At 45.4% G+C, this 72,089-nt stretch overlaps 2 protein-coding genes across 3 annotated transcripts in view; both read left to right on the plus strand.

The window, feature by feature from the left end:
- The first annotated feature begins 38,686 nt into the window (after positions 1-38,686).
- On the plus strand, positions 38,687-57,879 carry LOC123180238 (rRNA biogenesis protein RRP5). Of its 2 annotated transcripts, none has more exons than XM_044592219.1 (40): positions 38,687-39,029; positions 39,121-39,326; positions 40,387-40,527; positions 40,691-40,867; positions 41,939-42,035; positions 42,859-42,971; positions 43,060-43,182; positions 43,279-43,350; positions 44,281-44,373; positions 44,529-44,639; positions 44,774-44,896; positions 45,649-45,837; positions 45,966-46,040; positions 46,270-46,406; positions 46,709-46,843; positions 48,638-48,777; positions 48,943-49,008; positions 49,347-49,453; positions 49,529-49,609; positions 49,727-49,801; positions 49,886-49,987; positions 50,515-50,680; positions 50,760-50,887; positions 51,295-51,378; positions 51,468-51,568; positions 52,729-52,882; positions 52,971-53,045; positions 53,128-53,278; positions 53,400-53,985; positions 54,297-54,357; positions 54,661-54,806; positions 54,884-55,067; positions 55,142-55,240; positions 55,317-55,648; positions 55,718-55,894; positions 56,111-56,207; positions 56,288-56,443; positions 56,562-56,798; positions 56,882-56,965; positions 57,288-57,879. In XM_044592219.1, the coding sequence occupies exons 1-40, from the start codon at positions 38,822-38,824 to the stop codon at positions 57,393-57,395; spliced, it is 5,697 nt and encodes a 1,898-aa protein (XP_044448154.1). In that variant the 5' UTR covers positions 38,687-38,821; the 3' UTR covers positions 57,396-57,879. The 2 variants fall into 2 exon arrangements, with proteins under 2 accessions (XP_044448154.1, XP_044448155.1); XM_044592220.1 differs by having other exon boundaries at positions 53,403-53,985.
- An 11,828-nt stretch (positions 57,880-69,707) lies between these two features.
- LOC123180239 (protein Rf1, mitochondrial) overlaps positions 69,708-72,089 on the plus strand; it is a gene marked incomplete in the record, with an annotated part of 4,758 nt that continues 2,376 nt past the window's right edge. Inside the window, 1 exon segment of the mRNA XM_044592222.1 lies at positions 69,708-72,089. This exon segment is cut by the window's right edge and continues 860 nt beyond it. Within this exon segment, the coding sequence (XP_044448157.1) occupies positions 70,142-72,089 (1,948 nt within the window).

The raw sequence follows: 72,089 nt of genomic DNA on the forward strand, positions 1-72,089 counted from the left end.
GATTTCTTGGAGCTACGAAAATCCTAAAAGAAGATACTATTGTTGCATGCTTGAGATTGTAAGATCCCCATCTTCCTCCTTCCCATCAAATTTTCCTCATTCATCTTTGAGATTTCCCGTTTTTTATTGTATGAACTGTTGATTCAAAGTGATGGTTGTGGGTATTTTGCATGGCATGGTGATCCTTTGCCCCCATTTGTTCGGTAAGTACTTGTTGATCTTAGGAATGCAATTTGGAGGATGAATGCTGAAGTGTTTGATGGTCGATAGGCATGTGTCTAGAACAAGGGAGAAGAAGTGGAGTAGAGGTTGTACTGGCACAACAAGTTCATGAGAAGAATGAAGAAACTAATGCAATAAGGGCTAGTAGATGTGAAAGGATGGAGAGAACTGCAATGTATACCAGTGTTTCCATGGCATTATCATGTTAGTGGTTGGACTATTTTCAGGATTTGTGCTAGGTTAGATTATCAATGGAATGGCTGAATGATGTAATGGATGGATGATGCACTCATCTATTCTGTTTTCTTGACTAAATTTGTGATGCACTCGTACTACTGATATTAATTCCTTATGTGCACTTTACAAAATTTCTGATAATTATGATTAGGCAATAAACAAGTCGCCTAATATTCATTTTTTTTAGAATCAGGTCGCTTAACATGTACTGTATCACCTTGTAAAATGACGTAGTTTGAATGATAAGCAACTAATCACTGTTTCATTGCGAAAAATAACTCTTAAAAGTACGGCGTTAATACAGAAGAAAATAAGGAGAATTTTCATGTCGTTCGTATACATGATCGTAATCTGTTGCATGCACACGTACGTGCAGATCCCTAGCTAGCTTAGCTACGACCACCTCCACGAGACGCTGCAGTCTTTGTCCCTCACCGGCTCTTCTTCCACCTGCATCCGCTCGACGCCCTCGTCGTCCGAGCGCGAGCGCACCTCTTGGGTCGCCGACTCGGCTGCACCCGTTGCGCGTCCGCCACGAACTCGGCGATCGCCGCGGCGAGCACGCCGGGGTCGACGCCCAGGTCCACCGGCCCGGCGTCGCTGATCCTGGCGCCACGCATCATTGCCTCGTCGTTCTCGCTCTTGCACGGCCCCCGCACCTGCCGCCGTTCTGCCGCCGCCACGAACTCCGCGACCCCCGCGTCGAGCACGCGGGGGTCGATGCCGAGGTCCACAGGCTTTGCGACGCTCATCCTGGCGTTCCGCGTCATGCCCCCGTCTTCGCGTTCCCACGGCCGCGTCGCCTGATGATCACTCCGTTCCTCGGCGGCCACGGATTTGCCGACCTCCGCGGCGAGAACGCCGGAGTCGATGCCCAGGTCCACGGGCTTTGCGGCTCTGATCCTGGCGCTGCGCCTTATGCCTCCGGCCTGGACGCCGATGCAGCTCGCCGTCTTCTGCTTGTCCATTGCCGACGGCGAGGTGTGAAGTTGACGACTAGACTTAAGTTACCAACGATCCAAGCCACGCTCTCGATCGATCCAAGAAGACGTGCGCCGGATCGGGTCGGATGACTGGACGAGAGGGAGGGGGAGGATGGAGCGAGTAATTATATGCATCGTGGATCCTACACTGACCCGGAGTCGGAATCCGAGTTGGGCACCGAAGCTCTAATCCATGGTCCATGCACAAGATCAGATGACCGAATTCGCTACTGTTCGTTCGCGTGTAGTCGTTGTCCCGTTTATACACACGTAGACTTTAGCTCGTGTAGGAGGACTTGGACACGTGCACCTAAACTCTTCATATAAGTTGGATTATTTTGGGCAGTCTGTTCATGTTCGGTGTCTAAAGAAACACAGATCCATGAATCGGAGTTGATCACGTCAAGCACGTCCAGCTTTGATCGATCGTGCCATGGGTCTCTGTCTCGGCAAGACCAGCAGCCACGGCCCTTCACCGTGGCCAGACCTCCCACAGGAGCTAGTCGGCCTCATCCTCCGCCGCGTGCCGTCCCATGCCGACCGCATCAGCTTTGAGGCTGTCTGCCATGACTGGCGCCTCGCCGCGAAGCAGCAGCGGCCGCCAGCCATGCCATGGATCAACCTCCGAGTCGGTTCCTACCAGAGCATCGTTGATGGCAAAATTTACTGCTTCGCCGCGCCGAGCTGCCGCCCCCGTGCCTCCTTCGGCAGCTGGTTTCTCTACGAGCACTCCGGTCGGTTGTTCCTGCACGGTCTTCTCTCTGGAAACACACCCACCATTGAGATCCCGTGTTGCTACCATGAGTGCACCGACGATTGCGACGTCGCCGCCCATGACCGTGGAATGACGGTGACGCTGATGGGTGGCACAGCTATGGCGCGTTTAACCATGTACAAGATCGTTGTGTGCTCGTTTCATCTCCTCGCGGCGATCCTCTACACCGGAGGAACCAACACCACATTTAGTTTTGCATTTTATCGGCCCGGCACGCTTTCATGGTCACTCCTTCGCGCGTCTGATTACAAGGACATAGCCTTTCACCGTGGACGGATCTTTGCTCTCACTTCCACTGAGGAGCTCTTCATCCATGAGGTCATGCAACCTTGCCACTTTGAACACATCATCGAGAAACGGCCTGCCACGGCGGCGGTGGATGCATCTGAATACTTTCGCGTGAAATTTCGTTTGGTTGTATCATCCGTCGAGACAAAGCTACTGATGGTGCGCTGGAGCATCCCTGGTGGGGACGGGATTCATCGTACCATGATGAAATTGCAGGTGTTCGAGGCAGAGTTGCAAAAGAAAGAGTGGATAGAAGTGAAGGACTTGGGTGACCAGGTTCTCTTCATCAGCAACACTTGCTCCAGGGCAATTGTATCATCCACCATCGAGCACACTGACATCAAGTTCGGAGGAGGGAACCGTGTGTTTCTTTTGGGCACCGACTGGGCATGCCAGTGGATCACAGCCAGCCCATGCAGGTGCTACGATTGCGACAAGTTCATCCAGTGCATTCCTAGCTATTGTGTATATGACATGGCAAGTGGCACGGTTAGCGTTGCTTCACTGAGTGAAGGTTGCTTCATGAGGAATGCAGCGTCTGAATGGTTCTTTCCATATTGAAACCCGTTCGATTGGAGTAGTATATATAAGAATTGGAATGTTCCTTTTTATGATAAAAAACTAGCATAAAATGATATCATGAGTTCCAACGGAACAACATAGTTTGCAAACAATGTCTGCCTCCGAAATCTATTTAAACAGTTTCACTATTTCTAACACGACTAAAAAATCGTTGTTTCTAGTCGACCAAGTTGCACATTTTGAGATATAGAGGTGCACAAAGAAATCATGTGCAAATTTAGTTTGTTAAGATGTGCAATCGCCTCATTGTACATTTCTAACACCAAAGATTTACACAATTCAAAAATGTGCAACTACCTGATTGTGGTCACGTAAAGAATAATTATTAGGATTGTCTAACTGAGATTACATAGCAAAAATGTACATTCATATTTTCTTAGAACAAGTGAAGTCTTTCAGATGATGATGATGATGATGATGATGAGAGAGAGAGAGAGAGAGAGATGAACTTCAAATGAGAGAACAAGAAAACTGTAGCAATAGAAAGTTCCCATAAAATTTATGTGGCTTTTAATGGTTGCATGGTTTCTCAGTAGAAAATGGAAGTTATATTATTGGTTGTCCTCCTTTAAAGTCTCAAGCATACATTTTTTTTTGCTGGCTGCATAAAATGATACCAGTGGTTGAGATATAAAATGTCAAACACAATGGACACATCTCAACCACAAGGATATTGTGGCCTGTAAATAATATAGACTAGAGCTTCGTCGTAAACCAGTAGTTCACTTAACCATTTTGTGATGACATGTGTATGGGCAGTGAGCGAAAGCTTGTCAATGGCATGTCTGGCTATCACGAATATGTGTTTTGTACACCCATCATAAATGATTCATCGCTATGGGCAAGAAAAAAGCATGTAAATGATGTTACTCAAACTCTAACACTCAAACATGTTGCTACATCCGTGACAATTTTTCGTACCGATGTTAATTGTTTTTGCTTAAATAGTCAAAGTTAGATTGCACGTTCCTAACAGTGACATGTATATACAAACAAAGATACTATTTCTCTACAAAAATACACTAGTTCTGGGGCTGGAGATGTTGCCAATGCTAAGGCGGGGGCAAAAATACGCTCCTTTGCCACATTATGCCCTCATTTTGTTACTCGTATATAGACAATGCACTTACATGCCTCCATACACATTGGAATATGTCATAGAACATGTGAATGGGGGCAAAGCTGTGACATCATTAGTTGAATGCGTAGAAATAAGTATTGCCAAAGTCAGATGGGGGAGGGCAGGGGTGGACATAGTGGGAAGCTGGCTGATTGAAGATGACAAGATGTTTTCTCGTAGTGGCATGCATTTTGAATGTAAAGAAGATAATGGCGATCTAGAAGAAAGAAATTAGATGCATGGTGCTCACTTGGATAGGCGTGGAGCTTAAGCCTTGAGGAGGATATTATTGTTTGTCGAGAGAAGGATTGTAACGTCATGGCTTAATATAAATGATAGACTACTCATATAAACAAGACACACCTTCTTTTTTGAAATATCATCTTCAAGGAACCTCTAGGTTAACCCTTCTTGGCTTGGGTAATTTGAGGATGGGTGACCGTGCGGAATGTTCTACCTAGATGTAAACTAGCGAGGACAAAGACACACCAAATCTTTGTATGTCATTATGGTGTCTTCCAAGTCCCGAAATATCCACTTAAAGTTCCATTGTCGTTCCCTGCCTGATTGCTTTCATCTCACTGGTTGGAATCTGGTCTCTTATATCACCGACTTATTTTATTGGCTTTATTCTTTATTAATTTTTGTTTTGATTTTCCACTCTTCAACTATCCCTATCTTTTAGGTACACTATTTGCATCATTAGAGAACCTTTTTATTTTTTATGAATATGTATTATTATTCCATTCCAATTTCTTTCTAAAATTTCCGAAGAAAAATACTAAATTGAGAGGGCCTCAACGTTTAAAAGGGAACCATAGAAATGATGGAACCCACTATTTTTTAGCATGTAGGAAAAAAGAGTGAAAATACATGACATAACCTGGGTCTAGGTGAACCCGAATTAAAAAGGGATATTTAAATTAGTGCCCCTGGTTCCTTAGTTGTGCTCACTTTTCCCCACGCTCCAAACTTTTGCTCACTTTTCCCCTCTTCCTTAGCTGAAACTCTCACAAATGCTCATAGCGGGCGGTTGCCGTCTTGACCGTCCATTGACCGTTAATTGCTGACGAGTGGGGCCGAGTCTTCGTCTGACTGTTGCTTGCTGACGGGTGGGACCGCAAGGAGACACGTATTGGGCAGCTTGTCTGAATGTGAAACATCCCAATCTAGATAGGCCGCACTGCACCGCGCCGCCCCTCCCCCTCCGCCGGCGTCGTGCCGCGTCCACCACAGTTGTTTCCTCCACCCTATGCCCCTATTCAGTTCGTCGGCGACGCCGCGTCTCTGCCAGATATAGCCAACCTTCCCACCTGGGATTACATAGCGATGTTGAGTGAGGATGGCCGGAATGCAGTCGACCGTGGAGAGGATTGGGTGGAATCTGCGGCAGATAATTCATGGATTAAACCTGGGTAAGCATTGTTTCCTCTCGAATTGACGTTCTAAGTCGTATTGTAGGCCGTATTTGACTTCTGTTTGCTTGAATCGTTTGAATTTGTGCTCGATTTTACCCGGCTAACTGAAGCCTTTGTTTCCTCAACAAAATAGGATTGATCCCGCGCTGGCTTTCCGGCTGGCGATTAGAATGGAAACTAGTGTGCTGCGTGGTACTAAACCGCATTTGATTTCATCATTTTTCTATCCCAAAGTGGTAGAAACCAGCATATCTTTCAAAGATTTGCGAGCTGAGCTCCGAAACACCTATCCCTGGAGTGATGCCGATGCTGTTGAACTGAATTACTTCAGCAGTGACGAGCAAAGATTTCTCCCACTAACTTGCGACGATCATATGCCGTTGCTTTTTGCTGGGATTGCTGGCTGCCGATTTGGTAAACTCCAAATCGATGTGCTTCAGCCACGCGCAGAACGGGCGAAGGGGAAGGGAGTTCAGACATCATCTGTCTGTGCTAATAGCCAGCACCCCGGCACTCCTTGTAGGTCGACACCAAGTAAAGCAAGTGGTTCATGGAGCCAGAACATGCCTGCTGCCAATTCTGGTTCCGATTCAGCTGCTGCTTCTCGTGTACCTTCTGCAGTTGGTGTAGAAGAAGATGCAGAACCTGACGAGGCAGTGCCTACAAATGATGATGAAGACGAGATGATGTTTCCTGAACTGGTCGATGTAGCCAGTCAGCAAGCAGTGGATGACGAATATATGGAGGAGCCCATCAGCCAAGCTAGGTTTGATGACACTGACGATGAAGAGAAGGTGGAGAACATGGAGAGCTTAATGGAGGATGAATACGATGGTGATGACATGCCAACAATTGAGTGGAACAGGGAAAAACCTGAGCTTAGTGTAGGTACCATTTTCCAATCAATGGTGGACTGTCGGAATGCAGTGACAACATGGTGCATTATATCTGAAAACACCTATAAGATTAAAAGGAGTGAGCCAGCAAGGTTCACAGTATTTTGTCCATATCCTAGGTGTAGGTGGAAGTTGCATGCATCTCGTATGATCAAGAGCAAATATATTCAGGTAATCCAAGTTCAGTTAGTAATTTAGTTTCAGATCGTTGAGTAAGGTTTCTCAACTGTTTTTACCCTTTTATTTTGTTTCAGATAAAGAAAAACCCACACAAGCACACATGTCCACCTGGAGGGGGAGGGGGGAAGGCCAAAACCAAGCTAGCAAAAACTAGGTGGGTGGCAGATGCTATATTGGATTGGCTGAGAGAAGAACCTGGACTTGGTCCAACAGCACTCCATGGGAAGCTTTTTGAGAAGTACAAGATAAAAGTTCCTTACATGAGAATTTTCAATGCTAGGGAAAGGGCTCTTGACAGAATTAATGGTCAATGGAATGACAGTTTTCAGCTGCTTTACACTTTCAAAGCTGAAGTGGAGATGGCAAGTCCAGGGAGTGTTGTAGAGATTGACAAGCATACAGTTCCATTCAAAATAAAAGGGAAGTCATTTCAGAAGGAGTGCTTCAGAAGGGCTTTTGTTTGTTTCAAGGCTTGCTGGCAGGGGTTTCTAGATGGTTGCAGGCCCTATTTGGCTGTAGATGCTACACATTTGACTGGAAGATGGAGAGGACAGCTAGTAGCAGCTTCTGCAGTTGATGGACACAACTGGCTATTCCCAGTTGCATTTGGTGTGGTGGAGGCAGAGTCTGAGGAAAGTTGGGTCTGGTTTCTGCAGCAGTTGCGCAACATTATAGGCACACCCCCAGGTTTAGCTATACACACAGATGCTTGCAAGGGTTTAGAGAGTGTAGTGGAAATTGTATTCCCTGGAGTGGAGCATAGGGAATGTATGCGACACCTAGCGCATAATTTCAAAAAGAAGTTCAAAGGTAAAGTTTATGATGAGAACTTATGGCCAGCATCATACACATGCAGCAAAAGGAAGCATGAACACCATTTGAGAGTGTTGTATGCTCAAAATCCTCTTGTGAAGGAGTACATGGATGCACATCATGGTAAGGTGTGGTCAAGAAGCCAATTCAACGAAATCTGCAAAGTAGATTATGTGACCAGTAACCTTGCAGAATGCTTCAATTCAAAGTTCAAGTCAGTGAAAGGGCTCTTGTTGTGGCAAGCATTTGACAAGATGAGGCAAATGATCATGATAAAGATGGCTCTTCGCAAAAGAATTGCAGAAACACAATATGTTGGTCATCAAATGCTCCCATCACTGATTAAGGCATTGCACTTGAAGGCAAGAGGACTGAAGATGAAATGTATTCGATCTGGTACATATGAGGGAGAGGTTACATATACTGACACTCAAAATAGGGTATGGAGGTATCCTGTGAACCTAAGTACTAGAGAATGTACTTGTAGGCAATGGCAGATCCGTGGGAAGCCATGCATGCATGCCCTACATCTGATGACCGTTATCGGGGGTGCAGATGATGAAGTTGATCAATATTGCTCTGAGTATTTCTCTGTTGCCAAATTTATGTCTGCTTATGCTGACAATGTGCCTGCACTATTGGGGAAAGATCAATGGAACATAGTAGATCCAGGGTTCAAACTCCACGCTCCTGTCATTACTAGACCACCAGGAAGACCAAGGAACCAGAGGATTAGAGCAGGTGAGGAGGGTCGTCTACCAAAGAAGCGTGCTTGCAAAAAATGTGGAGTTCTGGGGCATATTGCTAGGCTTTGTACCAATGCAGTGGATGCATCATTTGGAGAGGAGGAAAGATGGACAGCAGCCAATGCTGAGGAGAATGCAGCAGCAATGGAGACTGAAGATGCAGTGGAGAATGCAGCAGCAATTGAAGCAGTGGAGAATGCAGCAGCAAATGAAGCATCTTGGTATGTGTTTGCACCCTTTGTAGAATGCAGCTACCCTTTTGTTTGCATTTGTTGTCTTTTTTGCCTATGGCTTATAATTTTATTTACCAGCTCTAGGGAGAAAAGGCCAAGAGATGAAGAAGCGGAAGATTTTGAAACCATGGCCTTTGATGGTTTTGAAGCTATAAGAGAGGAAGAGGAGGGGGTAATTTTTCCAACTGTGCCTTTAAAGATTATTGAACCCATAGATGACCGTCAAATGGTCGTCAAGTGCTCGGCGAGTGGAACTACTCCATCAACACCTCCACGGGGAAAACCCCAAGTAAAGCCCAAGATCAAAAGGAACAAGAGTCTGAAAGAAAAGAGCATCTCAACTAGGGAAACCAGGAGCAAGACGGTGAAGCCAGCTGCAAACACAAGGAGCAAGTCGAAAATTTGAATTAAGTTGTTGGGAAATGTTTGTGTTGTCAATTTGAGGGCGAGTCGATCGCTTAAAACTTGGTAGATTTGTATTAAGATGTTGGCATCTTAAAACTTGGTATATTTGAGCTACTGTGAAAACTTATCTGTTGTAATAAGGGATCCCTTGTAATAATGTTGCTTCTACTTTGGTTTCTTATTTGTGTCAGAATTCAAATTTCCATCAAAATTTGAATTTAAATCAATATTTTAATTTGGGCCAAAATTTGGATTCGAGCCAAAGTTGAAGTTGAACATTGGAGGTTCATTGCTCTGTGTGGTGTATTTGATCGAGCATTTGAAGCCCAATATTCGTAGGTGAACAGTCCGAATGAGAAATGTGCTAGAAACAAGCTCGAAAGCTAGGGTAAACAGCCCTATTTGAAATCAAGTTTTTTTTACCTTGGCTAAATGAGGCATATATATTTTTATGAACACTTGTTCCATATATATATGGTAAAAACGAAGTCTCACTATTTATTGATTAATATTCATATTACTACAATTTTTTTTGAAAAAATATGCTTTTAATTCAAAACCGTGAAATAACACGTTTTAGATATGAAAATGAAAAAGTAAGTTCAGATCCTTCTTATTCACTCGAAAATGAAGCTATGGAGATTTTTTCTGAATTTTTTGATTTTTTTTCAAACCCTAAACCCTCTCTCCCTATTATACGAACTCTGAACATGTTCATAGGTGATAGCTCATTTGTGTGAAGCCTTTTTTCATGAAAATGACCTACACCAAGTTTATATTTTTTTCTCATAACCTTGTCATATATGACGGCTATGTGCACAAGAATTACAACATTTTGAGTTTTTTTGAATTTTTTTAAAACATTTGAACTTGATTTTGACAGATCACTTCAAAAAATGATTTTTCAAAAAAATGCCCCTATACCGAGTTTATATTTTTTTTATGGTAACTAGGTCTCATAAACGGACGAACTACGTTTGTTTTATATTTTTGTGATTTTTCTAATTTAGTTATGGCCATTTGAAATCTGGTCAAACCCTAATAACCCCGTTGACTCGCTCATAACCCCGCAGAAATGCTCCAAACCCTAGCGTCGAACGTCCGTCGTCGGATCCTACCAAGCGCCAAACACCACCCGTCAGATGTGGGCAGGCATGCGCGATCCGCGTGATGCATCCTGATTGGCTACTGCACTGTCCTTCTCGGGTTTTTACGATCTGCCCCACTTTACATATGAAATTGTATTTTTCGCACATGACCACCACATGTCAGTGTTAAGAGTTGGTTCAAATATTCAAACTACAAAATACAATGTGGCAAATCGTCAATATAGCTTCCCCTTCTCCTCTTCTCCATCTGACAGACAAAGGCATCGAGCAGATAGGGCAATTCCTCTGTTTCTTTCCCCATCTTCTCGTTCTTCTTCCTCTCGAGCAATTCCTCTGTTTCTTTCCCCATCTTCTCGTTCTTCTTCCTCTCGAGCAATTCCTCTGTTTCTTTCCCCATCTTCTCGTTCTTCTTCCTCTCGAGCAATTCCTCTGTTTCTTTCCCCATCTTCTCGTTCTTCTTCCTCTCGAGCAATTCCTCTGTTTCTTACTCTCGGGCGATATGTCGACCTCCTCGTCAGCCCCCCGTTCCACGTGGCCGGTGTATGGTCCAGTGCCGATGACTCGATGCACTAACTGCCCACGGACTGCGCCACTGAAGCGGTTGACTTCGAAGGAGGAGAAGAATGGGAACTTTGGGCGCGAGTTCGTCAAATGCGAGAGCAAGCCGGAGGGGCAGGTTAGATCTGAGTTTTCCTCGCATCCTTTATCTCTAATTTCTCAAAAAATCTATCACATTTCGTTTTCAGATCGTGAAGAAATGCCACCATTTCGAGTGGATGGATGATTACATCCAGAGGCTTCAAGGGTTGGGCTTGCTGGATTCGAGGGGGAATGCAATCCGCGAGTTCAATCTGCCCCATGACAGTGCCGCTCCGGCAGCAGCAGCGCGTCCGGAATACCCGACGGTGGTAGATGTCGAACTGAAGACAGAATTGAAGAAGATGAACAAGAACTTCAAGCAGCTGATTGAGTTGAAGAAGCAATCCAATCTGATAGCTTTAGGAATACTTGCTCTAGGAATTTTTTACTTGATGGCCATCTCTCGTTAGAGATGTTTGTCTACTGTTGTTGCCACTGTTTAGCAATCCAAGTCTGTTTCTCTCAAATGCAACTCTGTTTAGTGCAACTGTCGATCTCTGAATGTATGCAGTTTACTGTTAAGTTTCGACACTTTCAGTTTCGGCAGAAGACAAGTACCAGTTCAGTGATAGGATTATTTTGTTAGCAAATAACCTTGAGTGTTGGATCATACCCTAGCTCGTCAGATGACAGTAAGCAGTACTTGAGCAGCACAAGGGATATACATCAAGTTCATCTCTTCTCTCTCGCACTTGCCAAACTTTTGTCCTCGAGTTCGTCAGTTCTGCTAGAAACCTAGTTCGCGGGCCCAAAGAGAATCAAGCTGCAATAGGCCCACAAAGGATAAATGAGGCCCAGAAACAAGCGATGTTTCTTTTTTTTGTTTAGGAACGATTGCTTTGTCCTTTTTTGTTTCTGATTGCTTTTTTCATTAATTTGATTGCCCAATCTCTTCTATCTCATTGAGGATTTTTTTTTGCTTTCCTTTATGGGTCCCTTCATTTTTTAGAATCAAAGTATTTGCAAACCGCAGTATTATTATGCCTAGAGAACCAATACTTCATGATTGGAAAAAGAGGTCCAACCCTCTTTTTTATATACTTCAAACATAGTGTAGTTTTCTACATATTAAAGTATATAAAACTACACTTTTGACTAAAGCCAAACATCTCAAAGTATTTGATACTTCAATATTTCTGAAAACCAAAGTATTCTTGGAATACCTAAAAAATACAGAGCTCTCAAACCAAAGCCGTGTACAAATGTACAATATGTTCTTATTTTTAGAAGGCATCTATGAACACATCATTTTTAGTTAGTTTGGTTAATTTTCCCCACGCCAATTAGCCATGTCTAAACTTGGGACAAACAAAATACAAAGGGAAATACAAACATAACAAAGCATTAATATAACACACATAAATTAACTTAGATAGTAGGGTTGCTAGGGCAACAAACATAACAAAACATTAATATAACACACATAAATAGATAGGGTTGCTAGGGCAACATAAGTTCCCAAGTTCTTACATAGCTAGGTCGGGCAACACGCACACCAAACTCACACTCACACTACATAGTAGATAAGGATAGGGTAGCTAGGGCAACACACACACCGCCGGCTTCACCGTCTTCTTCGCCGTCGGCTTCAGTACTCCTCCTCCTCAAGGCCGTTGTCGCCGACGTAGTACGGGAGGCTGTGCATGCGGTTGTGAGCGGGGAAGACGCTCTCGAAGTCCGTGAAGATGTTATGGGTGGTGAATGCGATGAACTCGCACCCACACCAATACACCTTGCCGAGCAGGTAGTAGGCATCGAACCTGTTGGTGAAGTGGACGACGAGCCCTACCACTGGAGCGTTGGCGTGGGGACGCTGCTCCACGAGGTTGAACATGGGCGGCGAGCCCGGCGGGAGGTGGTGGAAGCCCACACGGAGGAACCCCCGTGCAAGCTCAGTGCTACCCCTCCAGCGTGAGATCGCCCACACGCGGAGCGATGCCTCGACGACGACGTTGGCGGGGTACCGCCGTTCTGGCACGGTGGACGGCGCTTGGAACGTCGGCCCGTTGTACTGCATCTTGAAACGCTTCGCTGAGTGGAACGGCTTTGGCTTTTGGGGGAAGAAGAGAAGTGGGAGGCGCAGATGGATCTGTAGAAGAAGAGGCAATGACGGGCAGTTTAAATAGCCAGGAGAGACGAAGTGGGTACACGCGCAAACGGCGTAGATCGTGACTCAGTGCGTGCGTGAACCGATGCGATCATAAATGTGTGAACATGAATCCATGCGAACGTGCTTTGCGTGCTCTGCGTTGGCGGCTGCCTGCCTCCCCCTTCTGCGTGCTCTGCGTTGGCGGCTGCCTGCCTCCCACAACTGAATCGAGCGGCACTCGTGCGGCATGAACTGATGCCTCGACATAGACGCGAGCGTGCGTGCAGCCTGCCCCTTCTGCCACCGGCACGTATGCCTGCGACGCGTGAAACGACGCTGCGGAGCGACTAAATCCACCGGCAACCGGGCGGCAAGGATCGATGCGTGCGTCTCGGCGTGCATGCATGCGTTTAGGTCTAGGTCACTAGATGCGTGCGTGGCGGTGTTCGCATGCATAGCAGGCTAAATCGATGCCAAAGCCGGGCATGCATAGCAGGCTGCATCCATCGATAGAAGGCTTTTTTAATTTATTCCCAACAAACTAACGGGCCCGTCCTATGAACACAAACACTGCCCAACCAGCGAAGCCACAACCACAGTCAACAGAGTCCAACGTGGCCCCACAAGTCAGTTAACGGCCAAGACGGCAAACGTCTGTTATGAACATTTGTGAGAGTTTCAGCTAAGGGAGTGGGGAAAAGTGAGCAAAAGTTTGAAGCGTGGGGAAAACTGAGCATAACTAAGGAATTGGGGGCACAGATGGAATAAGCCCAATTAAAAAAATACTAAAAATGGTAAAAAAAAATGAAACTTTTTAAACACAAGCATGGTCTAGTGTATTAGGCACATGTAAAGTTTTGCGTCAAAATGACTTTCGTGGTATTCAAAATGAGTAAAAACAAAACCAACACTATTTTAAATACTAAGCTTACTATTCACATAGTTTGTACTTACAATTTTGTTTTTTTTTCAACAATAACACAGAAGTCATTACACATGAGTAGTTCACTAGACAATGCTTGTTACTAACAAGTTTCACGTTTTCTTTTATTGATTTTTTACTTTGACCTAGGTTCCGGAGGTACTAATTAGTGGTCTTTGGGTGATTTAGTTCAGGAAAAGGGAATCATGCTTCAATACTTATCCCCATTGTCCATGTTAGACCCTTCAGTCGTGAGCAGTATAACACAATCTAATTTAGACAATATCATATTCTCATGAATATTACTCCCTCCGTTTCAAAATTCTTGTCTTAGATTCGTCTAGATACGGATGTATCTAATACTAAAACATGACTTGATACATCCGTATTTAGACAAATTTAAGGCAAGAATTTTGGGACGGAGGGAGTATAAATGTTTCCAAGAATGGAAATGCCTATAATAATCGTATATACCTAAGGGGTTGGTTGGATACCAAGGTTATGGAGAATTAGTCTTAGATAAACTTGATTTCTAAAATTCTATTTGGATTGTCTAACAGAATCATAGATACACAAAACCGAGTTCTCCAAAACCCCAAAACCCAGCTTATAGAAAAATGACTAATTAACGTTTATGTATAAATCAGTTTTCCAAGATCGGCTGGGACAAAGTCATTGAACAGGAGACATGGCCTGAACGTGGCCATCGTCATGTGGCACGACAATACATCACGAGCACCGGGACATCCACGCACGAGCGAGGCGACGCCGGAAGTCAGCGACGAGCTCGCCGCTCGGGGACAGGAGGTGGTCGTCGTTGTGTGGCATGGTGACGCATCACGAGCAACGCGTTCACCGCAGGCACAAGCGAGGCGGCGCCCAAAGTCCTCACGGTTGGGCGAGCTCGCCTCTCTAGAGTGGCCATCGCGTGTGGCATGAAGGCCCATCACGAGCACCCCGACGTCCTCTACACGCACGAGTCGGGCGATGGCGGAAGTCGGCATGGCTGGGTGACCTCGTTGCTCGGGCTCGGACGTGCCTGTCTGTAAGTGCATCTAGTGCTACCCCTAGTTGGTTTTGGAGTATTGACGACAAAACTAGTTGAGGGACTAATGTGTTTGTGAGAATTGCAGGAAAACACAGGTAGTAGTCCCTCATTGATTCGGTTTACCTACCGGAGATGACCCCTAAAAATGTATGAAGACATTGAAGACAATGGTGGTATGTGAAGATATTCACATTGAAGACTATGACAAGAGAAGACATCGCGTGAAGACTATGGAGCGCGAAGACTTAGTTGTTTTATTGTTTTCTTTTCTTCTTTGTTGAGTCATAGGAACCACCGTACTGTTAAGTGGGGTCTCATTGAACAAAGTCCGAGTGACTGAAGTGATGCTCAACCAAAACCTATGTCTTCGAGCGAAGACGATGAAAGCAAATCTTATCCAGAGTTGGATGAGTCAGCTTTACTTGTAGCCCAAGTCAAGCTGTCGCGTGTGTTTGAAATCTGACCATTGGAACACGTGTCAGTTCCTTAGTGACCCAGGGTCATTTCAGACAAATCTGGTTGGGTTGCCTAGTGGCTATAAATAGCCCACCCCCTACACCATAAATTGGTGGCTGCTCAGAGTTAGTGCACAGCTTTTGTCGTTTGAGAGCAACCCACCTCCGAAGCTTTTGAGAGAGAGAAATCCTTGCGAGGACAAAGCCCAAACACCCAGAGCCAAAGAGTGTTAGGCATCACTGAAGTCTTTCTGTCTACGTGACCTGAAGACTTGTTACACTTGAGGACTGTGAATCCTCCAGCCGGTTAGGCGTCGCGTTCTGAGCATCCAAGAGTCATTGTGGATCGCCGGTGAACGAAGTCTGTGAAGGTTTGGCATTCTACCTTGAAGACTTACCAGAGTGATTGGGCGAGGACTGGGTGTCCTTAGCTCAAGGGGAATAAGGTGAAGACACGCTCTTCTGAGCTAAATCTCAGCCTCCCTAACCAGACGTACAGTTGTCACAGCAACTGGAACTGGTACAACAAATCCTTGTCCTCATCAAGTGACTGGTTCTATCTTCTCCCTCTCTTTATTTACAGTTTGTCTTCGTGAAGTCATTGCCTGCCTGAGCTACCTGTTTGACTTCATTGTGTGACTTCTATTGTTGTTTGGCTTCATACTATCTTCCATCCTGATCATTACTACATAGCTGATATTTGTCTTCGTGCTTTCACTTCATTGAATACTTGACTATGGCTTGCCTAGTGTAGTCTACCTTCCGCTGCATGTCAATAGGTTCATTTCTATTGTTTTGTCTTTGAAACTCCCAAGTTTTGAAGACGTTCATAAAAATCGCCTATTCACCCTCCCTCTATTCGATAACTAGCACTTTCAATTGGTATCAGAGCAAGGTACTCCCTTGTTCTGTGTGATTCGGTTTAACCACCTAGAGTTTTAGCTATGTCGACTGCAGGGATAATCAAAGTCTCCGCTGCGTGCCCCGTCTTCGATGGAACTGAATATCCCTACTGGAAGAATAAGATGCGCATGCATGCATCTTGAAGCCATTGATGTCGACCTCTAGTATGTCGTCAAGAATGGTGTTCCCAAGACTGGTGAAGGTGGCACCCCTGCTGATGTCAAGAAGTTCATTCAACTGGATTCTACTGCCAAGAACATCATCTGTGGTCATCTGACCAAAGGACAGTATGGCCGTGTGAGTGCTCTGGAAACGTCGAAGCTAGTCTGGGACTGGCTCTCCAAGGTCAACGAAGGCGTCTCAACCCAGAGAGATCAAAGGATCAGTGTTCTTCGCAACCTCTTCAACCGCTTCAAGAGAAACGACAATGAGAATGTCCAGCTCACGTTTGATCGCCTCACCGACATCACAAATGAGCTTCGTGCTCTCGGCGCCACTGAGATCACCAAGCATGAAATCGTCAAGACACTCCTGAGATCACTTGACAGCTTGTTCGACACCCTTGCCCTGATGATACAAGAACGCCCTGACTTCAAGACACTCGATCCGTCTGACATACTTGAGAGGCTCAACACACATGAGTTCCAGCTATCTGAGAAAAAAGATATCTATGGTCCAAATTATGGCCGAACTCGCGCTTTGAAGGCAAAAGCTGTTTCCTCATCTGAAGAAGAATCTAACTGCAGTTCTGGTGATCCTGAAGACATTGGAAAGGAGCTTGCTATGCTTGTGAAGAAGTTCCAGAAGTTCACTAAGAAGAAGGGCTTCAGAAAGTCTTCACGATCCAGCTCAAGAAATGATGAAGCTTCCACTCATGATTATAAGAAGAGAACATGTCACAAGTGCAAGAAACCTGGACACTACATCTTTGAGTGTCCACAGTGGGACAATGAGAACAAGAAGAAGAAGAAGAGCAAGGAATATGATTCTGATGACAAGAAGAAGAAGAAGAAGAAATCCTCAAAGTCTTCTTCCAAGTCTTCGTCCAAGTCTTCATCACACAAGAAGAGCTCATCTGGCAAGGCTTGTGCTTTTGTTAGCAAGGAGATGGATTCAGAGGAGGAGTCTGATTCTGAGGAGGCGGAGGTGGAGTCTGAGGAGGAGTCCGACTCTGGCGTTGCAAGTCTGGCTCTAGCTACATCCTACGTTGCCAAGTCCATCTTCAACACTGAAGACAATAGCCCCGTCACCAACACTGATGCTAATGACAAGGACGACTCGGCTCCCACCTACTGCTTCATGGCACGTGGTGCCAAGGTAAAATCACGCGATGCTTACTTTCAAACATCAAGTGAAGATGACTCTGATTGTGAATCCAAACCCAGCTACAAAACACTTGCTAAAATTGCAACTGAACAACAGAAAGCTATGGAACACACTCAAAAACTGTTAGACAAAAGCGATGACCTGTTGGACGCGGAAATGACCCGATCTCAGTCCTTAATTGAAGACATAAAAAATCTTCATGTTAAGTACCAGGAACTTGAAAGTCGTCATGAAACGCTCTCAACCACTCATGAAAAGCTTTCCTATGATTATCTTCAAAGGAAGCAAGAGCTTGAAAAATTGAGAGCGGCTCATGAAGATCTTCAAAAAGAGAATGAGTCACACGCTCAACAGATCAGTCCCGCTCAGGAAGGATTTGAACCACCATGTCTAAGATGCCTTGAGTGTGATAACGCTACTTCTGTTGATGAATGTTCTATTGCTACTACTGTTGCAATATCTTCAACTGTTGATGTGGTAACTAACCCCTCTGCTGAGGATGCCACCACCATTGCTGATGAAAATGCTAGGTTGAAGACATTGCTTGAAACAGGGATGTACAAAAGTATCAAAGGGCATCAGACACTGTGCGATGTTCTCAAAAAGCAGATTCTGAACCAAAACCCTAGGAAAGAGGGTGTTGGGTTCGAGAGGAAAATTAATGTTGATGGTTCTTACTGGAAGCCTGAGCAGTACCCCAAAACCACATGGGTTTCTGCAAAGGAACCTTCAGTGGATCCATCCACCTTATCTGGCTTCACTTGTGCTAACCCTATTATCATTGATGAATCCTTTGATGCAAAATATAAACTGTTTAAGAATCAGAATGGTGAAGTGTTTGCCAGGTATATTGGTACTAACTGCATGAATGGACCACCTATGAAGAAGATTTGGGTTCCCAAAAGTTGTCTTGAGAATCTTCCAGTGAATGTCATCATGACATCGCCTGGGAAGAAGACAAACCCCAGACCAAAGGCTTCATACAGACAGAGGACTCACCTGAGTCACCCTAACGCCAATGTTTTGCAGGGAAATCATACTCAAACTTATGAATATGAGCGAGTATCGTCAAACCGCTATGTTCATAAGACTAAGAACTATTCTGCTTATTCATATGAGTACTATTCACCTCCTGCAAGGCTATTTGCTAGGGCTTCAAAGCCGAAGTTCTCGGATGCTGCACTTAGACTCATTGCTTCTAAGCCACCCCTGAAGATGTGGGTGGCTAAGAAAAATTAACTTTCTTTTGCAGGGAAAGGTCTCCAGCCGGAAATCAAAGGCGTCCGATGCTATTGCTGGGGACCTAAAACATCTTGTTGGGCGCAAGATAAAATGCCCAAATGGTCTCACTATGTATTTTATTCCTGAATCGCTTGCCAATCATCCTATCAGTCCTAATCTTGATCTGAGCTTTGATAATCCTCTTGTGCGTCAAATGTTTATGCTTCACAATACTCTTGGTGAAGCCTATCCCCCTAACTGTACTGTAGGGTATGACACATCATGCTTCAGAATGGATTATGAACAGCGGATGCACTAATCATATGACTGGTGATCGAAGTCTTCTCATGGACTCAACCTTACGTCCACCTGACAAGAGTCACATCACATTTGCTGACACTAGTAAAAGCAAGGTATTGGGTCTAGGTAGAGTTGCAATCTCAAAGGATCAGCACATGGATAAAGTGATGCTTGTTGAATCCCTTGGTTTCAACTTAATGTCTGTCTCAATGCTTTGCGATTTGAACATGATTGTGATATTTGGAAAATACCGTTGCCTTGTTCTAATGGAATCTGACAAGTCTCTAGTCTTTGAAGGGTATCGGAAAGATGATCTGTACATGGTAGATTTCTCAGCAGGACCACAGCTTGCCGTATGTCTTCTTGCAAAAGCTTCAGAATGCTGGCTCTGGCATCGGAGGCTAGGGCACACTGGGATGAGGAACTTGCATACGCTCGCAAAGAAGAAACACGTCATAGGCATCGAGGGCATCAAGTTCAAGAAGGATCACTTATGCGGTGCCTGCGAAGCTGGAAAGATGATAAGGGCTAAGCATCCCTCGAAGACAATCATGACGACATCTCAACCCTTCAAGCTGCTACACATGGACTTATTTGGCCCTACTCACTACTCTACTCTCACTACTAATGCTTGTCTCTATGGCTTCGTCATTGTTGATGATTATTCAAGATATACGTGGGTGCATATAATTATCTACAAGACTGAAGTGCAGGATGTCTTCAGACGATTCGCCAACCGTGCCATGAACAACTATGGCGTCAAGATCAAGCATATCAGAAGTGACAACGGCACAGAGTTCAAGAACACCGGCCTCGACCTTTACCTGGATACATTAGGCATCACCCATGAGTTCTCCGCTCCATACACACCTCAGCAGAATGGCATCGTGGAGCGTAAGAATAGAACCCTCATTGAGATGGCTCGAATGATGCTTGATGAATACAAGACTCCAAGGAAGTTCTGGCCTGAAGCTATTGATACTGCATGCCATGTCATCAATTGATTTTATCTTCACAAGCTTCTGAAGAAGACACCCTATGATCTCCTAACTGGTAAAAAGCCAAATGTAAGTTACTTTAGAGTATTTGGTGCCAGGTGCTGGATCAAGGATCCACATCACACTTCAAAATTTGCACCGAAAGCACTGAAGGTTTTATGCTTAGTTACGGAAAGGATTCGCACTCCTACAGAGTCTTCAACCTCTTTCACTATAAAGTGGTTGAAACTGTGGATGTGCGGTTCGATGAGACTAACGGCTCGCAAAGAGAGCACCTGCCAAATGTGCTAGATGAAGTTCCACCTAGTGAATCCATCAAGCTTATGGGAACTGGAGAAATCATACCATCTGAAGCATAGCCTGAAGAGGAACTTATCATTTCTGCACCTAACCAACCTGAAGACAATACTCAGCCTGAAGACATTCCTCCTAACGATGACAATGATCAGCAAGAGCAAAATCTTCGTCCAGTTCATCCTCGTGTTGCAAATGAAGTACATATTGAGAAGATAATTGATAGCATCAATGCGCCTAGTCCACTCACACGTTCAAGAGCAACACAGCTAGCAAATTTCTGTGGGCACTTTGCATTTGTCTCAATATCTGAACCCAAGAAAGTTGCTGAAGCCTTCATGGAACCTGAATGGATTCAAGCTATGCAAGAAGAGCTTCAACAGTTCAAGCTGAACAATGTTTGGGAACTTGTCAAGCATCCTGACCCTCGCAAGCACAACATAATAGGCACAAAATGGATATATCGCAACAAGCAAGATGAGCATGGTCAAGTCGTCAGAAACAAGGCCCGTCTCGTTGCTCAAGGATACACTCAAGTTGAAGGGATTGACTTCGATGAAACATTTGCTCCCGTGGCTAGGCTTGAAGCCATTCGCATACTGCTAGCCTACGCAAATCATCACAACATCCTTCTATATCAAATGGATGTGAAGAGTGCTTTTCTCAACGGCAAGATTGAAGAAGAAGTCTATGTTGCACAACCTCCTGGCTTTGAAGATCCAAAACATTCTGACGTGGTATACAAGCTTAACAAGGCACTGTATGGCCTCAAACAAGCCCCTCACGCTTGGTATGACACACTCAAAGACTTCCTGAAGAGCAAAGGCTTCAAACCTGGTTCCCTGGATCTCACACTCTTCACGAAGACATATGATGGTGAACTGTTTGTGTGCCAAATATATGTGGATGACATTATCTTCGGCTGCACCAACCAGAAATACAGTGATGAATTTGGACACATGATGCAAGAGCAATAACAGATGTCCATGATGGGTGAGCTGAAGTTCTTCCTTGGTCTTCAAATTCGTCAGCAAAGCAATGGCATCTTCATATCTCAAGAGAAATATCTCAAAGATTGCCTGAAGAAGTTTGGAATGCAAGACTGCAAAGGTTACACGACGCCAATGCCAACCAAGAGTCATCTGGGTCCTGACGCCAATGGTAAAGAGTTCGATCAAAAGGTATACCGCTCCATGATTGGTTCTTTACTTTATTTATGTGCATCTAGGCCAGATATCATGCTTAGTGTTTGCATGTGTGCTCGATTCCAAGCAGCACCAAAGGAATCGCATCACTTAGCTGTGAAGCGAATTCTTCGATATTTGGCTTACACCCCAACATTAGGATTATGGTATCCAAAGGGCTCAGAGTTTGATCTAGTTGGATTCTCGGATGCTGATTATGCTGGTGACAAGGTGGATCGCAAGTCTACATCAGGCACATGTCACTTTCTGGGACGATCACTTGCCTGTTGGTCTTCAAAGAAGCAGAACTGTGTATCTCTCTCCACTGCTGAATCTGAATACATTGTTGCTGGATCTTGTTGTGCTCAGCTTCTATGGATGAAGCAAACACTCAAGGACTATGGCATCCATCTGAAACAATTACCACTCTATTGTGACAATGAAAGCGCCATCAAGATTGCCAACAATCCAGTTCAGCACTCGAAGACAAAGCACATTGAAATACGTCATCACTTTCTCAGAGATCATGTTATGAAGGAAGATATTGATATCATTCACGTCAACACTGAAGAGCAATTGGCAGATATCTTCACAAAGCCTTTGGATGAGAAAAGGTTTTGCAAGTTGCGGTGTGAGCTAAATATCTTGGAATCCTTGAATGTCCTGTGATCAGGCACACATCCTAACACTTGTGCATGATGATGACTTAGATGTGCAACACACGAAGTAATGTATATCTTCAATCAATGAAGACTTACACTCTGAGTGTGAATACATTAATGCGGAATTTGACTTCGGAGCGCCACGATAATTGTGCGCCGTGTCTGGGTCTAATACTTCCTATACGGTGGGTAACACCACCACCAAACTTTTGTTTGGAGTGTTTTCTGTTGGCGTTACTTTTGTAAAGTCTTCGCATTTGGTTTGGTCTTATTCTGATATATACATATATTAGTGTTTTGTCCTCTACAGCATTCACTTATAGCTATGTCTTCTCGTTTGAATCTTTTGAAGTAAGTGAATGTGATCGGACCCTAACCTCTCTATGCTTCCTTCTCAAATCTATCTATCCAAATCATATGCATTCTATTGAAACCGTCAAATGTCTTCTCTGCGTCCTTGTCAGCAGAAGATACAGAGACAAACATTAAATCTGTTTTAAATGCTCAATCCTTATTGCCTGAAACCCAGAGAAGCCGGAACGACCACCCGACAGTCCAGGCGTGCGTGGGAACATGGAACAACTCCCAATGTGTTGCATGTTCGCCACGTGTCCCTCAGATGTGAACCGCCAGGGGCACCTGCGTAATTATGTTGTGTTGTCCCTCTCCCTATAAATGCACATCACATCGCGGTCAAAATCCTTCTTCCACCTCTCCACCTCGGACAAACCCTAGCGCCACCGCTAGCTCTCGACGACGCCGGCGACGAAGCGCTTAGCTGCCGCGACCTCACCGACGCCGTCCTCACGTCGGCTGCGGACAACGTCTTCTCCGCCGTTGCCGTAGGTGTCCTCCATCGCCAAGTTAGGGCACAGAAGATCGAACTGCTCGGCCTCCTCTTCTGTTCCGTCTAGCAGTTCATCGTGTCATAAATTAAAACTCTCTTTTTACTGTCTTTTTGATCCGATAGTTTCATCCTTCCTACCAAAAGTGGTTTCTGCCTCCACAAATTTGGATCTATCCTGTTCTGCATCTCATAATATGCCTAGTATATTCACTTATGCTTCACACGTAGTTAGATTCCTTACTTGTACCTATTTCTGGATTCGTACAAATCTGGAACCAACTCTCAACATATAAGTGAATGTCTTCGCGCTATGAGGTCAATGTCTTCTAAACTGATTTATCTTCAAAATCTTCTGAGAATGCATATGACCTCTTCCCCTTCCCTCGCATCTCTAATGCTATCACAGGTACATGTCCGTGGGAGAATCCCTTGGTTCTCATAGTCTGCATTCATTTGCAGAATTCTTAAAGCATCATATCAACTCTCCCGAAGCTAGTTCCTGTCTGACCAGCAGACGGAAGCCTTTGACAGTTTTGAAGCCATTCAGTCTGAACTTCATGGCAACAGATAAGTCAGCAAGGAAGGGAGGTAGACAGCGCCGTGGGGGGACATCAAGAGATTTGCCACCTGACCTCTATGAGCTGTACAAGACAGATCCAGAAGAGGATTACAATCAGCGCAAAACACGAACCCAATGGATTCGAAGATATTGGGCCGAGCAATGGTTCAAGTACAGGTTTGTGATCCAGGAATATGCTGAAAAGAATGCCATCAAGCGACCCTGGGAGACATCTTGTACAAAAATCTTCCACCCAGGTCCAGAACTGAAGCCATTGATCAAGGTTTCTACCCTTGCATGGTCCGTGGACCACAGCCTGTTGATGCCAACCCATCTTCTCTGCTATGGTGTCGTGAAGACAATCTGTTCAAGCGCAACTACCAGTTTGCCAAGAACTCGGCCAAAGAGAACAAGAAGTCGCGGGGATTAGACTTCAACCCCGGTCCCTCTGCTCCTCGTGCCGATGGCACACGCGATGTTGAACCCAATACTGTTGGCCCCTTCTACAACCTCGAGGGTCTCATCACTCACATCATGGTTCAAGGGGCAGCCGTGGATCACTCTGCAGATGACGCTGATTCTGACGAAGTGCCTGCACCACCGAAGCCTAAGAAGCTGAAGAAACCCAAGGCTCCGAAGCCCTCCTCTGCACCAAGAGCTTCGCGAGCGAAGCCTCTGGCCACTGCCCCTCCTGCACCAAGTGTGCATTCTGAAGATCTCTCACGCATCTCCAAGTCTGAGAAGAAGAAGAAGCCCTTGCAGACTACTAGTCAAGCACTAACCCCTGCTGCCGTTCTACGGAATGAGAACGACGCCATTGATCTGTCTAGTGACGACGATCTTGGCGATGATGCTCTTGAGATGCTTATAAAGAGCAAGCAAGAGGCGGAAATCTTCAATGATCTTCCCCTCTTCGATGTGGACATCCTGAACAAGTTCATTGACGAGTGGTTTGACAGCCCAAACCTCAGTTTTGATGATCTCCAACTCCCCATTGGCCTCAGCGTCTCCTTCCATGGAGCCATTGCTCCTGAGCTGGCTCTAGCTCAAAGAATTGTTGAATTGAAGCACAAGATTGACTATGAAAAGGCTCAGTTCAAGAAGCACATGGCCCAGCTCAGTTCGACAGACGTCCAAAACTTCAAGCTAATGATGCATGAGCTCAAGGAGGCGTTTCACAAGAAACATGACGAAGCTAAAGGCTCTCGAGAGCGCATGAAACATCTGGCTGCCAAATGTGTTCAAGCTTACAATGAAGCTGAGAAGCGCAAGGCACTTGGGCGTCCTGGCATAGACCCCAAGATGGCTGCTAAGAAGAAGAAGCCTGCTGTGGACCAAGCCGAAGCATCCAGGCGGGATGAACCTCGCATTGTCTTCCCCGCCAGTATGACAGGCGTGAAGCCTAAGGTCCCCACAGTGGCTTCGGAGCTCAAGAAAACAAGGGCAACTGAAGCCGAAGCCAGAAAGCGCAAGACTAAGAACACCACTGATGAGGCTCCACCAACAAAGAAGAGAAAAACCAAGAAGAAAAATCGGGCTGCTCCCACAGAGCCCCTTGTCGTCGAGCCAATTTCGGTTGCTCGTCCTGCGTCTGCACTCCAAGAGCGTCGTTTGATAGTTCATGAGCCTGCTTCCACAGAGGCTCCAGAAGCTGAAGACATTTCAGCTGTCAACCCCACCGCAGTTGAAGACATTAGTCCCCAAGACAATGTAGAAGATGATGAAGTCCTTCCTCAGATCGAGCACAACATGCTATCATCGCCTGTTCTCATGAACAATGAACTCATCAGCATTGGTCGTCCTTTGACGCCAATCGCTCAGGATGATTCATGGGCTGATCACCCTCAAGACTCCCCCGTCAAGAAGAATCACCACGTACTCCCCCAACTCAAGTCACCACTCCGGTGCTTGATGATGAAGACTTTGTGGCCCAGACAACTCCATTTCCACAAGCGTCACCAGCGTTTCGTAGGCTTCGCAAAGGACCGAGGCCACAAGTCACTCTTTCGAGTGTTCCAGAAGGAGAAGAGCACCACTCAGTATCACGCCAAGTATTTCCTGAAGCCTCTCCAACTGTGAACATCTCCGAGTCTAAAGCCAAAGCGGCTGAAGACATTCTGGCTGCATCAGCCGATGAACAAGAAGAGCCAAGAGATGAAGAAGAACGTGTTGCTGCACCCCCAACCAACCCTGAAGTTGTTCTCGAGGAGAACGTGTCCGACACTCCAGCTACTCGAGTGGAGGTTGATAACATTGAGGGGACCACCAACACCAATACTGAAGCCAATTACGTTGTCATGGCTGAAGCTAATGTGGCGCCTGAAGTTAATGTGGTGCCAGAAGTGAATGCACCTGATGCAATCTACAGCCTGAAGTCAATGCCACTGCCACTGCCACTGCTCCTGTACCGCCTCCAAGGCCACACACCATCGAGCAAGCATTTGATCATGGTCAGCTGGTCACTGTTAGATGGCCCATTCTGGTTCCTCCACCTGCTGTCGGTCCACAATTTGACTATCATGTCGAGCACAGGCCTCAGGTCCAGAAGCCTAAGCCAAGGTTGCCCAGGTTTCCAGGTACTGTAACTTCACCAGGGTCGTTCAATGCAAATGGCTTCATTGCGCACAACACTTTCTTTGATAGTGCCAAGAACCCCTACTCCAAGCCAAGAATTTCATCTGATCGGTTCTGGAGCTATCAGCAACACTGTGTTCTCTATGATCAAGGGCGCATTTTCCACATATGCGTCTAGACCGTGAAGCTATTGCTGGACTGCCCTGCCTCGAAGAAGCCCTTGACTGCTTCCGTGATGCTGGTCTTCTGAACTTTGTGACTGATAAAGAGCATTGGAATGAAGAGCTTCTGCTACAATTTTATGCTACCCTCCACATTCGCGGCTACAACAGGGATCCGAAAACTTGGGTCCTTGAGTGGATGACAGGCAATACTCATCACGAAGCCAAAGCTCTGGATATCATTGAGCTTACAGGCCTGCCCACTCCAGGTGAACTCTTCGAGCCTGGTTGTCAGCTTCACCGCAATGCTTTGGAGAGCATCTTTCAGAAGCCAGAGCCCAACATGAGCCAAATGTTGAGCATGATGAAGCCTCTGCCACGCGACGCTGAACCCAAGAGAATTCTTTGTTGAAGACCTAGAGTATCTGCCCCGAACAATCTATCATATCATAAGCCGAACTCTATGGCCCATCAAGGGACATTCTTCTACAGCGAAGCTTGAAGGAGCGATGAAGACATTGGTCTTTTATATCTTCAATGGCATCGGCTTCAATGCTCAAGACTTCTTTATCAAGCAATTGGGTGCATCAGGCTCTGACCTCTTTGGTCTGAAATTCTACGCTCCATGGGTTATGCGCCTTATCAAGCTTCATTCAGCTGTCAATTATCAGCCTTCTGCACGCAACCATCTGATATTTCTGCCAGAGGTTGATATGTCAGTTGAAGCCATATACCCAGAGCCTGCTAAGGAGCCAATTTATCTTCACAATGCGGATCACCAAAGCTTCACACAGCCCATTGAAGGAGTCCAGGCCGTCACTCGTGTTTATCATTTGGCTGGCAATACACGTGCACCTCACCGTGCCCATACTGAAGCCACTGAAAGCACTATTGCTCAACGGCCTCGGAAGCGATCTCGTGTTCTCAATGACTGAGAGCTTCTCGTCGCCCTGCATCAGAAACAGGATAAGCATCACGACTAGCTGAAGCGTCAGATGCAAAGCCTCTTGGTGGACGTCAATCGCATTCGCAACCTTGCCACCAAGAATGCATTTGTCACTCATGAAACCTGTCGAAGGTCATGGAAGAGTTTGACTTTGCTCAGTGCTGAAGCTGATCTTCAAGACGATGGCTTCACTGAAAGATTCAAGTTTGACTCCACTCCTCCAAGGAATGTTGTCTTGTGTTGGACTCCCTCTCTTGAAGACTCTGACTATTCCTCCTCAGCTGCAACGGTGAATGCGAGAGTCATTGATGACCAAGATGATGCTACTTCACCACCTCCAACTTCGGCGCGTATCAACACTGCACCAAGTTCTTCTGCACCACCTAACCTCAACGACGACCCTGCTGCTTCACCTCCTACTCCTCATGGGGACGAGTAGCGGCTCTATGTCTTCAAACCTTTTTGGTCCTTACTGACAAAAGGGGGAGAAGCATATGAGTTGATAGTCTTCAAGCGGGTCCATATGGGTGGTTGCTTTATATTTTGCCAAGTGTTTACAACTCTCGCTTTTGATACATTTGGTTCTTTGAGTTGTAACTTAAACTTGATGGTCGTCTGCTACTTGTTTGCTATCCTGTGATGCGATGATAAATTCCGCATGTGCGATGATAAATCCCGCATGAAGTCATATTGCAGACGTCCATTTTTCATTATGCATGTCATTATCTTCATTATATCAAATCATGCCTCTCCACAAGTACAACCTACCATGTGCATTTGCATTCCAAAAGCAAATTACTTATATGCACATCTTCAGGGGGAGCCTTTTGCTACTTATGAAGACAATACCTTAAACCTTTACAATTTCACATACTTTTATCCCCGTTGAAAACTTCAACCAGTTTGTCATCAATCACCAAAAAGGGGGAGATTGTAAGTGCATCTAGTGCCACCCCTAGTTGGTTTTGGAGTATTGATGACAACCCTGGTTGAGGGACTAACTGAAGGAAATATGCCCTAGAGGCAATAATAAAGTATTATATATATTTCCTTATATCATGATAAATGTTTATTATTCATGCTAGAATTGTATTAACCGGAAACATAATACATGTGTGAATACATAGACAAACAGAGTGTCACTAGTATGCCTCTACTTGACTAGCTCGTTAATCAAAGATGGTTATATTTCCTAGCCATAGACATGAGTTGTCATTTGATTAACGGGATCACCTCATTAGGAGAATGACGTGATTGACTTGACCCATTCCGTTAGCTTAGCACTCGATCGTTTAGTATGTTGTTATTGCTTTCTTCATGACTTATACATGTTCCTATGACTATGAGATTATGCAACTCCCATTTACCGGAGGAACACTTTGTGTGCTACCAAACGTCACAACGTAACTGGGTGATTATAAAGGTGCTCTACAGGTGTCTCCAAAGGTACTTGTTGGGTTGGCGTATTTCGAGATTAGGATTTGTCACTCTGATTGTCGGAGAGGTATCTCTGGGCCCACTCGGTAATGCACATCACTATAAGCCTTGCAAGCATTGTGACTAATGAGTTAGTTGCGGGATGATGTATTACGGAACGAGTAAAGAGACTTGCCGGTAACGAGATTGAACTAGGTATCGAGATACCGACGATCGAATCTCGGGCAAGTAACATACCGATGACAAAGGGAACAACGTATATTGTTATGCGGTTTGACCGATAAAGATCTTCGTAGAATATGTGGGAACCAATATGAGCATCCAGGTTCCGCTATTGGTTATTGACCGGAGAGGTGTCTCGGTCATGTCTACATAGTTCTCGAACCCGTAGGGTCCGCACGCTTAACGTTACGATGACAGTTATATTATGAGTTTATATGTTTTGATGTACCTAAGGTTGTTCGGAGTCCCGGATGTGATCACGGACATGACGAGGAGTCTCGAAATGGTCGAGACATAAAGATTGATATATTGGACGACTATATTCGGACACCGGGAGTGTTCCGGAGAAGTTTCGAAAAAACCGGAGTGCCGGAGGGGTTACCGGAACCCCCCGGGGAAGTATTGGGCCTTAGTGGGCCTTGAGGGGAGAGAGAGGACAGCAGCCAGGAGGTGGCGCGCCCCCTTCCATGAGGAGTCCTAACTGGACTAGGGGAGGGGGGCGTAGCCCCTCTTTCCCTCTCCCTCTCCCTCTCTTTCCTTCCCCCCCCTCTCTTCCTAGTTGGACTAGGAAAGGGGAGTCCTACTCCTACTAGGAGGAGGACTCCCCCCTCTCCTTGGCGCGCCCAAGGCAGCCGGCCTCCCCCTTGCTCCTTTATATACGGGGGCAGGGGGGCACCTCTACACACAAGTTGATATACGATATTTTAGCCGTGTGCGGTGCCCCCCTCCACCATATTACACCTCGATAATACCGTTGCGGAGCTTAGGCGAAGCCCTGCGTCGGTAGAACATCATCATCGTCACCACGCCGTCGTGCTGACGAAACTCTCCCTCAACACTCGGCTGGATCGGAGTTCGAGGAACGTCATCGAGCTGAACGTGTGCTGAACTCGGAGGTGTTGTGCGTTCGGTACTTGATCGGTCGGATCGTGAAGACGTATGACTACATCAACCGCGTTGTGTTAACGCTTCCGCTATCGGTCTAGGAGGGTACGTGGACAACACTCTCCCCTCTCGTTGCTATGCATCACCATGATCTTGCGTGTGCGTAGGAATTTTTTTTAAATTACTACGTTCCCCAACAGTGGCATCCGAGCCTGGTTTTATGCGTTGATGCTATGCACGAGTAGAACACAAGTGAGTTGTGGGCGATATAAGTCATACTGCTTACCAGCATGTCATACTTTGGTTCAGCGGTATTGTAGGATGAAGCGGCCCGGACCGACATTACGCGTACGCTTACGCGAGACTGGTTTCACCGTTGCGAGCACTCGTTACTTAAAGGTGACTGGCAGGTGTCTGTCTCTCTCACTTTAGTTGAACCGAGTGTGGCTACGCCCGGTCCTTGCGAAGGTTAAAACAGCACCAAGTTGACAAACTATCGTTGTGGTTTTGATGCGTAGGTAAGAACGGTTCTTGCTAAGCCCGTAACAGCCACGTAAAACTTGCAACAACAAAGTAGAGGACGTCTAACTTGTTTTTGCAGGGCATGATGTGATGTGATATGGTCAAGACATGATGCTATATTTTATTGTATGAGATGATCATGTTTTCTAACCGAGTTATCGGCAACTGGCAGGAGCCATATGGTTGTCGCTTTATTGCATGAAATGCAATCGCCATGTAATTGTTTTACTTTATTACTAAGTGGTAGCGATAGTCGTAAAAGCAATAGTTGGCGAGACGACAACGATGCTACGATGGAGATCAAGGTGTCACGCCGGTGACGATGGTGATCATGACGGTGCTTCGGAGATGGAGATCACGAGCACGGTGCTTCGGAGATGGAGATCACAAGCACAAGATGATGATGGCCATATCATATCACTTATATTGATTGCATGTGATGTTAATCCTTTATGCATCTTATCTTGCTTTGATTGACGGTAGCATTATAAGATGATCTCTCACTAAAATTTCAAGATAAAAGTGTTCTCCCTGAGTATGCACCATTGCGAAAGTTCTTCGTGCTGAGACACCACGTGATGATCGGGTGTGATAGGCTCTACGTTCAAATACAACGGGTGCAAAACAGTTGCACACGCGGAATACTCAGGTTAAACTTGACGAGCATAGCATATGCAGATATGGCCTCGGAACACGGAGACCGAAAGGTCGAGCGTGAATTCATATAGTAGATATGATCAACATAGTGATGTTCACCATTGAAACTACTCCATCTCACGTGATGATCGGACATGGTTTAGTTGATTTGGATCACGTGATCACTTAGAGGATTAGAGGGATGTCTATCTAAGTGGGAGTTCTTAAGTAATATGATTAATTGAACTTAAATTTATCATGAACTTAGTCCTGATAGTATTTTGCAAATTATGTTGTAGATCAATAGCTCGCGTTGTTGTTTCCCTGTGTTTATTTTTGATATGTTCCTAGAGAAAAATTATGTTTAAAAATGTTAGTAGCAAAGATGCGGATTGGATCCGTGATCTGAGGATTATCCTCATTGCTGCACAGAAAAATTATGTCCTTGATGCACCGCTAGGTGACAGACCTATTGCAGGAGCAGATGCAGACGTTATGAACGTTTGGCTAGCTCAATATGATGACTACTTGATAGTTTAGTGCACCATGCTTAACGGCTTAGAATCGGAACTTCAAAGACGTTTTGAACGTCATGGACCATATGAGATGTTCCAGGAGTTGAAGTTAATATTTCAAGCAAATACCCGAGTTGAGAGATATAAAGTCTCCAACAAGTTCTATAGCTAAAAGATGGAGGAGAATAGCTCAAGCAGTGAGCATGTGCTCAGATTGTCTGGGTACTACAATCGCTTGAATCAAGTGGGAGTTAATCTTCCAGATAAAATAGTGATTGACAGAATTCTCTAGTCACCATCACCAAGTTAGTAGAACTTCGTGATGAACTATAGTATGCAAGGGATGAAGAAAGTAATTCCCGAGCTCTTCGTGATGCTGAAATCGACGAAGGTAGAAATCAAGAAAAACATCAAGTGTTGATGGTTGACGAGACCACTAGTTTCAAGAAAAAGGGCAAAGGGAAGAAGGGGAACTTCAAGAAGAACGGCAAGCAAGTTGCTACTCAAGTGAAGAAGCCTAAGTCTGGTCCTAAGCCTGAGACTAAGTGCTTCTACTGCAAAGGGACTGGTCACTGGAAGCGGAACTACCCCAACTATTTGGTGGATAAGAAGGATGGCAAAGTGAACAAAGGTATATTGGATATACATATTGTTGATGTGTACTTTACTAGTGTTTATAGCAACCCCTCGGCATTTGATACTGGTTCAGTTGCTAAAGAGTAGTAACTCGAAACGGGAGTTGCAGAATAAACAGAGACTAGTAAAAGGCGAGGTGACGATGTGTGTTGGAAGTAGTTCCAAGATTGATATGATCATCATCGCACACTCCCTATACTTTCGGGATTAGTGTTGAAACTAAATAAAGTGTTATTTGGTGTTTGCGTTGAGCATGAATATGATTTGATCATGTTTATTGCAATACGGTTATTCATTTAAGTTAGAGAACAATTGTTGTTCTGTTTACATGAATAAAAACCTTCTATGGTCATACACACTAACGAAAATGGTTTGTTGGATCTCGATCGTAGTGATACACATATTCATAATATTGAAGCCAAAAGATGCAAAGTTAATAATGATAGTGCAACTTATTTGTGGCACTGCCGTTTTGGTCATATTGGTGTAAAGCGCATGAAGAAACTCCATACTGATGGGATTTTGGAATCACTTGATTACGAATCACTTGATGCTTGCGAACCGTGCCTCATGGGCAAGATGACTAAAACCCCGTTCTCCGGAACTATGGAGAGAGCAACAGATTTATTGGAAATCATACATACAGATGTATGTGGTCCGATGAATATTGAGGCTCGTAGCAGGTATCATTATTTTCTGACCTTCACAGATGATTTGAGCAGATATGGGTATATCTACTTAATGAAACAAGAGTCTGAAAACATTTGAAAAGTTCATATAATTTCAGAGTGAAGCGGAAAATCATCGTAACAAGAAAATAAAGTTTCTACGATCTGATCGTGGAGAAGAGTATTTGAGTTACGAGTTTGGCCTTCAGTTAAAACAATGTGAAATAGTTTCACTACTCACGCCACCTGGAACACCACAACGTAATGGTGTGTCCGAACGTCGTAATCGTACTTTACTAGATATGGTGCGATCTATGATGTCTCTTACCAATTTACCACTATCGTTTTGGGATTATGCATTAGAGACAGCTGCATTCACGTTAAATAGGGTACCATCGAAATCCGTTGAAACGACACCTTATGAACTATGGTTTGGCAAGAAACCAAAGTTGTCGTATCTTAAAGTTTGGGGTTGCGATGCTTATGTGAAAAAGTTTCATCCTGATAAGCTGAAACCCAAATCGGAGAAATGTGTCTTCATAGGATACCCAAAGGAGACAGTTGGGTACACCTTCTATCACAGATCCGAAGGCAAGACATTCGTTGCTTAGTATGGATCCTTTCTAGAGAAGGAGTTTCTCTCGAAAGAAGTGAGTGGGAGGAAAGTAGAACTTGATGAGGTAACTGTACCTGCTCCCTTATTGGAAAGTAGATCATCACAGAAATCAGTTTCTGCGACACCTACACCAATTAGTGAGGAAGTTAATGATAATGATCATGAAACTTCAGATCAAGTTATTACTGAACCTCGTAGGTCAACTAGATCAAGATCCGCACCAGAGTGGTACGGTAATCCTGTTCTGGAGGTTATGTTACTAGACCATGACGAACCTACGAACTATGAAGAAGCGATGGTGAGCCCAGATTCCGCAAAATGGCTTCAGGCCATGAAATCTGAGATGAGATCCATGTATGAGAACAAAGTGTGGACTTTGGTTGACTTGCCCGATGATCGGCAAGCAATTGAGAATAAATGGATCGTCAAGAGGAAGACAGACGCTGATAATAGTGTTACTATCTGCAAAGCTAGACTTGTCGAAAAAAGGTTTTTGACAAAGTTCAAGGTGTTGACTACGATGAGAGTTTCTCACTCGTATCTATGCTTAAGTCTGTCAGAATCATGTTAGCAATTGCCGCATTTTATGAAATATGGCAAATAGATAAACAAAACTGCATTCCTTAATGGATTTAATGAAGAGTTGTATATGATGCAAACAGGAGGTTTTGTCAATCCTAAAAATGCTAACAAAATATGCAAGCTCCAGCGATCCATCTATGGACTGGTGCAAGCATCTCGGAGTTGGAATATACGCTTTGATAAGTTGATCAAAGAATATAGTTTTATACAGACTTGCGGTGAAGCCTGTATTTACAAGAAAGTGAGTGGGAGCACTACAACATTTCTGATAAGTATATGTGAATGACATATTGTTGATCGGAAATAATGTAGAATTATTCTGCAAAGCATAAAGGAGTGTTTGAAAGGAGTTTTTTTAAAGAAAGACCTCGGTGAAGCTGCTTACATATTGAGCATCAAGATCTATAGAGATAGATCAAGACGCTTGATAAGTTTTTTTAATGAGTACATACCTTAACAAGATTTTGAAGTGGTTCAAAATGGAACAGTCAAAGAAAGAGTTCTTGCCTGTGTTACAAGGTGTGAAATTGAGTAAGACTCAAAGCCCGACCACGGCAAAAGATAGAAAGAGAATGAAAGTCATTCCCTATTCCTTGGCCATAGGTTCTATAAAGTATGCCATGTTGTGTACCAGATCTATTGCATACCCTACACTGATTTTGGCAAGGGAGTACAATAGTGATCTAGGAGTAGATCATTGGACATCGGTCAAAATTATCCTTAGTGGAATAAGGATATGTTTCTCGATTATGGAAGTGACAAAAGGTTCGTCGTAAAGGGTTACGTCGATGCAAGTTTTGACACTAAATCTAGATGACTCTAAGTCTCGGTCTAGATACATATTGAAAGTGGGAGCAATTAGCTAGAGTAGCACCGTGCAGAGCATTGTAGACATAGAAATTTGCAAAATACTTACGGATCTGAATGTGACAGACCCGTTGACTAAAATTATCTCACAATCAAAACATGATCACACCTTAGTACTCTTTGGGTGTTAATCACATAGCGATGTGAACTAGATTATTGACTCTAGTAAACCCTTTGAGTGTTGGTCACATAGAGATGTGAACTATGGGTGTTAATCACATGGTGATGTGAATTATTGATGTTAAATCACATGGCGATGTGAACTAGATTATTGACTCTAGTGCAAGTGGGAGACTGAAGGAAATATGCCCTAGAGGCAATAATAAAGTATTATATATATATTTCCTTATATCATGATAAATGTTTATTATTCATGCTAGAATTGTATTAACCGGAAACATAATACATGTGTGAATACATAGACAAACAGAGTGTCACTAGTATGCCTCTACTTGACTAGCTCGTTAATCAAAGATGGTTATGTTTCCTAGCCATAGACATGAGTTGTCATTTGATTAACGGGATCACCTCATTAGGAGAATGACGTGATTGACTTGACCCATTCCGTTAGCTTAGCACTCGATCATTTAGTATGTTGCTATTGCTTTCTTCATGACTTATACATGTTCCTATGACTATGAGATTATGCAACTCCCATTTACCGGAGGAACACTTTGTGTGCTACCAAACGTCACAACGTAACTGGGTGATTATAAAGGTGCTCTACAGGTGTCTCCAAAGGTACTTGTTGGGTTGGCGTATTTCGAGATTAGGATTTGTCACTCTGATTGTCGGAGAGGTATCTCTGGGCCCACTCGGTAATGCACATCACTATAAGCCTTGCAAGCATTGTGACTAATGAGTTAGTTGCGGGATGATGTATTACGGAACGAGTAAAGAGACTTGCCGGTAACGAGATTGAACTAGGTATCGAGACACCGACGATCGAATCTCGGGCAAGTAACATACCGATGACAAAGGGAACAACGTATATTGTTATGCGGTTTGACCGATAAAGATCTTCGTAGAATATGTGGGAACCAATATGAGCATCCAGGTTCCGCTATTGGTTATTGACCGGAGAGGAGTCTCGGTCATGTCTACATAGTTCTCGAACCCGTAGGGTCCGCACGCTTAACGTTACGATGACAGTTATATTATGAGTTTATATGTTTTGATGTACCGAAGGTTGTTCGGAGTCCCGGATATGATCACGGACATGACGAGGAGTCTCGAAATGGTCGAGACATAAAGATTGATATATTGGACGACTATATTCGGACACCGGGAGTGTTCCGGAGATGACCCCTAAAAATGTATGAAGACATTGAAGACAATGGTGGTATGTGAAGATATTCACATTGAAGACTATGACAAGAGAAGACATCGTGTGAAGACTATGGAGCGCGAAGACTTAGTTGTTTCGTTGTTTCCTTTTCTTCTTTGTTGAGTCATAGGAACCACCGTACTGTTAAGTGGGGTCCCAGTGCACAAAGTCAGAGTGACTGAAGTGATGCTCAACCAAAACCTATGTCTTCGAGCGAAGACAATGAAAGCAAATCTTATCCAGAGTTGGATGAGTCGGCTTACTTGTAGCCCAAGTCAAGCTGCCGCGTGTGTTTGAAATCTGACCGTTGGAACACGTGGCAGTTCCTTAGTGACCCAGTGTCATTTCAGACAAATCAGGCTGGGGTGCCTAGTGGCTATAAATAGCCCACCCCCTACACCATAAATTGGTGGCTGCTCAGAGTTAGTGCACAGCTTTTGTCGTTTGAGAGCAACCCACCTCCGAAGCTTTTGAGAGAGAGAAATCCTTGCGAGGACAAAGCCCAAACACCCAGAGCCAAAGAGTGTTAGGCATCACTGAAGTCTTTCTGTCCACGTGACCTGAAGACTTGTTACACTTAAGGACTGTGAATCCTCCAGCCGGTTAGGCGTCGCGTTCTGAGCATCCAAGAGTCATTGTGGATCGCCGGTGAACGAAGTCCGTGAAGGTTTGGAAGTCTACCTTGAAGACTTACCAGAGTGCTTGGGCGAGGACTGGGTGTCCTTAGCTCAAGGGGAATAAGGTGAAGACACGGTCTTCTGAGTTAAATCTCAGCCTCCCTAACCAGATGTACAGTTGTCACAGCAACTGGAACTGGTCCAACAAATCCTTGTCCTCATCAAGTGACTGGTTCTATCTTCTCCCTCTCTTTATTTACAGTTTGTCTTCGTGAAGTCATTGCCTGCCTGAGCTACCTGTTTGACTTCATTGTGTGACTTCTATTGTTGTTTGGCTTCATACTATCTTCCATCCTGATCATTACTACCTAGCTGCTATTTGTCTTCGTGCTTTCACTTCATTGAATACTTGACTATGGCTTGCCTAGTGTAGTCTACCTTCCGCTGCATGTCAATAGGTTCATTTCTATTGTTTTCTCTTCGAAACTCCCATGTTTTGAAGACGTTCATAAAAATTGCCTATTCAGCCCCCTCTAGTCGATAACTAGCACTTTCACTGTCGTCTGGCATAGAGACGCATCAAGAGCGCCGCAACGTCATCTGCATGCACGAGCAGAGGCGGCGTTGTAACTTGCCGCGATGAGCGAGCTCGCGCGCTTGGACGTGCCGGCCGGCTTGTGGCATGGGCACATGGAGGAAGGAGCAACGAGAGAGCGCATGTTGCATTGAATTTTTTCTTGACAGCAGCATGTTGCATTGGCTCAACCCTCATGCCCGGGTCCGGATCCTACACATCCAGTTCGACTAGAGGGTATTTTGAGCTCTCTCTCAAAAAGGAGAGAGGGTATTTTGAAGAAGCCGCTTTGTCATTAAATGGCGTATCTACTTTTTCTTATTTTCCCGTCCAAACATGGAATTCCATAGACTTACTTTTTTTAATGAAAAATCTAACTAAAATGGTTTTTTTAAAAATCCTCTAAAAACTGCTTTTCTATAATCTCACATCTACTTTTTGGTATGCAAACAACCGCTAAGAGAATAATCCCCACTAACATATTTATCTCAACATGTAAGCACGCCACATCATCATATAATTACGGATGAGATAAGACACACCTCAACGTGTAATCATGCATGAAAAAAAAAACCACCACCACATGCAACCATGCATGAAAAAACTACTTTTCATTCTATCACTGTACTTATATTCAAAATTATTTTACAATGGTACACAATCAAATATAATAAGTCATATTTATTTTTAATTTTGATTCACGTGTTATTAATCTAAATATTTGTATTCCACACTCATCGAAATATATTGCAACCGGTTCCCGTATCAACGTGCGGAGTATCATCTAGTTTAACCAGTGCGTAAGCTCTAGTGACCGGTCGAAGATTTTTTTTGAGACAAAGTACAGACGCATACGCTCATATATACGCGCATACACTCATCCCTATGAACACACACGCACACCCTACTCATATGAGCACCTCCGAGAGACTCAGCCGGCATATTAGTTTGAGATTGACGAAGTCACTAAAGGCGCCTCGTAGTCAATGGCTTGTCTCCTCCACTGAACGCGCATCGCCGAAAATCCTGAAATAAATTCAGGAAAATGTGAGCATCAGGATTTGAACCCCGATGGCCTGGGGATATCACTGTCCTCCTAACTATTCAATCACAGGTTGGTTCACGTGACTGGTTGGAGTTGATCATGCGTAACAACACGGGGAAATGTCCTCCTCACTTGTTTTGTCCTTGACGATGTCTTCGCAGAATTGAAAAATTCAATAATCAATGTCTATGTATATTGTTGTAATAAATTTTATTTATTGGATTCTTTTGCGGAAAATGCTTGGACGGCCCAATAAGCCCAGCTTCAGCCGCTTGTCGGGCTGCCCTCACCGACCGACCCCCAAAATTCGAAGCCCTTCGGGCCCAGGGAAAGCAACGCCGCGGGCACGAGAGTCCGTCATCTCCTCTCCGGTACCCCCTTCCCCTAAAACCTCACCTAAAACCTAAAAACCCTTCCCCCACTCGTCGGCGCCGCCGCTCCCAACCCCAGTGCCCGTCGCCTCCTCCACCCGGCCGGCTCCAAACCCCCGAGCCCTTGGCCCACCCCCTCCCCCCGTCACCCCGGGCGCTCGCCGCCATGGCGCCGCACGGCGACAGGAAGAAGGGGAAGGGCGCGGACCGCCCGGGCAAGCCGGGGCTGGGCCCCAACCGCAAGGAGTTCAAAAACCACCGCAAGGAGGAAGGGGAGAAGGCGGGCGGCGCAGAGGAGCAGGAGCAGGAGCAGCAGCCGGCGCCGCACCCGGCGGCTCTGTTCAACGCCGCCGACGACGGTGACTTCCCCAGAGGTGAGCGGCGGCTGCGCGTGCGGCCTGGCCCCGTCCTTTGCGTTTTGGTTTCGTATATGCTGACGTGGGGTCTCTGTGTTCCGTTACGCAGGAGGGCGCAGCCTCCTGAGCAGGGACGAGATGGCCGAGGCGCGCACCGAGGCCGAGGTGGAGTTCGAGAAGGAGGAGAGGAGGGGGAAGAAGAAGAGGAAAGCCAACGTCTCTTCAGGAATCGACGGCGATGATGACCTCGGGACCCTCTTCGGCGGGGCTACCACTGGGAAGCTCCCACGCTTCGCCAATCGCATCACCTTGAAGGTTTTGAACTCTCTGAAACTGTTCCTCTGTAGGATTTGCTTTGCAGCCCTTGTGTTATGTACCAATCAGTGGCTGGTAGGTTGTATGCAGCAATGCCCTTTTATGATCGCGTCCTAGCCTTGCCAATTTCATGGTGTGTCGTGTAACCTGTGCTGCTAGTTTTGTTCATCAAGCATCATCAGCTCCAGACTGCGAATTTAGCTTTGAGCCATTGACCCCACATGCGGTATATGCCTAACACAAGCTTTAGGAATTTGACACAACATGCCACAGAGCGCTCCCAAAGTAAGTCACACAAGTGGTAGTTTCCAGTGACACAACATTTGCATTTTAAAATGTTAAAGGTGCCTCAACCCCATCAAGTTGATTTTTACCTGGTATGTTAACTTGGTACATTTATGACAGCATAAGACCTTGTACAGTGCAAGATGCTTAGTAGAGGTGCTTAGAAAAATAAACCAGTTTTTCTTCAAGCACCGTTTTCGTTGTAGAGGGTAGACACTTACTTATGCACCTCTCCTTTAGAGATAAGCACTGGTGCTTAGGAAAAACTCGGTTTATTTCACTAAGCATCTTCCTAAGCACCTTGCATTGTACAAGTCCTAAGTTGGCTCCTTGGCGGGTGCTCATGAGGTGTAGCATCAGTTGACTCACCTTCCCCATATGAGAGGAAGTCTTGACGGGTGCTCGTGAGGTGTAGCATCAGTTCACTCACCTTCCCCATAATACAATATATCAAGTGTAAGACGATTAGAAAAAGTGAATTGTGAAATTCTTAATATCAGAATAACCTGAACGAATGCCTTTGGTTAGATGTGGCTTCCCTTGTATTAGGCAATTACAAGGACCAATTTGAATCAGTGAATTGAGCAAAACTCAGGTAGAGTTTTCATTAGCACAATGTCTCTTTTAATTGTCAGCTATGTTTTTTTATCTGTCTACATTAACAGAAATTACTGATTAGATTTGGGATGTTTTTTCTGTTGGTGAGACTCTTGGATTAATTGCTGCTGTTTTGGTGAAACAGCCATACCAACCTTTCTTTTTTCTGTTTTATCAGAATATTTCACCAAGCATGAAGCTTTGGGGTGTTGTAATCGAAGTTAACCAAAAAGACATTATAGTGAGTCTACCTGGCGGAATGAGAGGGTTTGTTCGCACAGAGGAAGTTTCGGACATTGCTTTGCATGGAAATAGCAAGGTATTGATTTTTTTTGTATCTTCTTGTTTCCAAGGTTTCTGCAATTATATTTTGCTTGTAATAATGAAAATTTAGTTGTGTTCTCTTCTCGAAGTTGCTATCCAGAAAATGCAATTGATGTTGATGTTGATTTTTGTTATTCTGTTAATCTGTTTGACTGCAGGATAATGAGGGCAGTGTATGTGCTGAAGTTGTTCATGTTGGTCAGCTGGTACCTTGTATGGTTCTGCAAGTTGATGATGATAAGAAAGAAGGAAAAGCACACAAGCGGGTTTGGTTATCATTGCGGTTGAGCCGGATGTACAAGGGTCTTTCTCTGGATGCTATCCAGGATGGAATGGTATTTATATTTGCCTTGGCTCTTGTTGGTTCTAGATATGCATGATACCAGCTTAACTCCTGCTAGGACAGTGAAATGTGTACATTTTCCTTATCCTTACCCATCTTAGTTCTTGATACGTACAATGTCATAGCCCACAACCGTAGTCTCTGACTACAGATTTACAATTCTAGCATAATGTGTAATTGCTCAGAACTTTGTACCCATGCAAAAACTCACACGCATAAAACAATTACACCCCAACAGAACCGAAACATGCCAGAGCATGCATCCAAGCATGTTCTCGTCCAGCCCTCCCAACAGTCAAAATAGAAAGAAGATGTGAACATCCAATGAGAACTACTGAAGCTATCATGGAAAACTCACTGCTCTTGTTTAATTTTCTTTAGGTAGTCAACATTTTGGTCAAACAATGGCAACTTAATGTCACCCTTCGCTCCCACCACCCATCATCCTTTCTATCTTTTCAGTAAAGTAAATGTGGTCGACCTGTTTATAAATTTTGTGTATAAATGAAGGGGTGTTTCGCTGATAGCCGAGATTGGAATTTTGTGTATAAATGAAGGGGTGTTTCGCTTATAGCCAATATTGGCCCCTACTGTTGCTTGAAAGTTTAGTCAGGGCATGAGCTTTTGACTGGTCAGCCACGGGTGAGAAATCCAGGCTCAGCACGTGGTGGCAAACTGGCAATCAACTTGCACAAAGGGTTGATTTTTTAAGAATGAGGTTGCCTCCCTAACTGGGCTGTTGTAATGGCAGCAAACAAAGCATCCTTGCAACTGCTTATAAAAAAGAAAAACTTATGGAACTATGGTTGGTAATTATTATTAAATTATTTCTGCTCACCCAGATCAACAGTCAGCTCATCGTTGGTCTTTTATGTACGCACTGAAATGGCTTCTTGTTCATTTGTTGATAGTTCTATTAAGGTGCTATTGCACACTCAGTAACATGTACGGTGTCCATAGTCTGCTCAATCGGCTGTCCCTTATCTACCTACACTTCTCTTATACCTCTGACAAACTTTGATGTGTTAGATCTGAGCCAACTCTTTTATATTATGTTTCTCAGGTGCTCACTGCTCAAGTGAAAAGCGTCGAGGACCATGGTTACATTCTTTATTTCGGAGTATCCACATTTAGTGGATTTATGCCAAAAGCTGGCAAAGGTAGACATTGCTTAATAAGGTCACAGTTACAATTATTGATTGTTAATAAATTACACATGCCTAGATAAGTGTGCACTTCATGCCAGTTATTGTTCTGCATAGCAGCTTCAGATAGCTGCTAGAACAACGTATTTGTTTACAGACTTATGGCAATATAATTATTTAGTGCTGATAATATCAATAGTCCAATTTCTAGCAATTGCGTTTTGTGAAAAAAAAACCGCTGTCAGGCTGCACCTTTTTTTGTTATTTGGTGTACTTGTAGGTACATTTTTATTAACTCAGACGTATCCTTTTGTTGTTTTAAACTGTTAATATATGCAGTACCTACACTGTATGCAAGGCATAGTGTACAAAATATAGTTAAATAGGAGGAAATTTGTAAACTTAGCTCGTGCCTAGACTCCTGATTTGGCATATTTGATTATAAGCGTATTTTTCTAATAAATTACTGAACTCAAGGCACGTAGCACAGTAAGACAAAGCTTGCTAGGCTGTCTGCTGGCTTACTACTTAACATTATTTGGGATAGTGTTGCTGATGTACTCCCTCCGTTCCTAAATATAAGATGTTTTAGCTTTTATCTATTTTCTGAGATTCGTATGCATCTAGACGCGTTTTAGTGTGTATGTTAACCCATTTTTATCCGTATGTAGTCCATATTGCAATATCTAGAACATCTTATAATTAGAAATGGAGGGAGTATGTGTCTGCTGTATTCTTCAAACGGTTCTCTTTGACCTTCGCCAGCATTGTAAAATGCTGATCATGATGTTTGTTTTGGGATGTACCTATGAGCTAATCAACTGGTATTCTTTTGTAGAAACTGTGAAGATTGAGAGCGGGCAACTCATACAATGTGTCGTGAAGGGGATTGATAAAGCTCGCTCTATTATTCACTTGAGTTCTGATGAAGACTTGATCTCTAAATCCATTGTACGCTTGTCAATTATTAGTCAGTGGCTTTTGAGTTTATTCTGTATCATGTCAGTTATTGCTAATTTATAAGTCTGTTTTTATCTAGATTAAAGATCTGAAAGGCCTTTCCATTGATCATCTAATTCCTGGCATGATGATGAGTGCACGTGTTCATTCAGTCCTTGAAAATGGAGTTATGCTATCATTTCTTACTTACTTCACTGGAACGGTAACTTTTTTTCAACACTTCAGTATTTTCTTTTTTAACTTTCCCATGGTTTGGATTTTACTTATTTAATTACATTGAGCGTATTTTCCTTATCAGGCTGATATTTTTAATTTGTCGAGCTCCTTCCCTTCTGGTAATTGGAAAGATGATTACAGCAAGAATAAGAAGGTCAGTAATTCTTCCCTATAGATTTGATAATGGTCATGGGCTTGTGGCCATGGAGTCTATAATATTTGCATTAATCGGTCCTAATAATGAGTCTGCACAATGTTTGTACCTATTTTACATTCATTGACGCTTACTGTGAATTCTCCTTTTATCATCTGTGCGCAGGGTTTTGGGTACTTCAATTGTACCCAAAATTGTAGGGTGGTCGGTTATGATTCCTTGCCAAAAATGTTCCTTTTTCTTGACATTTTACTTATTTCAGATCAGACTTACGTTTTCTCAGATTGTAAGCTTGGGGTAGCAATAATAACAATAACAATAATCCGAGAAACTTTGTTTGGTTACTCACTCCTTTACCTCTTAGGCTGCTCATCTGTCTGCGTGGTTCTAGTAAGACAAGAACACTACATGAATGTGTCCTGTTCCTGTATTCTGTCTCATGTGTTAGAATATGCTCCCTCCAAACCGGTTTACATGCCCCCACTTATTTTGATCTTAACTTTGACCGATTTATAACCAAAAAAATATAATTTACATGCCACAAAAAGTATATCATTTGATTCACATTCGGAAGAAGTTTCCAGTGATTTACTTTTTGTGGCATATGACTTATATTTTGTTGGTTAAATTGGTGGTCATAGTGAGGCTCAAAAGTCCAGGGGGACTTGTAAACCGGTCCGGAGGTAGTAACGAATGACCCTGTAACACGGCAAAAGTCAACTATCACGTATCACAATGAGTCTAATCATTGAATGACAAGTGACCATGTTGCACATGACTTGATCTGCATGATGATCCCTCTTCTCTCTTTTGTGTTTCTGTTTGTCCAGTTTTCAAATGATGGTCCTGTTGTTGAAACATATTGTTGGTTATTCTCTTGGACTGTAGGACTTGTGATTTTCTCATTACGCTTTGTGCTACAATTTGCAGGTAAATGCCCGCATCTTGTTTGTTGATCCGTCAACAAGAGCAGTTGGGCTTACATTGAACCAACACTTACTTCGTCTTAATGTACCCCCTATTGTAAGTTTACTGCTTTTGCCTGACCAATTCTTTTGGTACATTCTTGAATATTTTCATTTATGCCTGCATAGTTGGCTTTAGTCTAGTCTATATTCGAAGAGGGGCTTTCCTGTCCTAGTCTTATTCATTTTTTATTGATGATTTTCCTTGTGCAGAATGTTAAAGTTGGAGAAATATATGACAAATCACGGGTGCTGAGGGTGGATAAAAAAGCTGGTCTTTTTCTTGAAATACCTTCTCCAACTCCATCACCTGGATTTGTTAGTGTATGTGTTATTTCAAATATGTTATTGCCTTGGCCTATTCTTGTTTTCAAAAGGGCCAATCTTATGTTGCTATTTGCTTGCCATAACTGAAGGCCTTGTTCATTAAGATCCATCTTAATGTTTGTGATCCATAGATACACGATGTATCAGACAAGGATGTGAAGAATGTGGAGAAGAAGTTTAGGGAAGGCAGCTTGACACGTGTCCGTGTACTTGGAGTGCGACATCTTGAAGGAGTTGCACTAGGCACACTAAAAGTAATCACATCTGGCCACTTAAGTTTTTATTCTGTGCCTTTGTTTACTTTTGAATATCCATACACTTAAGTACTTAACCCATTTTGATGCTCAGTTTTCCTTCTTAGTTGATACACCCTGGCCCGTGTTACATCCTACCTTTTTTTATACCCAATATGCTCATTCGATGCTTGAACTCTTGTACCATCTTCTTTATTTAGCAATTATGTATTTATCTAGCAATTATGTTCTGCAAAGGTCGGTTTAAGCTGTACAGTGGAGTTCATATGGTTATAAAAGATGAGATGGGTACCTGATCCATACCATATGTTAGTGCATGTGTTCAAAACTGAGGTACTGAATGTATCATGGAGGGGGTCATCTGATGATAATTGTTATGTTAGTTTCTGTGGTGCTGCTTAATTTTCCTGGTCACTGTTTACAAGTCACTTCTTTACTTCTTAATTATTAGTTATGATAAAATTGTTTGTGATAGTACTGGGTTTATAATTAATATGATGGCAAGGTATGTTCATTCTCTGTCATTAAAGCATGTGGCTTCTTCTATTCTAGCTCCATTGTTTTGAAATGTATTAAGTTGGTTCATCTTTATTTTTGACATGCATCTGAAAAATCATTTTGCTTCCAGCTGTTGCATGTGCTTAATTAATATCAAAGCATGCCAGGCAGTCCTGTAAATCAGATTTACCTCCTTTTCTTAAACTAGCAAAAGAGGTTGTTTCTGAGGATCTCCATATCGTATCCTTTTCCAGGACAGTGCTTTTGAAGGTTCTGTTTTCACTCATGCTGATGTCAAACCAGGAATGGTAGTGAGAGCTAAGGTTGTTACTGTTGAGCCTTTTGGCGCAATTGTGCAGTTTTCAAGTGGTGTGAAAGCACTTTGTCCACTTCCTCACATGTCTGAGTTAGATAACATTGTAAAGCCACCGAAGAAATTTAAGGTGCCATTCTGTTCTTTTTCTTCCTCTCTTAATTTCCATTGCATATACCATAAGACTGGTATATATGATTAAGATGCATAACATGTCCACCATTGACACTTCCTCTTTTTTTTGTTAATTTTGTGTAGGCTGGAGCTGAACTACTTTTTCGTGTTTTGGGTTGCAAATCCAAGAGAATAACAGTGACATACAAGAAGTCTCTGGTACCTTAACTGCACTCTCACCCATGATGTTTAGTATACTGCAAATTGTACTCCCTCCGTCCCAAAATAAGTGTCGCTGATTTAGTACAAATTGTACTAAATCAGCGACACTTATTCACTTATTTTGGGACGGAGGGAGTATATTATATAGAGCATGATGGAATATTGTTCTTCAGATTGCTTTCCTTGCCTCTGGGAGCTGCATAATAAAATTCTGGATTTCCTTCAGGTCAAATCAAAACTTGAAGTGTTGGCCTCGTATGCTGATGCCAAGATTGGTTTAGTGACTCATGGATGGATTACTAAAATAGAAAAGCATGGGTGCTTCGTGAGATTTTACAATGGAGTTCAGGGGTTTGTTAGCAGGTTGACCTCTCATTCTTATGAAGTTCATCAGCTATATGTTCTTAACCTGCATATTTTTCCCACACTCATGTGATGATCTTAATGGTTAAAACATGCTCCTTTTGTCTTTGAAGTCTCTGTCTGTTGAGTTTAATGAATTGAAAATCGGATTTGACTGTGATTTTCTCTCTGAAAGGAGTACCACCGGCCACTGCATCGATTGATGCATATAGCCATGAGTGTGATTTGTCTTATACTGTTCTTGATAGCGACAATGTTTTTATTGAATATATGCCTCTGACATATTTCCTTATCTGTACTAGATCTGAACTTGGACTAGAGCCAGGCATTGAAGCTGAAAGTGTTTATCATGTTGGACAAGTTGTCAAATGTAGAATTGTAAGCGTGGTCCCCACTTCAAGGAAACTATATGTTAGTTTTACAATGTCTTCTAATAGGTGAGTGTTCTCTCTTGTTCTTTTATTGTTTTTTCTGCTCTCTTGCTCATATCAGTTTTTGGTTTACATGGTTACGGGTAACTGGGCCGTCGTTTTTATCCTTGTACGTTCTTAAATATTTTAAAGGTCATTATGTGATTATATTTTCTGTCATCTTCCTATTCTTTTTGAAAGTTTTTTTTAAATAGTCCTTTTTTGAAGAGATCGATGTTAGGTCTTTATTTTGTTCTGATAAGGAGTTGGCTAACAAAGTAACAATGCAATTAATGTTACGTATAATTGATGTCATTAGATTCATGCTCAAAAGCATTGTTCAGGAAATCAGTAACTGGTAGCTGCTCGGTCAACTTGGGAGTAACGATGAATTGGTGAATCGGCCTATTAACTGGATTAATCGGTCCACCATTAATCGGCAGATTAAATAGGAACTTGCCAACATATATCTAGTTTTTTATGTATCATACCATACTCTCATGTTCTCAGCTATGTAATATACCGAAATATGCTACTGTTTGGTCGAACCATAGCTATTGAGGAGCAAGAGGGGGATGGGAGGGATTACGGGGCAAAATTTTGGGCTTTGTTTGCCCACAAGTTAATGGGTCAGCAACGATTAATCGGCCTAACAACCGATTAATCGGTCTGATAGGCCAATTAATTGGCCTCACAAGTTAATGCAATGAATGTGTTATTCGATTCGGCCACCCTACAAGTAGTGATTAACTGGTCCGTTAACTGATTAATCGGATGAATTCTTGAACAGTGCTCAAAAGTACTCATGAATGTGATGATGTATCACATAAACTGTGTTAATAGAGTAATTGTTGGTCAAAACCTTGTCTTAACAACACTTTAAATGGAGGGAGTACCATAATACCAACGTTTCTGGATGGAGGGAGTAACAAACAACTTTTATTGGATTTGAAGTACGTTTGAAACTGGCAGTAACACTTTACTCATTAAGATGAGATTAGAATCTGTAATAACAGTTGCGCAGGCTTATTTTTAGCACATCCAATACAACGTTAGTCCACATGCGAACATATATCTCGAAAGCAAGAGAGGCCACCTTAGCTTTGTCTATTGCTGATGAAGATATGTTGATTCCGCTCCTTCGACACGTTCCACAGGTGTAGATGAGTTGTCCTCTCCCTTTACAGTGCCAGGTTTTGGTGCAGCAGCCACATGCCATCCCACCATGCATCAACTGGAGTGAACTGAGTATGCGTGGGTGAGCCAGCCTCGCCAAATCCTGAGTCCACACTTTTTGTGAGAGCAAGTTTGATTCACTAAAAAAAAATCGTAGGTGTTCAGCCCGTGTCACAATATCCCATATTCCAACTCTCGCACCATTGATCACACTTTCACTCATTGCACAAAAGAAAGATCTGGCACAGAAGAAATGGCCAGATGCTTTAACACTGCTAGCAGTTGTACGAACTGTACTATCAGATACCTCTACATACATTGGTGTTTTTGAACCCATAATATTATATTTAGCACACAAGGTTATTGCTGAAGCTTTTGCATACATGTTTTTTTTTGTGTGGTAAAGGGCAGTTGCATTCTTAAACGCTGTGCTACGGTACTAGATCTCTCCTTTTCCTTCTATGGTCATTGCCAATACTTTCAGTTTCTTGTTGGCTTCTGCTGACACCTAGGAACCGAATTTTAACCAGGAAAGGTCCTGAGCAGATCCCTGCTTGGTTCGTAGACTTGCGCCTGTGTTCTTGGCACGCAATTTTCCTTTTGTGTTGTGTAGCTTGACAACTAAAATTTTACTTTCTCATGCAGGGTCATTCAAGCTGATACTGCAAAGGTGGGTACAATTGTCTCTGGTGTTGTGGAGCGACTTACTCCTGCAACTGTTGTGGTCAGTGTCAATGGCTTCTCCAAGGGATCTATACTTAATGAACAGTTGGCAGATCATCATGGTATATCCTTGCCTGTGATTTTCGAATATTTGGTTCATTCGGTCTGGACTCCCCACACGCACAGACACAGACACGAAGACAGCTTGCACATCCACAATCCTTTTCCCCGGCTCATCTGTACATCTTTGTTCTGTTCACCCATTTACACCTTTTCTTCTTAATTAGGCCAAGCTGCTCAGTTGAAGAATTTGTTGAAGCCTGGCCATGAGTTCAACCAGCTTTTAGTTCTTGGTAAAGTCATTGAAGTTCTGGCTCTTTTGTTATTCAACGATTTGTATGAACTAATTGACAATTTTCCACCCGCTGTTCAGTTTCTGAGTACAATGTACTAGTAATCATTGTTTATAGGGCGGTAAGGCGACCTATGGCGAGCACATAAACAATGCTAGTAATATTTGTACTTTTATACGACAAAGAACTTTGAGCTGTAGCATAACTCAGTCTGTATATAGTAATTTTCTCACATAAACTTTTTATTTACATATCCTTCCTGATGCACTTTTGGTTGTTTTACACGTGGATCTTACTTTACTTGACTAAGTATTGCCTTTCGTATTATGCTGTTTCAGATACTGAAGGCCAAAATTTAGTTCTTTCCGCTAAACACTCACTTATCAACACTGCAAATGACATTCCATCAGAGATATCACAGATGCAAGCAGGAGCTGTAGTTCATGTATATAGTTCTTCATTTTGTTTCAGTTACATTATAATTAACGAGCAAGTCAGTTGACATTTCTTTTTACCTTAGGGTTACATTTGCAACATCATCGAAGCTGGTTGTTTTGTTCGCTTTCTTGGACATCTAACTGGTTTCTCTCCCAAGGATAAAGTAAGCATGTATTAGCCCTGCTGCTCTCTTTATCTTGGAACAGCCTCTTATCTTGCAAGTTTTGGCTTCGTCGTTCTCTCTGTTTCTGAAAAAAGCCTAACCTTGTGTTTCCTGAAGGCGGTTGACAGGCCGATAGAAAAGCTTTCTGATGTGTTCTGTGTTGGCCAATCAGTTCGTAGTCATGTCCTCAATGTACGTATAACATAGTGTTGTTGATACTTTCGTGTTTGGATACTATGTTGTTTGCTTTACTGAATGGTTCATTATTTGTTATAGGTGAATGCAGAATCTGCTCGAGTAAAGCTTTCACTCCAACAGTCCATGTGCTCTTCACCTGATTGTTCATTTATTCAAGGATATTTTCTTCTCGATCAGAAGGTCATAATATAAATCTATTTGTGTCTTACTCAAAGTTAAATGGCTTAACCTTGATGAAAAAAAGATTAAACGGCTGAAGGAAAGTCTTATCTAGAACCATCCGTTCACAAATATAAGATGTTTCGGATATTTCAATATAGACTACATAGAGACTGAAATGAGTGAACATCTTATATTTGTGTCTATATGTATATCCGATTCAGAAAAAGGTTAGAACATCTTATATTTGTGAATGGAGGGAGTAGCTGCTAGTAATGTGGTAATTTGGGCTGGGGTCAATAATAATAGCTTTTGGTGAAAGCAGAGACTGGTGAGGTTTGGGTCGAACTTACAAGTGCAACTATTATTTGCTTGTGGAGGCCTGTTTCGCTAAGTTAATGGGCTGTGTGTGTGGTGGTGGTTGTGGGGTAGGACTTATCCAAAAGCAGACAAATGGTTCAAGTACACTGACAATTAAGTGAACCCTTGTTCTACAATGTGCTTTAACATGTGCACTGACAATTGGTGTTACCTTGTTGTTTGTCCAGATTGCCGCATTGAAGTATTCAGGTCCTAGTACTTCTCATGATTGGGTGAAATATTTTGGCATTGGTAGCTTGGTTAAGGGTGAGGTGGGAGCAATAGAAGAATATGGTGTTATCCTTAACTTCAAAGACCATCCGGATGTTGTTGGTCTAATTGAACATCATCAGCGTAAGTAACTCATTTTCTCCTTATATGGCATATTAACTATTACTGATTACGATCATTCAAAACTTTTCCTTTTCTGCAGTTGGTGGCAGTACTGTAAAAGTGGGTTCTTCTGTGAAGGGTCTTGTTGTGGATTTATCTGATGGAGTTGTAAATTTATCGCTTAAACCTGAACTAGTTGGCAGTGTCAGCAAGGATGGGAAAAAGAAGGTAATAGTTGTAGATGCCCTTCTGTCAGCAATATATGTGTCTATCCGGTTAAGGATTGTCTCTTCCATTATCTTTTGGTCACTTGGTACTAGTAGTTGTTTGTGGGTAGCTTAGTAGTTTACTTCTACTGAAGTACTTCTTGCGATTGTGCCCTTCCTATCTACAGCATTGCTTGAAACTGCTCACAATGGGCTAAATATTTTAGCAGTGTAGCTTCATAACTTGAAAAAAATACTGTCAACATTTGTGTCTGAAAATCTCTGTTTGCATGTTGTTTGTTTTTAGTTCACCAAATAAAACATCTGCATGGCTACTCCCCCTATTTACAAGTCTTCTAATGGTACCAATTTCAATTGCTTTGACACTAACTTTAGTTATATTGGACCGGTTTGTTTGTTGCACTTCAGAAACGTCACAGAGCTGCGGTTTTGGACTTGGAGCTTCGGGAAGAAGTCAATGCAGTTGTGGAGATAGTCAAAGACAGCTATGTGGTGTGCAAATTACTCATCTGACTAGTTTATTCTTATTACTTCCTTAAAGGTTGACTGCTGTTCTTTTCTCATCATTTTGTTCTATCCAGGTTCTTTCTGTCCCTGAGTATAATCATGCAATAGGCTTTGCACCGTTGATGGATTACAACTCACAATTGCTTCCTCAACATCACTATGATAATGGGCAGTGGTAATCACGTGAACTTACTTCAGTGTATTGCTTTGATTAGTTACTTGTTTGAATGGTCGGGGAGCAAAAGTTGAAGGGTTCATTTTTAGAATTCTAATAATTTCTACAGTATGCCTACTGCAGATCAGGCTTTTTCAGATACAACTGGCAATACTTTATTTTGCCCTTTTGGTTATGATTGTACATGTTATAATTTGTCTCTGGTTTTTGGTTCATAGATACATATTACTCTGAACATACTGTGTTAGTAAACTGTCCTGTCGCCAGGACATGCAAGGCATCTAGGAGCTTAAATGAGTCAAACGTGAGTCAATCTAGCTGAGGCCGTCTTGAACCTGACATTATTATAGATTGAATAAGCTCTAGCTTAGCTTGACTGAACTTGTCAGTGGGTTGACAATGCAAGTATGCAACCCAACATTGATTATTGCGCTCAAGACAAGTTCGCACCTCACTTGAATTAGACTTGATTTTCTGCATTACATACTAAATATGTATATATATTCAACCATAATTGACCTTAAGCTTTCTCAATGAAGTCTTCTAGCTCAAGTATTGTATTGCTCAAGCAGCTTGTTGAGTCCAAGCTTCTTTTGCACGTACGCACTTGCCTGGTAGCAATGTTGATGCACTTCACATGCCCACCTTTTCCTTGAATTTATAATGTTTGTGGATATTGTATCTGCATTGTTACCATCATTGTTGATCTCACATTGTCCCTTTAAAATGGAAACTCAGTCGAATGATTATTAGTCTAGTCCTATATATGCTTTGCAGTCTGGACTCTCTGATATGGTTTGATAATGTCTCGTGCGGTGAAGCGTTACATTTTCTGTTGTTGCAAGTTCACTTTATTCATGGTAGAAAATGTGTCGAGCCGTATCATCTCATAATATAGGAGCATCTGCCATGTTTGCTGCTGAACAATACAAGTTTAGTGTATTATCATGAAAGGGTTAGTATAAAGCAACATTTTATATTGCACCGAACACATGCAAATGACTAGCAGATGTACCGTTTGCGATTTTCAAGGTCGGCAGACTATCGAGCCTATATCACTTTGGTGTTAAAATTTAACAACCCTTACCTTCTTTTCTTAGTACAAATGCAGTTACAGTTCGAAGTGCTGTTCTCTTATTTTGTGTTTGGTTTTATTGAAGCATTACCGTTGTCGTTGGAAGTATCCCAAGTTCTGACCCTTCTGGAAGACTTATCCTTCTCCCGAAAGGATCAGCCCAGGATTCTAATATCTCTAGTTCTAAAAGGGCTAAGAAGAAATCAGACTACAAAGTTGGGTCACTTGTTGAAGCAGAGGTGCAACTATTTTCATAGCAATCGTATGATCAGTCGTTTACTCTCTATTTATAGTTTGCGTATAAATATTAATCATGTTTGGTTGCAGATTATTGATATCAAGCCGCTTGAGGTTATTTTGAAATTTGGTGTCAATCTTCATGGAAGGATTCATATTACTGAGGTATATACTAGACTTTATTAGTTTATTTATAGTGATTTTCATAAGTAATTATGGATCAGTAATTGGTATATGTTTCTCTCAGGTCCTTGAAGAAGATTGCAGCGAGCATCCCTTTAGTAAACTCAAAATCGGGCAAAAGGTCCATGCAAGAATTGTTGCACAAGCTGAACATTCAGCAAAAACTGGCAGAAATTTGAAATGGGAACTATCTATTAAGCCATCCTTGCTTAAAGGTAGGCTGTACCAAAATCTCTCTGTTTAGCCTAACCAACTATATACCCTTGGTGCTTCTTGTGACTTGCGATGACTTGGTTTCCTGATGCTGGCCTTTCTTTTTCTGGAACAATTTAACAGCAGACTTGGAAGAATCAACTGCATCTGAAGCTGAATTGAATCACTCAATTAATGACATCATACGTGCTTATGTCGTCAAGGTGGATGCGGAATGGGTCTGGTTAACTGTATCCAGAAAGGTTATGGCACATTTATTTATTCTTGATAGTTCAGTTGAGCCGAGCGAACTAAAAGAGTTCCAACAGCGTTATAGTGTCGGTCAAGCAGTGAAAGGACGCATTATTGGGGTGAACAGAGAGAAAAGGTTGTTGAGGCTGAAAGCGTTTGATAACCAATGCATGCTCGAGAATATAGATGACACACAAAAAACAGTATCTTCTATTGCTGAACACACGAAGGAAGGAGATGTCATTGGTGGACGCATCCAAAGGATTCTACCTGGTGTTGGTGGGCTTGTCATCCAGATTGGACCTCATCTTCATGGAAGAGTTCATTATACTGAAATTGTTGATTTGTGGGTACCTGAACCCCTATCTGGGATCCATGAAGGTCAATTTGTAAAGTGCAAGGTCCTGGCTGTAAGCCGCCAAGCTGAAGGATCTGTCCGAGTTGACCTATCACTTCGCTCAAGAAAACTTGGTGATTCGTAAGTCTTGTCGCTTCCAAAGTATTGTTCATAATAAATACAGCAATATTTAGTAGCGTTAAATATGCTTCTTTTTGTCAAAAGTCATATGGGTACTCTATAATTTAAACAGACCTTAGATATAAGTTAACACTAGCTAGTGGCAACTGCTTTTTTGGATGTGGGGTATTGTGCCGTGATCGTCTTCTCAAACAAAATACCAAGACAGTCACCCACATAAATAGGCCTGTTAGAGGTGAATTTTGTACACAATTTTTTAGTTGTCCAGAAAAATATTATGTCTGTCATTCTGTGACATCTTTGTTTTGTAGGACAACTTGCGCTCCCCGGTTTGAGAAGATCAACGATCTGTGCCCTGGTACAGAGGTTAAGGTATTTTCTATCTTCATACAACTTAGTAATATGAAACTTGGAGGAAGTTCTCTTGAAGCTGTTACAACCGAGCACAAATGCCTTAAATTTCTTTTGGTTTTAGACTTTGAAGTGTTTAAAAAATTACACTGCATGCTCTTAGCCTCAATTTGTTGGGCTGTGAGCCACTGGGCATGTAAATGAGCAGAAATTGTTGCTGATGGTGTGTAAAAAAAGGAAATTAGTTTTTTTTACTTTCCCCTTTTCTGGATATTTAAGTTGCGACTATGGTGAATTTACGTGATTTTCTTCTAAACATTGTAGGGTTATGTGAAGAATGTGAATCCCAAAGGGTGTTTCATCATGCTTTCTCGAATGGTTGAGGCTAGGATTATTTTGTCAAATCTGTCAGATGAGTATGTCGAAAATCCTCAGAAGGATTTCTCAGTTGGAATGCTTGTACAGGGAAGGTTAGATCTCGCCATTGACAAATGCACATATAACTACAAAAAATATCTCTTCCCGATCTAATGGAAAAATCCCGCAGGGTATTGTCTGCGGAACCACTATCAGGGAAAGTTGAGGTATCACTTAGGAAGAGCACTGGTAGCAAATCACAGAAGTTGGATGATGTTAGCTACAGTGACCTGCATGTTGGGGACATCGTTGATGGTCAAGTTAAACGGGTTGAATCCTATGGATTATTTGTGACAATCAAGAGCAGTGAACTGGTATGCTATTGTCCTTTTGAATCTGCAAGTGTTTATCAGTAATCGGTATGTTAATGTAGATCGTTGTTTTGTAGGTGGGCTTGTGTCATGTATCAGAACTTTCTGATGAACCAGTTCTTGATATCAACGCTTGCTACAAAGCTGGCGATATTGTTAAAGCTAAAATTTTGAAGGCAAGTTTTATCTATGGTTAGACTGGTCTTTTGTACTGCATGTGTGCTAAATTTCATTTTCATTTTCTTCATACAGATTGACGAGGATCGACACCGAGTATCCCTTGGCCTTAAGGAATCTTACTTTGACTCTGATCTGACTGATGATGAAAATGGCAACGAGAATGATGGTGGAAGGGTTCCCATGGACATCAGCCGTGCCCCTCAGATGTCTGGAGGTTTTAACAGCACTTTAGTTCTTCCTGGACCTGAACCCAGGGCTTCTGTTCCCCCACTTCAGGTCGCCTTGGACGAATACGAAGGTTCTGACCAAGAGGGTGATCAGAAAGCTCATGAAATTGCTAATGGAAGTGAACCAAATGTAAAAAAGAGCGATAGACGGTTAAAGGAGAAGGCGAGAAAACAAAGGTTTTCACACATTTCATTCTTGTACCTTTAACAGTGGCATCGCAGACTCTTACACCATTTTTTCCCCAGGGAAATAGAAATCAGTGCCTTGGAGGAAAGGGCTTTACAGAAAGATATACCACAGACTCCAGATGAATTCGAAAAGTTGGTGAGGACCTCTCCAAATAGTAGCTTCGTCTGGATAAAGTATATGGCATTTTTGTTAGACCTTGCGGATGTCGAGAAAGCACGTTCAGTAGCTGAAAGGTACGATTGCAGTATAAGGATAATTGTTTTGAAATTCTGTTCTGACTAATTTTTGACAATAGGAATTTACTGTTCTGAAAAAAAAATCCATGAAAATTCCCATTCTTATTAGTCTATTATGCAAAGATATCTATGTTTTCTTTGCTGAATATTTGTTTACTTCGAACCTGTTGCATGGATTGTCATCTTAATGCAAGTGTCCCTCATGGTTGTTAGGGCTTTGAGAACAATAAACATTAGAGAGGAGGAGGAGAAACTCAATGTATGGGTAGCATACTTCAACCTTGAAAATGAGTACGGGAGTCCACGGGAGGTAAGTTGAAAATGACGCTACGTTATGTTTCTTTCTGCTGCTCCAGTTGATGATACTGATCTGCTGTTGGTATATGCAAGGATGCTGTCAAGAAGATATTCCAAAGAGCCCTGCAGTATTGTGATCCCAAAAAGGTGCACTTGGCTCTTCTTGGAATGTACGAGAGGACTAAACAGAATGAACTGGCAGATGAACTGTTTGATAGAATGACCAAAAGATTCAAAACTTCGTGCAAGGTTAGTTTATCACTTTGTTTTTTGTATTTGGAGCATATTTATGACTTCCAAACTTCGTGCAAGGTTAGCTTTTTTTTGTATATGGAGCAACTTTATGACTTGCATTATGCAATTGTAGATCTGGTTGCGCCGCATTCAGTTCTCTCTCACTCAAGGCAAGGATGTTGAATACATCAAATCTGTCGTAAACCGTGCGCTTCTTAGTCTGCCACAAAACAAGCGTATAAAGTTTCTCACGCAGACTGCTATCCTGGAGTTCAAGTGTGGGGTGGCTGAGGAAGGGAGATCCAGATTTGAGCTGATCCTAAGGGAGTATCCGAAAAGAACAGATATTTGGAGTGTTTACCTAGACCAGGTAATATTGCATTAGCAAACCGTCACCTGTATCAGTTTATTCTGTCAACTTAATCAGTCATTGACAAGCATGGTCTTTTGTAGGAAATTCGACTTGGTGACACGGAAATTATACGGGCATTATTTGATAGGGTGACATGCCTTAGTCTTCCTCCAAGAAAGATGAAGGTTTGGCTCATTCTTTGTGTTTTCTACTCAAAACTCAAAAGCCATCTCTCTCTTCCACTGTTATCTGTCCTTCCCTGTATATCTCTTGCTAGTATCTACTCTCTTTCCCCGTGGGATTATAAGTTTTTGACTGAGGACCTTGCCCTACCTGATATCTGCCATTCATTAATTTATGTGTTATTGTCTGGAAAATGCATTATAAGTTTGACTGAGGACCTTGCCCTACCTGATATCTGCCATTCAGAATTTCATGCCATCATTTGCTTTATTACCGTTCCATGTATTGATTTAAGTTTTTTCATACGATGCTTGCCATTTGCAGTTCTTGTTCAAGAAATACCTGCGATATGAGAAGGCTCAGGGCGATGAAGAAAGAATCAAGCATGTGAAGCAGAAGGCAATGGAGTTCGTTGAGATTTGTAGAGCCTGATGTGCAAAACCTTGCTACACATGCAGGAGGCACTGCTCCTGCTCCTGCTCCTGCAACGCGCAGGAGGCGTCTGCTTGCTGGGGTAAACTATTCATGTGATCTTGTCAGGTGATCAGCAGGCGGGGGGTCATTCAACTTCTTGAAATGCTGCTAATCAGAGGTCTGCGTTCTTTCTTATTTGTGCGATGTGATTGTGGCAGAGAATGTGCCAGTCAGGGCTGCAGCTTTTACGCAGACGTGCAGTCCGCCAATTTTGGTGTTGTTACACTTGTGATATATGTATTGCTATTAATAGGAAAGATAGATCATTCGATTTTGTGGCAAACACCTCGCTCACTATTCGAGTTGTTTAGGTTTTGTTTTCAATTTGTAAACACTCATCGTTAGAGATTGTGAGTGCAGACTGAGAAGTTCCTTGGCTACAAATGTGTAGTGCTTGGGCATTGTTGACGTTCAAAGTGTCAATGCTACTTCGGTTTCATTCTTTCGGGCTTTTTACGACAGAAATACGAGGCTTGGCTGGGCTCGGTCTTAGGCGGTTGAACAAGCTGGGCCCACGCTTGAAGATACCTTCTATCACTCCGTTTCTAAATATTTGTCTTTTTAAAGATTTCAAATAGACTACCACATACGGATGTATATAGACATATTTTAGATTGTAGATTCACTCATTTTGCTCCATATGTAGTCACTTGTTGAAATCTCTAGAAAGACAAATATTTAGGAACGGAGGGAGTATAAATTAATGCATGGTTAGTTAATATGCATAATTAACTGTATGACTAATTAATTGCATGATGAGGCGTTGGGCAAAAAGAGACTGGGCAAAAGGCAACTGGGTAAATTTTTGGTGCACGCAAAACGAACTACTAAACAACCAGGGGCTCCCTTTTAATACTAGAGTTATGCAGCCAATCAAACAAATAGTCTAACAAGAATTAAAATTCATTCACACAATTTTTGAGTCACAAATGCAATAAGATAACCCAAGCAATTAGCTAGTGCAAGGAATAAGATGTGGACCAGCACACAAGTGTGAATAGCACTACATAAAACATCAATATCAAGTTTTCAACCAGCTAATTATTGCGATGAGGGAGGCGTCAGACCGTGTGTGACCGCTCAAGGGGGAGCTCTAGGTGCTCCTTGGCGGCCTCCGTGACGAGCGGCGGCTCTCCGGAGTAAACGGCCACGGGTAGCCTAACCAACTACCCCTGGCGCTTCAGCAAAATTATCAGGCCTTTGGGGCCTTTAAGCATTCCAAGCATTTGGGCCGCCTTCCCTAGCCGGCCACCTCTAAAGCCGACTCTCCTAGCCGGCCACCTCTAAAGCCGACTCTCGGGAGGCGACCCAGCCTCACCGACTCACCCCCAAGACGACTACGGGGTGGCCGACTCCGAGAAGCCGGCCAAGACCGCAACCACTCCTACATAACGGCGACGTGATGGGGTGTGGCCACAGTGCGGCCCACTACCCCCGAAGCCCGAGGCGGGCGTGGCTCCAGGAGGCCGTACGGGACGGACGTCTCCCGTGCGGCTCGGCACTGTAGCCATGCTGACCTCGACATCATCCACGACCCCCTCCTGTACGATCCAAGGACTGCGGGCCCCTTCAGCCAGAGAGAGGCATGAAGGCGGCCCGACCTTCTCCAGTCGGCCGAGAGCATAGCCGGCCTCCAGAAGCCGGCTGATCCCTTCCTCGAAGCAGGAGCCCCATTAAGGAGACAAGACGAGGTAAGGCTACAGTGATAGCCCCCGGGGCGGTCCACTGTAGCCACGCTTACCTCGACCAAGCCCTCGCCATCACAGGCGAGGCTACAGTGAGCAGCCGCCGACAAGACCCTAGGCGGTGGGGCCGGCCTGTCGACCAAGTAGCCGGCAGCCGGCGGGACCCAGCAGCCGGCGGAGAAGCCGGCGAGCGTCGACACTGACGGCTGGGACCAGATCCCAGTCGGATTACCATTGTATCCCGGGGAGTAGGCCTATATAAACCCCGGGAGCACCCATGCAAAGGGTTCGGACCCAAGCATAGTTGGCTTCTAAGCATAGAGTGGCCATCTCAGCATAGCACACGCACCATAGATAGAGAGAAGCAAGAGCTAGCCTTGTTCTTCTTCTCCCTTGGCCTCAACAGCTCTAGGAGCGATTGTAGCTACCTTTTATCGATCTAGTGATCATGCGGAGACCCCGCAGAGTAGGACTAGGGGTGTTATCTCCTCGGAGAGCCCCGAACCTGGGTAAGATTCGCCGGCGTGCATGTCTACGCCTCATCCCGTTTCCAGGCACCGACGACGTTTTATTGGCTCCCACAATGATAAGCCATCCTTTGGCATATGTCGCACCAACCACCCGACATTTGGCGCCCACCGTGGGGCCAGGTGCACCGTCGTCCGGAGACCTGTTCTGGACGGGAACCCTCTTCCTCCCCCGCGAGCGCAGCCCGCCTGCTGCGCCCGATGGCGTTTGCCTCGACGCGCTGCAAGGCGTCGACGACGCCTGCGCAGCGAGCCGCCTCGCCGATCTGCTCGGCGAGACTCGCATCTCCGACGAGCCTGCGTCCGACGCAGGCACCGACTACCCCGAGAGCCGCCTCGTCAGCCTCCTCGACCAACTTCACGTCTCCAGCGAGCCTGCTGCGGACATGGAGTCTGTCGGTTCCACCGACCCGATGCTCATCGACTCTGACTCCGCGTCGCTCGACGCCTACCCCTCCGATGTGGTGGTCTTTGACGACCCCCTCCCTCGAGCTGACAGCGGCAGCAGTGCTGTCACCGAAGTGCTGGTCATCAGCCACGTCTCCAACTCGGGCGAGAACGCCCGCGACGCTCAGCAAGCGGCGATGCACGACCTTTCCATCCCCATCCCGGCCGATGCCGACGCCGAGACCCTGGAGGCACGCCGCCTCGCCCTCATCGCGGAGGGCAAGAAGATAGCCTCGATGAGACGCCTCACCGAGGCCCACCAGCGCGAAGTCGACCGCGCCGCCTTTGGCACGCCGCCACCTAGCGGCCCGAGCCGAGCCGGCTTCGTCCAGAAGCGCGGCGCAGCCGTTGCCAGCATGCTGGGCACAGATTGCCCCGTCTACGCCACCCCGCTCGAGAATCTGCGGGCCGCTCAGGCGGCTGCAGAGGAGCTCAATGGGCTGGGAGCCGATGAGCTCCCCTACATGACAAGACGGATCCAGCAGCTGATCGATGCGGCTGCAGAACGGCACGAAGCCGGCGTCCGCGCTGATAGCCATCCTCCGCACCGGGAACACGCCGCGACGTCCCGCACGCCGACTGCGAGCGGCGCGCGCCAGAAGAAAGACAAGGAGCTGGCTGCCAGCCGCAGCCGGACTCGCATCACCATCGAGCGCGACGCGGATGGCCACCCTCGAGCGGTAGAATACCAAGGGAATCTGCCTCCTCCCCCGCCTCGAAGAGAAAGACGCCTTACTCCGCCGCCGGTCACGCATCCGACTCTTGGTGACTGACTCGGTCGCCGAGAAGGAGTCGGCGAGAACGACGCCCGCCACAGGATCGACCGCCTAGCTCGGTCCTTGGCGTTAGAAGAAGAAGACGATGTCGGTCCGCCATGCTTTGGCCCCCGCATCCGCGACGAGCCCTTTCCCAAAGGGTTCTCGCTCCCCAGAGACACGCCCAAGTACAACGGCTCAGTGAAGCCGGAAGATTGGCTCATCGACTACTCCACGGCCGTCAGCATAGCCAACGGCAACCGGCGCGTCGCCGTGAAGTACGTCCCCCTCATGCTGCAAGGCACAGCACGCACATGGCTCAACAGCCTCAAGCCCTACAGCATCAACAGCTGGCTAGACTTCACCGAAGTCTTCGTCCGCAACTTCACCAACACCTACAAGCGGCCTCCCAAGCCTCGCCAGCTTTCCCTCTGCGTCCAAGGGCCCAACGAGTCGACTCGCGACTACCTCACGCGATGGGCCGAGCTCCGCAACTCTTGCGAAGGGGTGCATGAGGTCCAGGCCATCGAGTACTTCACCGCTGGGTGCCGAGAGGGCACCCTCCTCAAGCACCGACTCCTCTGCGATGAGCCGGCTACCCTCGATGAGTTGCTGATCATCGCCGACAAGTACGCCACCGCCGACTCCTCGATGAAGACCGAGCTCCGAGTGGATGCCTCGGGGAAAGTGATTGCTCCGGCTCCCAAGACGCCGGCTGGCGACGCAAACCGGCGCCCCTACCAGAACGACCACAAGCGCAAGGGCCCTATGCCGACTTCCTCTAGCCGGCAGGTGGCCACGGTTGAAGAAGAACAGCCCGAAGAGCGGCCAGCTCCCAAGAAGAAGGGCGGCCGGCCGCCTTGGCAGCCGGCCTTTTCCTACGAGCAGGCTCTTGACGCCCCCTGCAAATTTCATAGCGGCGCGAAGCCGTCCAACCACACAACCCGCAAGTGCCACTGGCTCACCCGCATCACCAAGGGCGAGGGAATGCAGCCGCCTCCTCCTCCTCCCGGCCCGCCGCCTCCAGCCCCTCAGCAGCCGGCGGCTCGGCCGGCAGTCGGCGCCATCCAAGACGAGTTCCCCGAAGCGCACGACGCCTACGTCGTCTTCACAAGTCAAACTGACGACAAGCGCAGCCGACGCCGACAGCACCAAGAAGTGAACGCAGTCGCCTCTAGCCCCGCCGAGTTCATGCATTGGTCGGAAAAGCCCATCAGCTGGAGCCAGGCCGACCACCCAGAGGTGATGCCTTCGCCTGGCTCCTACGCTATGGTCTTGGACGTCACCCTTGCGACGGAGAGGCGAGCTGCCAGATTTTCCCGCGTCCTGATAGACGGCGGAAGCAGTATCAACATACTGTACCGTGATACCATGGACAAGCTGAACATCAAAGCGAAGCAGCTCATGCCGAGCCGCACCGTCTTCCATGGTATCGTACCTGGCCTATCTTGCTCTCCAATCGGCAAGATCAAAATGGATGTTCTCTTTGGAGACAAAGATCATTTTCGCCGGGAAGCAATATGGTTTGAGGTAGTGGATTTGGAGAGCCCCTATCATGCACTGCTTGGCCGACCTGCTTTGGCCAAGTTCATGGCTGTGCCCCACTACGCCTACCTGAAGATGAAGATGCCGAGCTCAAAGGGGATCATCACCATAGCTGGCAACTACAAGAAGTCCATCGAGTGTGCCATGGCCAGCAGCCGGCTGGCCGAGTCCCTCGTGGTGGCAGAAGAGAAGAAGATGTTGGAACGGGTTGTGGCCATGGCCGGCAAGCAGCCGGCCTTGTCCCCCAACCCCAAGGACTGTGATGCGCAGGGCTCCTTCCAGCCTGCGAAGGAGACGAAGAAGATACCTCTAGACCCGGAGCACCCGAAGAGGTTCGCCGTGATTGGGGCGAACCTGGACAGTAAATAGGAAGGCGAGCTCGTCGACTTCCTCCGTGAGAATCGTGACATCTTTGCATGGTCCCCAAAGGACATGCCGGGTGTCCCGAAGGATTTCGCCGAGCACAAACTACACGTCCGAGCTGATGCGAAGCCGGTCAAGCAACCCCTCCGCCGACTATCAGAAGAGAAGCGAAGAATTGTGGGAGAAGAAATAGCCCGGCTCCTTGCCGCCGGCTTCATCATGGAAGTGTTCTTTCCAGAATGGCTTGCCAATCCAGTTCTGGTTTTGATGAAGAATAACAAGTGGCGAATGTGTATAGACTACACGAGTTTGAACAAGGCCTGCCCAAAAGACCCGTTTGCTTTGCCGCGGATTGACCAAGTGATAGACTCCACAGCCGGATGCGAGTTGTTAAGTTTTTTTGGATGCATACTCAGGGTATCATCAGATCAAGTTGGACCCGGCTGACCGCCTGAAGACTGCCTTCATCACACCCTTTGGAGCTTTCTGCTACCTGACGATGACATTCGGCTTGAGAAATGCCGGTGCCACCTTTCAGCGTTGCATGCAGAAATGTCTCTTGAAACAACTCGGCAGAAATGCCCACGTCTACGTAGACGACATTGTGGTGAAGACAGAGAAGCGCGATACCCTGCTGGAAGACCTGAAAGAGACATTTGCCAACTTGTGCCGATTTCAGATCAAGCTCAACCCCGAGAAGTGCGTGTTCGGAGTGCCAGCCGGCCAGCTGCTAGGCTTCCTGGTCTTCGAACGCGGCATTGAGTGCAACCCTGTCAAGATCAAAGCCATTGAGAGGATGGAGATTCCCACCAAGCTGCGAGATGTGCAGAAGTTCACCGGCTGCTTAGCCTCCCTGAACCGTTTCATCAGCCGACTAGGAGAGAAGGCCCTCCCTCTGTACTGACTCATGAAGAAGTCCACTCACTTTGAGTGGAATGATCAAGCCGACCAAGCCTTCCATGAGTTGAAGAAAATGTTGACCACTCCGCCTGTCCTGGCTGCGCCGACTGAGAAGGAGCCCATGCTCCTCTACATCGTCGCGACAAGCCGAGTCGTCAGCACTGTTGTTGTGGTCCAGCGCCCGGAGGAAGGCCGAGCCCAGCTAGTCCAGAGGCCGGTCTACTATCTCAGCGAAGTACTGTCCAGCTCAAAGCAAAACTACCCGCACTACCAGAAGATGTGCTATGGGGTGTACTTCGCTGCCAAGAAATTGAAGCCCTACTTCCAAGAGCACCCCATCACGGTCGTGTGCACTGCCCCGCTCGCCGAGATCATAGGCAGCCGGGATGCATCCGGCCGGGTGGCCAAATGGGCCATTGCCTTGGCGTCCTACACGATTTTCTATCAACCCCGCACCGCCATCAAGTCGCAAGCATTGGCCGACTTCCTCGTCGACTGGGCCGAGACCCGGTACTTACCGCCGGCTCCCGACTCTACCCATTGGCGGATGCACTTTGACGGGTCCAAGATGCGCACCGGCTTGGGAGCCGGCATCATCCTCACCTCTCCCAAAGGCGACAAGCTCAAGTACACGCTGCAGATCCACTTCGCCACCTCCAACAACGTGGCCGGGTACGAGGCGCTCGTACATGGGCTCCGGCTAGCCAAAGAACTTGGCATACGCTGGATCCTGTGCTACGGCGACTCAGACTTGGTGGTCCAGCAATCATCTGGCGACTGGGACGCCAAGGACGCAAACATGGCGAGCTATCGTTTCCTCGTCCAACAGATAAGCGGATACTTCGAAGGGTGCGAGTTCCTTCACGTGCCAAGGGCCGACAACGACCAAGCAGATGCCCTAGCACGAATCGGCTCCACCCGACAAGCCATACCGACTGGCGTCTCCCTCCAGCGCCTCCTCAAGCCGTCCATCAAGCCGTCTCCAGAGTCGGATTCCATCTTCGTGCCGCCTACGCCAGAAACAGCTGGATCCGGCTCAAGATATCCCGCAGGCGGCTCGGGGACTTCGACGACTGGCCCGGGGACTGCTGTAGTCGCACCCGGCCCAGGGACTTCAGAACCCGGCTCGGGGACTGCAGCAGTCGGCCCGGGGACTGCAGCAGTCGGCCCGGGGACTGCAACGACACAAGAAGCGGTGGCCGACCCCAATGCGACACCCAACCCACCCACCCGAGTCATGGTGGCCACATTAACAGCAGAAGAAGTCATAGCTCCCTCATGGGCCCAGCCCATCCTCAAGTTCCTAGTCAGCAGAGAGCTGCCGGCTGATGAGATCGCAGCAAGACTAGTGCAACGACGAGCTGCAGCATATACAATAATCAACAGGGAGCTCGTGAAGCGCAGCGTTACTGGAGTCTTCCAGCGTTGCGTCGAGCCAGAAAAAGGAGTGGCAATCCTCAAAGACATCCACCAAGGAGAATGCGGCCATCACGCCGCCTCAAGATCCCTCGTGGCCAAGGCTTTCTGCCATGGTTTCTTCTGGCCGACTGCCTTGGAGGATACCAAAGAAATAGTCAAGAGCTGCAGAGGATGTCAAGTCTTCAGTTCCAAACAATACCTGCCGGCTTCTACCCTCAAGACCATTCCCCTCACCTGGCCTTTTGCCGTCTGGGGACTGGACATGGTGGGCCCTTTCAAGACGGCCCGCGGCGGCTTAACACACCTACTCGTTGCTGTGGACAAGTTGACGAAGTGGATTGAAGCCAAGCCAATCAAGAAGCTGAACGGGCCGACTGCCGTGACATTCATCACCGACATCACTACTCGGTACGGCGTGCCGCACAGCATCATCACCGACAACGGCACGAACTTCGCCAAAGGAGCACTGGCACGTTTTTGCGCGACGCAGGGCATCCGACTGGACTTAGAGTCCGTTGCCCACCCGCAGTCAAACGGCCAGGTCGAGCGAGCAAATGGACTCATCCTATCCGGCATCAAGCCTCGACTCGTTGTACCACTGGAGCGATCGGCCGGCTGCTGGCTCGAAGAGCTGCCGGCTGTCCTCTGGAGTCTGCGCACTACACCCAACAAATCAACCGGCTTCACTCCATTCTTCCTTGTGTACGGTGCTGAGGCTGTCATCCCAACAGACATCGAGTTCGACTCGCCTCGGGTCACCATGTACACGGAGGAGGAAGCCAAAGAAGCAAGAGAAGACGGCGTCGACCTACTGGAAGAAGGCCGACTGTTAGCCCTCAGTCGGTCCGCCATCTACCAGCAAGGGCTGCGCCGCTACTACAACCGCAAGGTCAAGCCAAGATCCTTCCAAGAGGGCGACCTTGTGCTCCGGCTGATCCAGCGAACAGCCGGCCAGCACAAGCTCTCGGCCCCTTGGGAAGGCCCCTTCGTTGTCAGCAAAGCACTCGGCAACGACTCCTACTACTTGATCGACGCGCAAAAACCAAGAGCACGCAAGAGAGACGACTCCGGCAAGGAGTCAGAGAGACCATGGAACGCAAACCTCCTAAGACGATTTTACAGCTGAAAAGCAGTATGTATCACGCTCCCTTTTTGTATTAAGTACAAACCAACAGGCCCCCCGAACAGTACTCGGGGACTGCCTTTTACTTATCTATGAAATGACGAGTGTCATATCCTTCAATGTATTATTACATTCCGAATTCCTGTCCGGCACCAGGTTCGACTAGTCGGCCCGGGGACTGGCCGCCTTGCGCCATATTGAAAGTTCTTCCTGAAGTCAGCAAAGTAGTGCGCCGGTTCCCAAGTCCTCTCTTGTTGAAAGTCGCAGCTCAAAGAACTGACTGTCCAACTAGCAAGAGAGAAGACAGAAAGGTTGCCCACACGAAAAATGGCTAAGGAGTTACGAACCTATATAGCAAGAGGACGGCCCCAAAACATGCCCGCAGGCTGCCAGAACAGCCGGCTGGCCGGCTTCCTAAAAAACTTAGCTTCAGTCCAGCAGAGCTCAAGTATTTCCCCCTCCCGAATCGGCCAGGCACCCCCCCGGCTACAGATTGCAGAGCAACTGTTTGACTGGGGAGGCGGCAACCAAGGGAGGGCGGCAAAGAAAAAAGCAGAAGGACAAAAAGCGAAAGTACAAGGAAAGACCGATTGCATAAATTATATACATAAAGCCGCCCAGAGGCCGGCAGCAAAATTAAGTTTGAATACACCCAGTGGGTGGAATTGTGCAGACTTAATCAAACATTGTTCGAAAGTAACAAGACAGGAAAACAAGAAAAAAAAGACTAAGGCGCGACTTGGAGGCCGAGCTGATCGGTGAAGGCAGCTCGCCGGCTAAGGGAGTGGCCGCCTAGCTGGCCTCGGCTTGACCACCTCCAGCGGCAGGAGGCGTGGAGGCGCGCGGCGTAGTGCTGGAGGAGCGGTCAAGTTGGGGCTGGTCGGCCGCTCCACCAGCCGGCTCGTCGTCGTCACCCTCTTCCTCCTCCTCCTCGCCCTCGTCGCTGGAGTCGATCTCCTCCGCCGAGTCCTCGCCGTACGCCGAGTCCAGCCCGAACCAATCTTCCGGCTGGGCGACTCCATTGTCGTCCACCTCGGGGGCGAAGACGTTGGTGTCGGTGTAGTCGGCGATCGCTGAAGCTCGCCGAATGATGGCCGGCCGCGCCGGCTCCAGCTCCGTGTCGGCTTGCTGCCGCCAGGTCACCAGCTGGTCCAGGTTCAGGCCGGGATACCAGGCCTTGACGAACTCTAGCGCCCACCTGGCGCCGGAGCGAGCCGCTGACGCCTTCCAAGCCTCGAAGCGGCCGACCGCAACCTCCAGCCAGTCGGCGGTCCGACTGGGGGTGCGAGGGACCGCTTGGCCGGGCCAGAGGGCGGCCAAGACCTGCGATCCCGCGCGCTGAAGCCGGCGGAGAAGCCGGTGAGCCGGCTGGATGCGAGCCTGGATCGCCAGGAGCTGTTCCTCCAGCAAGCGGCCGGCGGTTGGCGAGATCTCGAAGCCGGCTTGCCTCTTTGCCTGGCGACGGGCCTCGATGGCCTGGTTGGCAGCGGTGGAATAGCCGGGGAAGTACTCTGCGCGAAGAAGAAAAGGAAAGAAAAACACCAAGATCAGAAAAACAAGCCAAAGTGGCAGACGGCAGGAAGGACGAAGGGACAGACGGCTTACCGTCAACCAGATCCTCGATCTGGCTATAGCCGGAGACCAGAGTCTGCTTGACGTCCGCCCAGCCAGCCGCCTCAGTCTCGAACTCGGCCTGGAGAGCGGCTTCGCGGTCCTGCGCCGCCTTCAGCGCCGCCTTATGGCTTTCCTCCTGGTCGGCTAGCCTTTTGACCAGGCGGTCGCGCTCCTGCACCAAGGCGGCAAGCTCCGCGTCCTTGGCACGAAGAGCAGTCTGGGACTCCCCCAGCTGGGCCCTCAGACTGGCGTTGGCCGCTGCAGAGGTAGAAGAAGAAGAAGGACAGTAAGGAATCATCAAGGAAGATCCGAGCCGACTGCTCAGCAGTCGGCCTGAATCTCGGGGACTACACCCAGTGGGTGCGCTGACGCGCCCCCACATGAGATAAAAATCAAGTCACATACCTCGGCTCTCAGTGAGATCGGCGGTCTTCTGAGTCAGCTCCCGAGCATGGGAGTTGAAGGCGGCCGCTCGGAGGTTGTGGTAGTCCTGCAAGGCAGACAGAAGACCAAAGTGAGAACAAAAGCAACAAAATCTCCAGGAAGCTCCAAGCCGCCTGCTCAGCAGCCGACTCGAAACTCGGGGACTACACCCAGTTGGGAGCACTAACCCGGATGGACGTCCGGACCCGGCTCCAAAGCCAAGCCGCGGCGCTGAGGCGGTTCACCGACGAGTTCCTCGCGACTCGGGCGGCCATCCGGGTTAGTGCTGCCATCTTGTTTCTTCTTGACTTTGCTTTTGTTCTCACTTTGGTGTTGAATAGGTATTTGAAAAATGTTGAAGAAGTATTTAAAAAAATGTTGACCATGCATATAAAAATGTTAATCAAGCATTTAAAAAAATGTTGAACAAGTATTTGAAAAATGTTTAAAAAATAGTTGAAACTGTTGAATAGGTATTTGAAAAATGTTAAATAAGTTTTTAAAAAATGTTGATCATCTATATAAAAATGTTAATCAAGCATTTGCAAAAAAATGTTAAACGAGTATTTAAAAAATGTTGAACACGTATTTAACAAAAATATTGATCATGTATATAGAAATATTGAACAATTATTTGTAAAAACGTTGATCATGTATATAAAAATGTTGAAAAGGTATTTGAAAAAATGTGAAACAAGTATTTTAAAAAATTGAACAAGTATTTGAAAAAAATGTTTAACATGTGCATAATATACATGATCAATATTTTTATATACATGATCAACGTTTTTACAAATACTTGTTCAACATTTTTATATACATGATCAATATTTTTCAAATACTTGTTTAACATTTTTTGCAAATGTTTGACTAACATTTTTATATACATGATCAACATTTTTTAAAATACTTCTTCAACAATTTTCAAATACCTATTCAACAGTTTCAAATATGTTTTCCAGATTTTTCAAATATTTTTTTCAAATGCTTGATTAACATTTTTATATGCATGATCAACATTTTTTTCAATACTTCTTCAACATTTTTCAAATACTTATTCAATAGATAAATGGATGCATGCACCTGTCGGCCTAGAGGAAGCAGACTGGGCGCCACTTGGCCAGCAGTGGGTCGACTGGATCCAATCGGCCAGCAGTAGGCTGACTGGGTATTATTTTTGAAAAATATAATTATGCCGTAATATTTCTGAAATTTAAGAAAATAATTGTATTATTTAAAAAAAAATTAGCTGAAAACCAGCCGTTATGGCCATACCCCATCGTGGAGGAGAGGAGAGGAGCTCCTCGGCTGTGTGTGGAGGGCATATGAGATGTGCTTTGGCCGACGCCCTGCTTAAATAGTTGGGGCATGCGAAGCGACACCGTTTCATTGCAGCATAATGTCCGGAGTAGGCTTCTCTGCATTAAAGCGGCGCCACCCTCCCACGCGAACGCGTCTCTCCAATCTGTGTCAAGGCCGTCGAGTCGCGTCCGCTATAGAGCGTCAAACCGCTATAGAGCGTGACGCATGACGATGAGTTTGGGTGAGCAACCTCTCAGGTTTGATGCTGGTTTGCAGGAATTGCGATTTGAGAGACGGGCGTTGGATGCCTTCTTCTCTGAATGTAACGCCCAAACCTGACATATACTCGTACGTCGCAACGCTGCCAAGATCCCATTCCATAGCCTTTCAAAAAAAGAAGAAGAAAAAAATCCCATTCCTTAGCGCAGACGTGAATTGAACACGCTCCAGCAACAGTAATCCCCTCCCGCCCCGATCGTCCCGCCTCCGCCGCCGCTCGTCTTCTTCCTCCTCTACCTAGCCGACGTCCGGCTTCCGCCTCCGCAACTCCTCCTCTCCCTAGCTGACGTCCCTCCGCGGCTGCTCCTCTTCCATCTCGCCGATGTCCCGCCTCCGCCTCCGCCACTGCTCCACCACGCCCATGTCCCGCCTCCGCCGCCGCCGCCGCCTCTCCTCTTCCACCTCACGACCCACACCCTCCTGGTCTCCCCGCGCCGCCTTTGCGGCGGCCACGGAGCGCGTCCGCGACGGAACGCTCGGCCCTCAAGACGCACACCACCTGTTCGACGAATTGTTTCAGCAGGCCACCCCGGTCCCCGAGCGCCCCCTCAACGGATTCCTTGCCGCCCTCACCCGTGCCACGCCCTCCGAGGCCTGCAGAGACGGCCCCGCCCTCGCCCTCTCCCTCTTCAACCGTGTCTGCCGAGAAGAAGCCGGCATGCGGGTGGCGCCGCCCACCATCTTCACCTACGGCGTCCTCATGAACTGCTGCTGCCACACGCGTCGTCCGGAACTTGGGCTCGCCTTCTTCGGCCGCCTCCTAAGGACGGGCCTGAAGGCAGACAAGACCGTCGCCAACACTGTCCTCAAGTGCCTGTGCTGCGCTAAACGGACAGACGACGCTGTGAAAGTGCTGCTTCATAGGATGACCGAGCTGGGGTGTGTGCCTGATGCCTTCTCATACGCCATTGTCCTGAAGAGCTTATGTGATGATAACAGGAGCCAGCAGGCGCTCGACCTGCTCCGGATGATGGCGAAAGAAGAAGGTGTGTGCTCCCCTGACGTGGTCACATATAACACGGTCATCCACGGCTTCTTTAAGGAAGGAAAAATAGGCAAGGCATGCAATCTATTCCATGAAATGACGAAGCAAGGGTTTGTGCCTAATGTGGTGACATATAACTCGGTTATCAATGCATTGTGCAAGGCCCGAGCAACGGACAATGCAGAGTTGTTCCTTCGGCAGATGGTTGATAACGGCGTTCAACCGAATAAAGTGACATATACTAGCATGATCCATGGATATTCCACTTTGGGCCGGTGGAAAGAGGCGACTAAACTGTTCAGAGAAATGACAAGCAGTGGTCTTATACCAGATATTGTCACTTGGAACTCGTTCATTGACTCCCTTTGCAAGCATGGAAGAAGCAAAGAAGCTGCTGAAATTTTTGATTCCATGGCTGCCAAGGGCCACAGACCTAATATTGTTACGTATGGCATTCTGCTCCACGGGTATGCAAGGGAAGGATGCTTTGCTGATATGATGAGTCTCTTTAATTCAATGGAAGGCGACGGTATTGTAGCCAACTGCCTTGTTTTCACCATTTTAATTGATGCATATGCTAAACGAGGAATGATGGATGAAGCTATGCTCATACTTACTGAAATGCAGGGACAAGGACTGAGTCCGGATGTATTCACCTATTCAACTCTAATATCTGCACTTTGCAGAAAGGGGAAGCTCGCTGATGCTATGGATAAGTTAAGTGAGATGATTGGTACGGGAGTACAACCGAATACAGTTGTTTATCACTCCCTAATTCAGGGTTTCTGTACACATGGCGATCTGGTGAAAGCAAAGGAGTTGGTTTATGAAATGATGACCAAAGGTATTCCTTGTCCAAACACTGCATTCTTCAGTTCAATAGTACACAGTCTATGCAAAGAAGGAAGGGTTATGGATGCACACCATATCTTTGACTTGGTTAAAGACATAGGGGAGAGATCTGACATCATTATGTTTAATACGCTGATTGATGGATATTGCCTAGTCGGTGAGATGGGCAAAGCATTCAGTGTACTAGATGTCATGATATCAGCCGGCATTGAGCCTGACATCTTTACATATAATACACTTGTCAATGGTTATTTTAAGAGTGGAAGGATCGATGATGGGTTGAATCTGTTCAGAGAAATGTCACATAAGGAAATTAAACCTACAACTGTTACATATAACATCATACTGGATGGATTATTTCGTGCTGGGAGAACAGTTGCTGCCAAGAAAATGCTCCATGAGATGATCGGATGTGGAACAACAGTGAGCTTGT

The sequence above is a fragment of the Triticum aestivum genome, chromosome 1D (assembly GCF_018294505.1).
Source record: "Triticum aestivum cultivar Chinese Spring chromosome 1D, IWGSC CS RefSeq v2.1, whole genome shotgun sequence".
NCBI lineage: Eukaryota > Viridiplantae > Streptophyta > Magnoliopsida > Poales > Poaceae > Triticum > Triticum aestivum.

Bases quoted from the DNA above. Each gene is read 5' to 3' on its own strand.
- LOC123180238 (XM_044592219.1), top strand. From the start codon at position 38,822: ATGGCGCCGCACGGCGACAGGAAGAAGGGGAAGGGCGCGGACCGCCCG. The intron at 39,030-39,120 runs GTGAGCGGCGGC...TCCGTTACGCAG, and splicing joins CGACGGTGACTTCCCCAGAG to GAGGGCGCAGCCTCCTGAGC. The intron at 40,868-41,938 runs GTATTTATATTT...TATGTTTCTCAG, and splicing joins ATGCTATCCAGGATGGAATG to GTGCTCACTGCTCAAGTGAA.